Source organism: Meriones unguiculatus, chromosome 8 (assembly GCF_030254825.1).
Source record: "Meriones unguiculatus strain TT.TT164.6M chromosome 8, Bangor_MerUng_6.1, whole genome shotgun sequence".
NCBI lineage: Eukaryota > Metazoa > Chordata > Mammalia > Rodentia > Muridae > Meriones > Meriones unguiculatus.
In genome coordinates, this window is record NC_083356.1 from 67,934,925 (window position 1) to 68,007,013 (window position 72,089).

The 72,089-nt window shown below is 37.0% G+C and overlaps 1 protein-coding gene and 1 long non-coding RNA gene across 8 annotated transcripts; one reads left to right on the top strand and one right to left on the bottom strand.

The window, feature by feature from the left end:
• Positions 1–10,540: 10,540 nt before the first annotated feature.
• Positions 10,541–14,745, bottom strand: LOC132656018 (uncharacterized). The gene is made up of 2 exons (XR_009593976.1): positions 14,175–14,745; positions 10,541–11,120 (listed from the first exon to the last, which is right to left on the bottom strand). It is a non-coding gene; the product is annotated as an uncharacterized LOC132656018 (long non-coding RNA).
• Positions 14,746–14,804: 59 nt separating this feature from the next.
• On the top strand, positions 14,805–60,442 carry Spopl (speckle type BTB/POZ protein like). Of its 7 annotated transcripts, XR_009593743.1 has the most exons (12): positions 14,805–15,042; positions 36,485–36,620; positions 36,795–36,916; positions 37,173–37,324; positions 38,734–38,861; positions 44,525–44,702; positions 44,787–44,842; positions 50,635–50,757; positions 53,597–53,739; positions 53,828–53,878; positions 56,139–56,776; positions 58,202–60,442. XR_009593743.1 is itself a non-coding variant. In XM_060389687.1 (11 exons), the coding sequence occupies exons 2-11, from the start codon at positions 36,543–36,545 to the stop codon at positions 56,281–56,283; spliced, it is 1,176 nt and encodes a 391-aa protein (XP_060245670.1). In that variant the 5' UTR covers positions 14,805–15,042; positions 36,485–36,542; the 3' UTR covers positions 56,284–60,442. The 7 variants fall into 7 exon arrangements, 6 of the variants coding, with proteins under 6 accessions (XP_060245670.1, XP_060245672.1, XP_060245673.1 ...); XM_060389687.1 differs by having other exon boundaries at positions 56,139–60,442; XM_060389689.1 differs by having other exon boundaries at positions 44,525–44,615; positions 56,139–60,442.
• Positions 60,443–72,089: the final 11,647 nt, after the last annotated feature.

Genomic DNA, 72,089 nt, shown 5'->3' on the forward strand with positions numbered 1-72,089 from the left:
GCTTTAAGCATGTCCAAATTAAATGCTTTATTTTATAAGACTTGGCTTGGTAATGATATCTCTTCATGGCAACAGGACAGTGAGTATTGCTGTGACAGGCCTGACCATGCCGCTTGTTGGCGGAATATGAACTTTGGGATTTGGGGTTAGGAAAGCAATTGGACGCTTTAAGTGGGGCCATGCAAGTAGGAACATAAGACAGTGGTACTAAGAGCGATGTACGATGACAGCCCAGCTCAAAAGTTTTAGAGGGAAAGAATATTAGTAAGTGGCTTGGAGACCATTCTTGTTATTTTTGGCAAAAAAGTGGCTGTTTACTGCCTTTCTCAAAAAAATTATTGTCTGAAGGCTAAACTGAAGAATTTTAGATTGATGGTATTGGCTGAGATTTTATGACAGTCTTGTATGGACTGTGTCTTAATGCAGATCTAAAAAAAAAAAGAGTAAGGTGGACAAAGAGAAAATACAATATGTACAGTTGAGGAGAAAAGAAGCAGTCCTCAAGGAGATTAAAGCTGCTAAAAAGGAGTGGAACCAGTCCAAGAAAGAGAAGTGAGTGCAATTAACAAAGCTGAAAAGAGCTGGATATCTGAAGAGTGCTTTGATACCAGATATGGAGATGCATTATTTCAAGTTTGTCCTGATGGGTTTTGGTCTTGTTTGGGGCCAGTATTTTCTTACTATGCTCCTTTCTCTCTATTTTGAATAGTAATATATATTCTGTGCCATTGTATGTTGGAATATGTGTTCTGATTTTCTTATTTTGATTTTAGGGGGGTTACAGTGAAGAGATTGCTATAAGTCTCAGAAGAGACTTTGAAATTCTGACTCTTGAACAGTATTGAGATTGCAAAAGAGAATGGGGACTTTTGAAGTTGGCTTCAGTGTATTTTTCATTATGATATGGCTACAAGCCTATGGGTCCAGGGAGTAGAACTTCAATATAGCAGTGACTAAGACAGAGTATTTTATTTTTTTTCTGGGTGTTTCATTTAGAATAGTTTGTATTACTCTGTGCATTAAAATTTAATAAATGACTACATTCACTTATATGCATTTCTATTAATGACATCTGGTATATGTTTCATATATACTTTAGTATTAATTTCTAGATATTAAACATATATTAACTCTTTTTCAATGTAAGGATATAGCAACAATAGCTTTAATTTTATACTTTGATAACTGCAACACCTATGTAATATCCTATACGGTTTGGTTGGTTATGCTAAACATTCTGGATGTGTTTTCTAATTTCTTCACACGTCCAGTGATCCTTGTTGCACATGTTCTTGTGGTCCTTGATTACATGTATTCTTGTGGTCCTAGACATTTTCAAATCCTCCTATCCATCTTGAAATTTATTTACTTTGAAACAATTTATTTTTTAAAGTATTTTTTAATTTTTTAAAATTTTATTTTATTTATATGTTTATTTATTACATTTTACTCACTTTGTATCCCCACTGTAGACTCCTCCCTCTTCTTCCTGTATGCCCTTTCCCTAGTCCCCTGATTTCTTTGGCAGATTCAAGAAGTTTGAAAGTTATGGCTAATTGGTCTCTACCGTTTGAGTCAAAATCATGAGTTTTCCAATCCAACCAGTAGTAAGAATGGACACAGTTTCTGTTTCCTAAGGTTACAAAGAAGGCTATATCCTTTTCATAATCATGGATTGATCAGAACTGTATTGAATACTTTGTACTTTGAATGCTTTGAACACTTTGACACTTTGTACCAAAATTTGCTTTATATTTTCAGTCCTAGATTATCTCATTACCTCGATTTTCTTGGGCTCTCACATTTGTCTGGTCAATTAAGATCCAACTGGGCTCTGTCATTTTTCACTGAAAACTCTGAACTTCATAACCCAAGACAGGAATAGGTTTCATATCTTTTGTTTCTTATCTTTGAAGAATCAATGTTCCATATTACCTGACATCCAATGTCTTATAAACTATTGTTTCATTTTTCTCTGATTTGTCTAACTCATTACAATTGGATGTCTAAATTGAGTCTTTATTATTCTTATGACCTATACCTATTAATCACAGGTAGCAGTGAAGGAGTCAGCTTATGGAATTTTACTTCTTGACCTTATTTTTAGCATATAGTCTAGAAGTTAGTCTCACAGAGACTTGGTGGAAACAGATGCTCTACCACAGTCTGTTCTTAAATAGGGAAGTCTTCTGCAAGTGAACTCTTGGGCAAATTTTCACTGACTGATGCAGTTTTTACTTTAAGGAAGTTGCTTGTGGCTTTTTGCTTTTAAAAAATGCTATCCTAGTATTGAATAAATGAGTCTTGATCAGAATCCTGTCTTGACTCCATTCCTCGAATCTCTGTCCCTATCATTTTCACTCTCTCCTTCAGGTAACCCTGCTCGACTTGTCTTGCGGGACGGGTCATAGCAGGAGGACTTTGAAATGACCTATGCCCAATACTGCTCCTTCTCATTGTAGGATGTGAGTGCAGGGTTTGACTCAGAATTTCTATTTGAATTTTCATAGCTTTTTGTTTTTGTTTTTGCTTTTTTAGAACTTAAACTAGAACAAGCACCATTTCAAATAGATTTCTTTCCCAGAGACAAATGAATCTCATTCATATTATACTGTAAGATGGAACTCCAGCCCATCCTTGTAAGAGCAAAGTGTGTAGTTTTTTAAAATATCTACTGAGTGGGCTATAGTTGCTTGTGAACTATAACTAATGATATATCGAGGCCATGGCACCGAGGTAGAAAGGAAGGTCTGGTCCAGCATCATTTAAACTAAACAGTATGAGCTAAACTGTGCCCTAGCTGTCTGGCCCTATTTAATTGCAATGCATACATACTAAGTATTCACTACCTGCCTTCATCATAACATTGTTTTTATGTTTTGGTTTCATAAGTTTGTTTTTGCTTACCTATAGAGAAAATATCTTCAAAAGGATAGCAATGTATAATCGTATAATCTAAACATGAGAGTGATACTATTATCAGCACTAAGCTTTTCTTTGGTGTTCATACAGTGACAAAACTAGTTTTTGAATATATTAAAAGTAATCTATGTACAAATTAGTGTCATTTTTAAAGCAGTAATGATTATTTCTATGAAACTTAGAGCTACATGTCCACAAACCTTAGAGATAAAGTCACTTCACAATAGCATCTCTTCCATCTTCAAAGGAAAACGAACCTATTTATATAACCACTTTCACCTGTTTTGCAACTTGTTTCTATCAATATTTAAAGATAGGAGAAAAGTTAATTGACATGGCTGGAGATTGGAAACTAGTCTTAGAAACTTATTGATATAAGCTGGCAAGAGAGAGACATGTTTAGAGATCCAGAACCATATTGTACACACTTAATAGTTATGATTTAATTTTCTAGAAATTTAATGGCAGGTTAAGTGTCACATTAGGACCACAACTGCATGAAAGCATTTATAGACAATAAGATAGCTCTGGTGCTCATAAAATTCTAATTTTTACAGGTACGTAAGGTAGTGTGTACACATACAGACTCAGGATATTTGAGTTTCCTACTAATATTTAGAAACTTTTGCCTTTAAAGACCATCATAGGATTTTGACTTATAGTAATCGATAAAAATATTCATATGGTTTTAAATAGTTATAAAAATAAAAATAGTTTTTAATTGTATGAGAAAGACTATATTTTGCAGGAAGTCCACATACATTTAATAAGGTAATTATTTCCAGTAGAAGTATGTAGTTGCCACCCACTTTCTCTTACAGGATTTATGGATCCCCAACACAAATTATATTTTATGACTGAACACCATGAGAAGCATTCTTACAAAATCTTTGGAAAGCCAGGAAACCTTTAATTATTGTTTGACAACTTAAAGTTTAATTGGTGTGTCTTTGGGTAGTGGAGAATGTGTTCTGAGGGTAAGAGTAGTTGTAGCTCTAGGTTGGGTCCCCAGCATCCCCATAGCAATTCATAACTGTCTGTAACTCCAATCCCAGGGAATCCAGTCTACTCTTCTAATCTCCACAGTCACCAGGTATGCACCATTAATGCAGGCAAAAACATTAATACACATAAAATAATAGAATTTAAATAAAAGGTGACATTTTCCAACTCAGTTTGATGAGATCAATGGTTTTCAGTCTTGAGACCATATTCCTGTGGTAGTAGTTTTTAAGGAAAACATATTTTAAATTTTAAACTGGAACATTTTGTAGATCTCACAGCCAAGTTGATAATATTCCTTGATATCACTTAAGACTCAGCCTGATGTCCTACTGTGTGCCAATCTTACTTAAATTTTCTTTACAAGAGTGATGTAATAATGAAGTTTCCTTTACTCAGATTTTCTAGATTAATTATGTTCTACAACCCAAGCTAATGCATAGCTTTAATCTTAAGTCATGTACACTTCAAGGCCCTTTACTCATAGAATAACACACACACGTATTCAAGTTTGTTGTGGTAATCATTTGATGACTACAGCAAACAAGTTGAAAGTGACCTTGTATAACATAATGTAGCATCAATGTTGGAAACCACATACAGCTATTGCTTCATCATGCTCTGTTTCAGTATGGGGTGCTTTAGGGTGAGATTTCTGCCAAGCATCCCTCATTTTGCTTCCATATGATGCTTTCTGTGTTGTTCAATAATAAAGAACACAGCCTTTTCTTAGGAACAACACACAAGACACAGTAGTAGAGTCAGATCATACAGACTACAGATAAGCAAGAAACTATAAACTACTGACAGATGGAAGACACCGGGAGAAAAGTGGAGGATTAAAACAAGGGCTCGCTTTTGATCAAATTAATCCAAGGAGAAGTACCGAGCTTTCTTTCCTTAACTAACACATTTTGGTGTATCTGAACTACCTTTAATGTGTTTAACCAATATGTGCCCTCGTTACATCAGTGGATGTTTGGAAGTATCTGATGATATTTTTATTACTAAAACTACATAGGTAAAAACTACTAGGAAGAGTAATACTAAATGACCTATATTGTACAAGTCATACCACAATACAAATAATTTTTCAGCTCCCAAAACCAATAAAATGGCAATTGTAAATTCATGTGATATTAGATCAAAGTTGCATGATTCCCTTAAACTTTTATTTAAATTTCAGTTAATAAATGAATAAAATTAGTAAGATGAATTTTGAAATAAACAGCAAAAAGCGGGCTGCACAGTCTGGTATTATAGCACATACTTGTAACCCTATATAATCCCAGCACTGAAGAAGTAAAGGGAGGAGGATTAAGGATCATTAAATTCCAAGTCAACCTGGCCTAAATGGAAAACTCCATCTCAAAAATCAAAATAAATAAGTAAATATAAAATTATTGAATATCTTTAAGTATGTGGCTTTAGAAGACAGATACCAGAAGTTCAGACTGGAAAGAGTGTAATGGGAAACAAGTATGTTGAATATAGAGAGAAAAAAGAATGACATTAGTCAATCCAACTAGAGGAACAGACATATTTAACTTTAATGTGATTAATTTCTAATGGGAAAAAGATCGCTCTTCTTATAAAGGGTTACCACCCCCGTGAAAACAAAATTAATATATTTGCAAAGCTAAAAACAGAAACTATAACAATTATTTCAAAGAATTTGATACATGGGAAAACTCTAAAGAATCAGGGATGAGCAAACAGAGGAAGCCTTTACACTTTTAAACATATCAGAGGGAGAAACTAGTATTTCCAGAGTCCACGACTGAGGAAGGGGTATTTCCAGATCCAATGACTAAGTCCATAGTGGGCCTGCTTCATAAGAGACTCAATTACTGTAGGGAACTGTGCCAAATGCAGGAAGAAAGGTGGAAAATACACTGGTTTCTCCCCCCCTCCAGTCACATGACATGTTCCCTGTTGACACAATACAGCACATATCTAGTTGACACAGGTCTCCACATAAAAGAGACAAATAAGATGAAGGCAATAAGAGACAAATGAGATGAAGACAAGGAGGCAAATGCTACATTTTGAGATCAGAATTAACTAAGAGATATTGTCTCAAAATGGGAGAGGATAAACTGAAATAGAGAAAATAGCTGTTCAGAAAATGAGATTTTGTTTATATTTGTTTGCATATAGTAAACTCAAAAGTCAAAATAGAATTTTTTGAAGTCTTCACAATGTGAAAATAAATATTTTACTTATCCCCTTTTTCTCAGAAAAGAAGTTTTAAAACACTAGCCTATACTATCATCCCCCTTTAAATGTTCATATCACTTCATTCTATTTCTTCTTCCTGGAAACACTTCTCCAATGGCCTCATAGTATTCTCTGACCTCTGTGGGTAATACAAAGGGAATATAAGGAATATAAATGTTTGAAGACTTAAGGATAACATCTACAAATGAGAAAAAAATGAGAGGGAAGGATGAATGAGGGGCTATGGGCAGGTAAAACTAACTCCAAAGAGATTTTGAAAAAGCATTTGGAGATGTACTACTGTAAAGCTTCCCAGGATTGTGCAGATATACATATAAATAGAGCTTAAATGGAGTTATAACACGGCTGTAACACTCCTTTTAGCCACTAGAGCCCAGCAAATAAAAAGATCAATGACAGGAGTATGCCACCTCTTTTGGAGCTGTTAGCAAGTTATGTCTCACATCAAACATTACAGACGACTGCCAGTGTTCTTGTTTATCCAACAGAAGTTGACAGTAAGACCCTATTGCTGAAGACGCCACACACTTGAATCACAGAGAAATAAGTTCATAGAGAAATCAAGCTGGTAGTCACCTTGAAGATTTATCGCTGGTTTCTAGCTTTCATAGCACCGGAAAGTACTATGTTTGCTAAGGAGGAGAAAATTGATCATCAGTCTTACCCATCTATGAACTCTGCAAGATGCAACAATAACCGGTCTGTAAGACACGTCCATTTGTGCAACCATGTCACAAATGTTATAGGAATAATAAACTCTTTTTTTATTTGATTTTAGCACACCCTGAAAATTGAAACCCATATCTATCACCATTATTGGGGCCAAGAATTCATGGCTAGACATGTCACAGATCTTAGGGGAGATCTATTATTGTAACTGGTAACTGGACACTATATTAAGCAGACAACATTATACCTGGACATAAGGGAATTTGCAACCTTAATTAGAGAAACTCCTTTTTACAGAAGATGGTGATTAACACAGAAATGCACACTGATCAAAGTGCAGAGAAGGGGCTATGTCATACTTAGCCCTACATGAGATATCTATATCAAATTCCCTCTTCCCAGGGCTTGGTGATCACTGCAGAATAGGAGTAGAAAGATTCTAAGAGCCACAGACAGTAGATAACTAAGGAAACAGGGTTTTCTGCATACAGCAGAGCAGCTGTACATGTGAATTAACAGTAGTAGGACCAGCATGCACAAGACATGCACAGTTTCACAAAGACAAAATTCAAGCATTGATATGGAAGATGGGCATGAAATCCCACATATAGCTAAGGAGCTATTAGTAGCTCGTAGCTGCTGGAAGAGAAAAAGTTAGGGTTTTGTTTGTTTGTTTGTTTTTTATTTTTTTAAAGGATACCCTGGTGGATAATTGGAGGATATATAATGGATACAAGTAGGAAAAGAGGAAGTTGAAGTAGCTTCATCTGTAGATAATATGATTTTATTAAAAAAAAAAACCCTCAAGACACCACCAGAAAACTTCTATAGCTGATAAACGCTTTCAGCAAAGCAGCAGAATAAAAAAAAACATGCAAAAAAAGTCTTCCAGTATACATATGACAATCATATTGAGAAAAAAATTCAGGAAAACAGAACCTTTCTGTTGGGTACATCATGTAAAGATGTGCCTCTCTAAATTCAATTTTTAATTCTGTACCAGTGGAAAGCTGAATGCTGGCAGGATCTTGATATTGACATTCCTATAGCCCATTACCAGGTTTTCTATTTTGTAAATATTCTTTATTCCTCACCTACCTAAGGCAATCGAGAAACGTATCTGATTGGTTGCAATAAAGAGTTTCTGGCCAGTAGCTGGGCAGGAAGTGGAGGGTAGAGAGAGGGACTCTGGGAGAAGAAATGAGACACAGGGATTCAGCCAATGGATATGGAGGGAATGTATGGACCAGAGTGAAGCAGAGAGGTGGATCTGGCCATGTGGTGAGACATAGTGCCAAGCAGTAGTCAGGTTAGAGTAGTCAAGAGAGGCCTACAGTTTAAAAGATTAAAACACACTTGTGTCATTATTTATATTTCTGGTGGGTTCAAGATAGTCCTGCAATAATCTAAAAATTAAAACATCTCTGGGTAACTCTAACCAAGCAAGTTGAAGTCTTTTATAATAAAAATGTTAAGACACAGTAGAAATTAAAGAAAAACCCAGACGATGGAAAGACCTTCCATGCTCATGGATAGTAGTACTAATATTATGCAAATAGCCATCCTACCAAAATAGTCCATAGATTCAATGCAATTCTGTGTTAGGGGAGTCACTGTGTACATATTCCCTCTCACCTGTGGTTCCTAGCTCCAAGTTTTCAGATTTGAGTTTAAAACTTTGAGTAACTGCATAAACCATGATAGTAAAAGGGTACCATGGTGTGTGTGTGTGTGTGCGCGCGTGGGGAGGAGGCGGGGGGGAAGCCAGTAGAGATGGGATAGCTGGGTACAAGTGTTTTTAATTGGAAATTGGAAAAAAAAAAAACGTGGAGGCACTTTAAGTAGGGGGAGGCCAGTAAATACAGAGGAAAGAGAAATGAGGATACTACCTCATCTTCGAGCTCTAGCTGCTATGTACTGAAGGTGCAAGGCTTTCAAGAAATGAAACAACCAATAGTCCTATCTAGCTATGATGCCTATGAAGCACCACAATAACAGCCAGCTTGGCATTATAATCCTACGTGTGCAATTGTGGCATTAATACCTTGGCAGTAACCAACAGATAACTGGAGTTAAGGCCCAATCAGCAAGATCAAAATTATGTGTTACTGGAAATCTGCTAATGTCATCATGGATCTTGGAAGACATCTATACTACTTTACGAAACCAGCATCATTCCTAACTACAGCCCTGAAGCCCAAGAGTATACTCTCAGCCATTCCCTTATGGTCCATATGTCTCCTAACATAGGAACTATTCTAAATTCCAAGGGAATCCTCTGGCTGACTGATAGCAGGCTTCTCAAATATTGGGTCCTCATGTTGGAGGGACACAAAATCACCCTCATACTTGTCAAAACCTAAACCCAGCCATCAATTTACCAGAAGAGGAGAAAAGCTTATCCACTCTTGTGAGGAGCTAGGTAGCTAGGTAGCTCATCTCCATCTCTTAGATCAACCATTAGAAAATCCTGAGTTGGTCCTCTATACAGATGGAAGTAAAAGACAGAATCTCGTATTCAGGATATACAATAGTCACTGACTTTGAGGTACTCAATTTAGGACCTATTTGTAGAAACTCAAGTGTTAGTTAGACAAGATGATAACCTTCAGTTGTGCTCTAGAATAGTCCCAAGGAAACAGCGTAACTATTTACACAAACTCCAAATATGTCTTCTTCATCCTTCATGTATGACATATCTGGAAAAGATTTTAGGAAGGTTGCCTAACTGTGTTTGGGACCCCTGTAAAACACTATCAAGAAATTCTAAGGCTTTGGATGCACTCCTTTTACCCACCAGGTGGTTGGGATCCACTTCCTGGCATCAAGTAGGGGATGACCCAAAAGCAAGGGGAAATAGGATAGCTGACTCTGAGGCCAAGAGAGCTGCATTGGTACACCTTGGATGTGTCATCTTCTGAGAAAAGTTCCTACTGCCTCACATGAGACTCAAATATTACTTGAAGGAAATGGCCCTTGCCTGTAATACAGGGTGTTGTCTAGACTGCTCCACTGCACCTGACCCGGAGGTGGTGCTTAACTTCCAAGAACCAACTTCCATTACTGAAGACTCTCTGCAATGTAAAAATCCTAAAGTCTCTATATCATATATAATAGCTGAAACAGAAAAAAAAAAAAAACATACTTATTTGGGCAAATAAAACGTTTATAGGATAGGCTTAAGAAAGACTGTCAAGCAGGTATGAAATTCTTCAAACAGATGCCTGCAGCACTAGATACCCAGAGACAGGGCACTTATCCTGAGGGAGAGTGGAAACTAGCTCCATTCCATGCCTCAACCTTTAAAAATTGAATAAAATTTACATTTTATATGGTGACTTTACTCATCTGGAGATGTAGGAAAGGTCAATAATCTCCTAAAGAGACACCTAAAATATTAATTCAGGAGACACAATCTCCTTGGATCAAACTGCTGCCCTCTAGCCCTGTTCAGACTAGTCACCAGGTCCTCACACTTTCTAAGGTTCTGTAGGTCAGGCCTTTCCACACTAATGATCTTGGACCATGAACACACAAACATTGCCCATGTCACCCAACTGGCAATATTTCAACAGATCAGATCCTGTCAGAGCTACAAACAGGACTTCCCAGGCAGGAACAAAGAGGGCCTCTACCTCTTATGCACTGGAGATTTGGTACTCACAAAAACATCAGATCCCAATAAAGGCTTGCTTACCCCTTATTGGAGGGTCAATATCTTGTTTTCTTGTCCACTCCCATGGCAGTTTGAGTTACAAAGTTAGATGCCTGTGTCTATTACATCTGTGCCAAGTCCTGGAGAGCTATTGAAACACCTGAGACTATACCAGACTCCCTGGAAGCTGCAGGTAAGCCTGTAAACCACTAGATTCAGGTAAGTCCTCAGAAAGGAAACATCATGTTGAGATATCACACTCTGATAATTAAAATGTTTCTGCTTACACTCCTTTTAATGGTTAACCTTCTAGGAAGTTTTATGGAGCCTTCTTTAGTCCAGTATCCTTCCAGATTCCAAAAAATCTTTGAACCAGATTCCAAGAAATGGACAGATGGAAAAGAGGTCCATCGCACCACCACTGATTCTGGTACTATTGGAAGATGCATTCCAATACCGACATCTGGCAAAGGACTCATACAGGTCTGCCACTTCTCACTCTTCAGGTGCACCGTTTTGCTCTGAGATGAAACAAGACTTCCTACATAGGGTGAATTATTTCAGAAGTGCTCTCACATTTGGGTCTGAGCCCCAGCACAAGTTCTCCCTTCAGTTCTTTCCTGATTGACACCTGTGTGAAAAAAACAAAATTGTCACAATCAGTATGATAAATGATCCTGGGCAAGAATGGCTAACCAACTGGAAGGCCCACTTCCTGTCTGGAACTTCTGTGTGCAGAGTTAATGAGCCTGACCTTTAAGGTTCACTGTAACTTACAAAGCTGTCCTAAAACCTTTCTGCCCCGTACCTGTGAGATGATTATGGATTAACAACCCCAACTCATCAGAAAAACCGGGTGGGCACACAGGTCTACAATCACTTTCCAGGCTGAGTCTGGCATGTCTAAAGTGGCCCAAAGGCCCCCTAACACACTGTGGGCTGGATGGATCTGGGAGTCCAAGCAGCATACACAAACTTTTACCTACCCGGGAGTGGTCCCAAATACTCTCATCTTTCAATGAGACATTTCTAAATTCTGGATATATTAATTTTATACCAATTATACCCAAATCATAGAACTCCAACATATTCAGTTCCTCTGGTGGCTATCCCAAACTGGCCTAAGGAAAACAGAGAGTGCCCTATGGCTATCCCCACCACCACCCTTTGCAAAAGGAGATATCTACCTACTTGGGGAAATTGGCACAGGCTTGGGGATCTCAGGACAATTACAATGGGCTGCTACAGAAGAGAGACACTCACTAGAAAAGGCCTCTATATCCAAAGTAGGACACAGAATTATAATATTATTATGAGAAGAACATGGGTATGGTATATTAACAAAATGAAATTTAGGGTTAAAAGAATGGATAAAGGCCAGAGAATAGATTTTTTTCCAGAAGAATGTGTCTCCTGTGACCTAGAAGGGAGGGTGTGCACAGCTCAACACTAGTCAATTCTAGTTCAAATGAGATCTGAACTAACTATGGGACAAGGACCCACCTTTCTAAGTGCTGAGCCTAAATCTAGCCATATTTTCATTACTAAGGGTACTCCACTCCTCTGGAAAATAACTTCCCATAACAGCAATGCAACATGTTGTATCCTAACTATCCATGATTAAATGAGGCAATTGTCTATCATATTGCCAAACTCACAGGAGTAGGAACAATTATTCAAAATACCCATGGAACATTGATCGGAAATTGTATAAAACAAAACAATGACACTATATTTCCCTTTCAGATTGTCAACTGGAAAATGGCATCTGGTTTTTCCCCCAGCAAAAATGGAACCCAGACTTCACCCAAATCTGTCCTCTAGTAATCACTTCTATTAGAAATTATGTCTAACCCTGGCGGTGGACTTAGACAGATCTCTGTGACTTTAAGGGCAGCCTGGTCTACAAAGTGAGACCAGGACAGCCAGTGCTACACAGAGAAACCTTGTCTGGACCCCAAACAAAAGAAATTATGTGTGGTATATATTGTTGAGAGGGACTAATGTTGTAATTTTTTTATTAATATTTACTATTGGTTTATCTTCTAGTAAAGCTTGCTGCTAATCTTAAACAGCTGTATAACCAAATCACCACACAGAGACTGGGTTTTTAGTTAACCAAGAACACAATGCTGGGCAATATTTACTCCCTCCTAAACTCCAAGCCCTCAGTTTCCTAACATTTAGATTTCCCACATTATACTTGTTTTTTGTGAAATCTTAGGTCTGCTCCACATCCTCCAAGATCTCTCTCCTCCAGCTCTGCTCTCCTAGCTCTCCCCTCGCCCCTTCTTCTCTCACTCATTTCCTGCCTTCTGGCTCCTCCCCGCTCAACATTGTGTCTAGTTGCTTTATTTTGTCCTGTTTACACAAGAGTCGAGACAGGATGCTTAGAATGAGTATCACAATGCAATATCCGGATTGAAACCAGAGAATTGGGGGTAGAGTGGGGAGGGAGAAATCAGTATTTGAATGAACAAGGGTAAGGTGTATACATTTCAAAAGAACATTATAGCAACAGACTAATAATACAGTTATTCTCATAAGTTTCTCACTTGAAGTTCTCAAACACTCCTTCAGTCCTACAGGGCTCTGGTACACTGCTACGCTGGTTGCACTCACAGTTCACATTACTAAGCAAAACTTATGTTAAACATAAGGTCGACGAACTTTCCTCATTAACCTTGTCTCTTAATAATCCCCCATGAGGTTATAACGGAGGAAATTCAATGGTCAACTTCTGAACTTAAATTGGCTGATGAAAGCCTTCTTGAATTCTTGAACTATAGATGGTCTCCTCCAAGGTGTATGCATCTTAACAGTAGATAATGATGGCAGAGAATCATCATTTTCATTGGTACTTATGACAAAGTCCTAAGAATTCTCAGGGTGATTTTCTTGCCTGTTCTCTTCTTCTCATAAGTGCAAAACTGCTCCAGCTCTTTTTCAAAGTGTGCTTTCAGTAGGAATTACAGTACTATCAACAGTCCCCCTTTTATATGTGGCAGATGATATCCCACTTGTCTGACAAGTTCCACATATACACATCATTACCAAAGGGCTGTTTTATGTTCTGGATCATTACAATTGGTTAAGTTTTATCATGCCCCTTAGCTAAACTCTCCTCTGTTTCCCTCTGACTGCTGCCGCCCACATGGCCTTCAGTTCCCCTAATGGCACTTAGGGTAATCTCTGAGAGAAGGTCATGAAAGGCTGAGAGTTATAAAGACTCCCTGGTAGGCAGAAATAGGGAGAGAGGCCATGGCTTGATGTTAAAGGTGCTAAACTTCCACTTATTCCTCACCCTCTTGACTTGAGATAAAAGCCTTTCAGCCTTTTTCTTCCACCAGCAAGCCCCCTGTTCATGGACTGGCTCAAAAAGTCCAGGACGTGACACACAACAGTTAAGAACCAATCAACTATCCTATCTTTTTTTCAAACTGATCAACCTCCAAAGTAAGGGAGGAAAACTTCAGGAGCTTTAATTGGACTTTTGGCTTTTCAAGTCACCTCTCTGCTTTGCAGAGCATCTTTTTCTGTGTGACTGCTGTGTGCCTGTTTTCTCACCGAAAAATAACTATCTTCCTTTAAGGACGGATTCTGTTTGTGGTGCATGAGCTTTTCTCTGTTTTTACCTGGGTGTTAGGTTAACAAGGGTTGAGTTTGTAGTAGTAACATTTGTTACCTTGATGGATCTTAGGCATACGTCCTTCTGCTTCCCTACAGTGGATGCAACGTGACCAGTTGTCTCAAGTTCTCGTCAGCTTGTCTTCACTGCCATTGTGGACTGGACTATCCAACTATGCGCAAACCAGATAAACCGTTCTGGTATTTAATATAATGCTAATATAAGTGTGCCAATAAAGAAGTTCAGGTGTCACCCATTTCTTTAAACTCCAAATGGCATTAATCTCCGTATTCCTACATTTGCCAAACTGTAATTTACTGTGGTCCAATCTCCAGCTGTTGGCTGATCATCTCCTGTATGAAAAGTCCCCTTCATTCCCTCCTAATTTAACCACACTGACCTGCGTTTCAACTACTAAGTTTGGAGCTCAGAATGGGAGGTGTGCACCCTGGTGCATCTTAACCTGAGCGGGGCCTCTGCTGTTTTCTCACTTTGTGGAAATGTCTTGGGTTAGGAGGCATACCAGAGCTTTTGCCCCAGGGACATTTTCCAGTGGGAGATGCGAGGTTCAGATAGAAGCGGTAAACTGCCTAATCCTTTCAAGCCTGCAGCTCAGCTCGCAATATCGCCGCCGGAAGTTCCCGGACCCTGAGCAGGAAGAGCTCCTTGGCGCACGCGCCCTGGTGACTGGCGTGGTGGAAACTGAACGCCGGAGCCCCAGGACCGGGCGGGGACTCGGGCTAAGCGCAGCCGCTGGCGGCGGGTGTGTTTACCGTGAGGAAGAAGTTTTGCAGCTGGTGAGAGCAAGGAGGGAGGCTGGGAGGAGGATGCGGCTTGGCCCGGGCGCCCGCTGCAGGAGCTCGCCGCCGCCTCATCCTCGGCCCCCAAGGCTGCCGGGGGTCCGCCCGCCGCCCCTCGTGTCCGGGTAGGTAGGCCGGCTCTCTCTCGCCACGGCCGCGGCCGGTGCTCCGGCCCGTGCCCCCCGACCCTGTCCCTGCTCTCCCTCTGGCGGTTCTGCTTCCTCAGGACGTCCCTGCCTTTCGGGAGTACGCTGCTTCGCCTCCAGATCCCCCTTTGCGTGCGTCCAACTCCTGCCTCACCTTAAGCCACGTATCTACGCGCCTGCACCTTTATGCCTTGTCCTGTCTTCCCAAAGCAAGCAACTGCACCCCTCTACATTCTTCTATGTCCTCATCTCTAGCATGGGTGCTGAAAACTGTCGTCCCTGCTGGCTCATTTTAGGGCGACTTCAGCCTCCTGGACTAGAGGTGTCCGTCTGCAACCACGTACTTGCCCCTAACTGCTCGTTTTTACCAGCACTGGACAAGCCTGCCCCGTGATTCAGGGTCTAATTCTTGAATATCGAAATTTTGCCCCCCCTCCTTTATCTTTTGCTGCTGCCTCTCCCCTAATTTTCTCGAAGTATGTATATTTGTGTGCTGACTCAAGGGAAAGGGGTGATAGATTTTCTCCCTCTAAGAAGTTGAAGAAACCCTGTAGAAATAAAAGTCACTCCCTCTATTTCCGAGACAGAATACGATGGTTAAGCTGTCTGCCCATTCTTCCCAGGTTTCTGGTACTTTTAAGTTTCATCTATGTCTGAACAATTCTGGGCTTACTGGTCTTACTAGGAAACTTTTCTTATTTTCTTTTACAGTTGAAAAACACTGTTTATTGGGCTGGAAACTAAAGTAGTAAGAAGCTTATAACTCCACAAAATACATTTTTCGCCTGATAATAAGAGTCTCAGAATATTTCAAATTATTGTTCCATCGTCCCTGAGAAAAATGTTGCTTCCTGGTTAGGAGCTCAGAGAGTGTAGTTGAATTGCCCAACACCCTACCCTCCCATCTCTGTTCTGGCTTTGAAGAACTCATTTATTTAACCTTTTTCCCCTTTAGTAGTCTAATAAAGGGGAAGGTGATAAAACTCTTTGGTAGTAGTGCTTGTGCAAGTTAATGGAATCAAAGTACTTGTGAGTGTCTGGGGTGTGGGAAATGCTTTAGAAATTTTACCTTTATTCATCACTTCTGAGCCTGACTTGATTTCATTGTTGGAAACTTGATTCTAAGAGAGGAAGGTAAGAATTTAGAGTTGTGTTCTTGTTTTTTACTTAGCATCCTTTTTGGTGTATGTATAAAATTTGTACTTTGTAATGGCAGTATTTCTTCAAAAATGTAAGTTTTTAGCTTATTTATGTTTTTTTTTTCCAGAGGAAAATAGGTTACTTCCTATTTCAAATAACTGGAACATGTAAAACTTTATCATTGTTTTCAGAATAAGTGAAATGAAGTAACAGATTTTCACAATCGAAAAATTACATTACAGTATTAGTACTACAAGTTAAATGAGCAGAGCTTGGATAATAATCTTTACACATGACTTTTGTATTTAAACATTACATTAGGCAGAGCTCTCCCTTCATCTAGAAGACTGGCAGCTCTTTTCTTTGCACCTGTTACTTTCATTCATATTCTCAAGCTTTTGCCTGTTTACTAAAGTTTACTCACCTGTAGGTGACTTTTTTTTTTTTTGCGTTTTCTGTTTTTGTCTACCTTCTGTGAACTGTATTGTGAGGTGTTTTTGATTCACTTCAGTTTTCTAAATAAATATTTGAACTATTTGCTGTTCTGATTACAGAAAATATGTACATACATGTGTTCATTACTTTTCCCGTTGCTGAGATAAAATGCCATTAAGAAAAGCAACACAAATAATTGATTTTATCCCATGGGGAGAGTTCATAATGGTGGGGAATGTTTCACAGCAGGCAATGGGATCAAGAAGCCAGAATAGTGCACAAGAGCTAACACACACACAAAGCAGAGAGAGCAAGAGTTGGAAGTAGGATGAGTTTAGGAATTTCCAAAGCTATCTCCAAGTGATGTGCCCAGTCCAGCAAGACTGAGCCACCTAAAGCTTCCATAGCCTCCCAAGTCAGCACTACCCCCTGACAAAGTGTTCAAACACGTGAGCCCGGGGGGTACATTTCTTATTTAAATCGCCACAGTACATAAGTTTTTTTTTTTTTTGTTTTTTTTTTGTTTGTTTGTTTTTGATGGAGAGTCTGAAATAGTGTTAGCATTACCTGTGGAATGTGCATTATGTTTTCAGTGACACTGCCTTTGCTAAAGTTGTGCCATGGCCTAGAATAGTCTTAAGTTTTGCATATCTAGATTCTGTCTTCCACCTTCAACCTAGTTGTTGCTAACATTAGTTGCTTGGTTTGCTCATATTTGCATTTATTTATTGGCTTTAAAATAATAATATAGGCAGCACAATTAGAAGAAAAATACATACAATCTAATTCTTAAAGCTTATAGAAACTTTGAGAGGGGGAGAAAATTGACAATATTTATCACTTGCTTAGTACTATTCCTTTATTTTATAAAAGTTCATTAAAAAACATTATTTAATGAATATCTTTTATGTACCACACATTGGAAAACACGGAAACCCTTATCTGTGATCTCCGCAAAAATCAAACTTTTAATACTCTACTGTCTTCCAGAGCATATAATGAATTACTTCATCTCCTAAACACCTTTAATGGTACTGGCTGTATACCATTCTTAAGAGAATGTTTACTTCAGAGAACACCACAAACAGATGTTTAGGATTTAATTTCTGCAGAGAATTGGATGGGTAATGCTGTATGAGAATATAATAATGATAATGCTGCCCCCCCTTCCAGTTATAGTCTAGTATGGCACTTACAGATGACAGTAAACAAGCAGATCAACTTAAATGAGGACTGGTAGTAATAAAGATAATGATAGTTGCTAGCATTCATAGAACATTGTGTCAAACACATTCACATATTTTTTAGACTGAGAATCTTTTAAAAACAGCTTTGTTGCCATTCCCTTTTTGCAAATGAGGAACTTGAAACAGTGTTGTTTCCACAGTGGAGTGAGCTGTGCAGTCATATAGAATACTTCAGAGTCTTTTATCCTTTGCTGCTTTTCTGACTGGCTCCTTTCTAACTGGCTACTTTAGATAACCTCACCTTTCTGAATATCATTTATTTTTTAAAATTGTTTGTAGGCACTGAGGTTTCCTTTAGGTTGTGTAAGGAAATACAGTAGTGCATTTGTAGAACACTTGGAGCAGTTTATTTGAGGCCTTATATGTGACCAGATAGGAAAGGTATTTGTGTTTGTCTCGTTTCATTAACACAATAAAATGAGCATTTTGATATTTCAGATTGCTATTAAATTTTTTAAAAGTCTGTGGAGTAGTAGCATTAGTTCAAAGAACATTCTCAGAATGGCTTTGAATATAGCTGTAAGAGTAATTTAGTGGGTTGAGCATGTAGCTGAGTGCTAGAACAATGCACGTCTATGGTGCTTTATTCTCTTGCGAGAACTGGAAGATAAAATCATTTGGGGAAGAAATAATGGAACTTTAGGGTAGAAAGAGTAAGAATTGAAGCAGCTTTCAAGAATACATGAAAGGCAAAATTGGTAGGACTTGGTGATGGACTAGATTTGAGATTTCAGGGAAAGGAGAAAGCTCATACCTGAAAAAATTATGTATGTATGTGTATATATTGTGTGTATATATATATATATATATACACACAAAAACACATATGGAGAGAGAGAAGTAAGTGTCCGTCACTAGTATATATGGATGTGTTTTACTGGTACCTGCAGAGGCCAGAAGATAGCTCTCCTGGAAATGCCGTTACTACTATAAACATAGAGAGGGTAAAAGTAGTAGAATGAGCCACATTTTTTTTTTCCTGAGCTCAGCTCCCACCCTGTTTATGTGACATTTGGATACATAATCTGTACCCGCTCACCTTTACTAATTTAAAGTCATTTTTAGAAGACTCACTGTCATCAAGTTCTAGGCTTAGGTACCAGTTAAGACCTCAGAGTGTAGATAACAACAGATAAGTAGGTGAATGTTTGTTACGTGAATGTTTGTTACTCTGGTATGAATAGTGCTGTCAAGGTAGTTTATTTAAGTTGCCTTGGAAAAAGAATGACTTTGGACTAAAATGTTTAATATCAGGTTGAACTTACATTGAGTTATTGAACTTACGTTGAGCTGGGAAGTAAAGAAATGCTTCAATTGTTCTGACAGTATAATTATTAATGCTGTAGCTGACAAAGCCTTGGTTCAAAAAGGGTCCCAGTCAAAGAAAACAATGATTTGAAGGAAAAGGAACTTAAGATGTTTCTTATCTTATTGAGGTAATCTCCTTTTGTAGGTCAGGCTGGCCTTGACCTTTAATTCTCGGTGTAATACATGCCTAGTAAATAGGTTTTAAATTGTTTTTACCACCCCCAACCTTGTACTTGGCTACAGGTATGCTTACCTAAGGTAGTCTCCTTAAGTTTAATGTTAAAAAATTGGGACTTTTGAAATTTCTTTTTATAGTTTTTCATTGCCTTTAATCTCTGTTGCACCTTTGTTCTCCCTGCTTTTTAGTTTAGTAGGTCTTACTAAGTAACAACTGTGCTTTTCATATGTTTTTGAGTTGTTATGATTAATTATTAATTAACATATCTGAGTTGTGTAACATAATTATATGCAGCTAAACTTTCCAAAGCTAAAGCTACCAAATTTAAAACTCAGGGGCCACCTGGGGTGGCATACACCTTTAATCCCATCGTTCCAGAGGCTGTCGGAAAGATTGTCAGTTCCAGGGATTGAGGGACTATGTAATGAAGCAGTGTCTATAAAATACGTAAAATCAATATTGTCTTTAGGTTTAAAGTTGCATTGTCTCAAACTGTGGTTGTGATAGGTTATACACACCCCTAACTTGAACATGTGCTGGAAATAGTGACCTAAAAAACAGGAATGCATTTAGAAAACATGCTGGTTCCATCTTTGGGATTATTGCTTGCTTACATTCTGTAATTCAGAAGTGAAAATATAAAATATATATTAAAATGTTCTGTACCTAAAGCATTTCAGCATGCTTTTAAAATATTTTGGGGATTTAATGAAAAGAACATATTGAGGATTGAAAGATGGCTCAGTAGTTAAAATCACTAGCTGCTCTTCCAGAGGACCTGGGTTTAATTCCCAGCACCCATAGCTCAGAACTGTCTGTATAACTCCCTTCTCAGGGAAACCATTGCCCTCTTCTGGTTCATAGACACACAGGTAGGCAAAATACCCACTCATAACACAATGAAAAAATAAAATAAAATAGAGTCACATATTGTTGCTTCCTGCATGGGTATGTTTTCTGAAGCAAGTTCATTTTTTAAAAGTTCTGCATAAAGTGTATTTGTAAACTTAGTTGCCCCCACCTCAAGTAATTAAATAATTTAAAGAGAAAAAGAGACTTTTTGAATGTGTGAGTTTACAGCAAAGTTGAACAGAAAATACAAAGATTTCTCAAATTTCTCCTGTGCCCATACCCTTAAAGTTTCTATCATTATAACTCTCATCTACCAGAATGGTTCATTTGTTACAGTTGATTAATCTGAATTAACAGATCATTATTAGTACACATCCCTACATTAAGAACCATTCCTACTGTATATTTTAGGAATTTCATCAGCTTTATATTTACCTATCTTGATAGTATCATCTAAAGTACGTTTAACTGCCATAGAAATTCTTTGTGGCACCCATTCTTCAATCCTGTCCTCAATCCCTGGAAAACTACTAAATTAAAAAATTTACTTTGCACTTAAGCTTCCTAAGGTTTTTATGGCTTAAATAGACTATTGCTTTTAAATGCTGAGTAGTATTCCATTGTATAGATGTCCCACCATTTACTTATTTGTCTTATTAAAAGACTTAACCTTCATTGCTTTGAAAATTATGAATACACCTGTTATGCGTAACGATTTGTGGAGACATAAAATTTCAACTCTGTTGGGCAAATAACAAGCAGTGGACACATTGACCAACTGTCTTCTAAAGTAGTTGTGTCACTGCATTTCCTATGACAGTGAATAAGACAGTTTGTTCCATATTTTTCTTTGCATTTGAGGTTGCCAGTGATCTGGACTTTGAGCATTTTAATGTGTATGAGTGATGGTTCATTATTATAACTTATGTTTCTCTTATAATGGAAAGTACTTCTTAAACATGTTTGTATTTTCTGTCCTGATGTATTTGTTTTCTTGTAGTTCAAGGCCTCCTTATTTTCTTTAACAGTTTTGTTTGTTTGTTTTATCAGCTCTACCATTTGAAAATATTTGCTGCCAGTCTGGCTAGCTTTTAACAGTATCTTTAACAAGTCAGAAAAATTATTCTTGTTGTTGTTATTATTTTTATTATTTATTATTATTAATTGCATCCATTCTTTAATGGATTGTCCTTTATCTTTAATGGATTGGTTTTATCTTTAAAGTCATCATCAAATCTAAGACGTCTAGAGCTTTTCCTGTGTTTCTTTTTGTTGTATTAAGGCAGACTCTACGCTCCTCCAAGAACAGATTGGGGAGACAGTGTACCAATGGGAAGTATTTTATGCTTGATGTGGATCTAATGACCGTAAATGGGATAAAAACAAATGTTGTTCTTCTCTTGCCTGGGGGCTGTCTCTCAGCATCCCAGGAAGTCAGGAGGGGCACAAGACCAGACAAGGAGCATACCTGGAACATCCAGGCACTGTACAGGGGTCATACCCTGGGAACCACTGTAGAGAGCTAATTCAATTTTAATTCCCCAAGGCTATATACCTTTGGGGAGTGGGTGAGAGCTCCAAGGATAGATGTAAGTAATTGGTTGGAACTAGGCACTTCAAGAATGCTTGATTTACATTAAACAGCACACTGTCATATGAACGGGAACACAGTACCCAATTATCATAGGTGCAGGGAGTGGAGAGCTAGGAGGGAGTTGTGTCAAAGGCTATATATCAAATGTGTTGAGGGATGTCTGTGTCTAAAGACACTCTTCAGATGAAGTCAGGCAGAGAGTAGGAGGCTCTGCTGGAAAGAGGGAGTCTTATACCTTAAAGCAGAGCTCATAGGGGCTATCAGGACTGGGAGAACTGCAACCTCAAACAGTACGGTTCCTCCAACAAACAAACTTTTAACCGATTGCCATGCAGGATTTAAATGAAACAGGCTTGAACTTTGAATTCTGGTAGGATGCTGGCTTTTATGGTTTGAATGAGATGTCTTCTATAGCCTCAGGCATTTGAATACTTGATCCCCAGTAGAGATTTTTTTGGGCAGTTTAGAAGATGTGGCTTTCCTAGAGGAAGAATGTCACTGCGGAACAGACTTTAATGGTTCAGTTACTAGTTTGTTCTCTATGCTTCCTACTTGTCATTCAAGGTTAAGTGCATAGCTATTTGTACCATCATGTCTGCTGCTTTCCTACTTTAACAGACTCTTACACTTTTGGAGTGGTAATCCTAAATAAATCCTTTCTTCTGTAAAGTGCCTTGGTTATGGCATTTTATCACAGCAATGGAAAAGTAACTAATATACCAGCAGAAAGTTATCTGTTACAGTTCTGAGAAATGTGATAGGTCAAAAGTTCATAGGGTTTGTGGTACCAAAGAAGAACAGTTGCATGCAGAGTAAGTTTACAGGTAAGGGATAGCAAGGTCTGGAGGCAGCAATAATGGATTTCCACATACAGCTGAAGTTTGTAGTGTCAAAACTTGAGGGAAAAATGAGCCTTCTCTGTGCCTCTGGTCCAGTTCTGGAAGTGGGCCAAGCAAGGTTTTTGACCAGGACAGAAGACCCAGCCTTCAGTAGGCCTGTCCTCAGAGTCTTGAATTAGGTCCTCCTTCTCCAAAGAAGTAAGCTCTCTGAGAGACAGATGCTAATGTCTTCATTCAGGCTAATTTTCCTTGGTGGATTGTGGGGGGAGGAGCAGGTGCATGGCCATAGTCAGGAGCAGGGTGATTCTGTTTTCTCATCTTCCTAGTCTATTCCTGCTGTAATTCTATGCTTGTGTTCTAGTGGTGGAATTCATAAGGTGTCAGATACATGTGATCGCTAATTGCCAGTGTAGGCATGTAAATAAAGTGAAAAAAAATGAGATTAATAAGGGAAGACATCAAATTTGTGGGGTTGGAGAAGAAGTCTAGGGTCTCCAAATGATACTGAAGTTCACAGTCAGATCTGCCTATCCCTGAGAGGAAGGCAAACTTGTAAGAAAGTTTCTGTTCTCTGTTGCCTTTCTTCTGCTATGGCATCTTGTGGCTTTTTGGCTTGCATGCTACTCTTTGTTGCTCCTTTGGTCTATTGGTGTATTAATGTGATTGATTAATGAGTGGATTCTCAAATGTTGAGTGAGCTTGTTTTTCTATGATAAATACCAGTTGGTTGATAAATACCAGCAAGTAAGATTTGCTTTGTACCCACATACTGGTTTTGGAGAAAGCTTCATTGGCTGCTGAGAAGAATATGTATTCTTTAGTGTTTGGGAGAAATATTCTGTAGATATCTGTTAAATTCATGACGTCAATAACTCCTAGTGTTTTTTGTTTTTGTTTTTTTTCGTAGATGACTTTTGTATTCATGAAAGCGGGATGTTGGAATTACCCACTATCACTGTATTGGGGTCAGTCTATATTTATTAGTATTTCTTATATGGAATTTGGTGCCCCTGTGTTTGGTGCCTGTATGTTTAGGATTTTACCATAATGTCGGTGCATTTTCCCTTTAATAAGTATGAAATGTTCTTACCTTTTCTGACCAGTTTTGGTTTGAAGTCTATTTTGTTACTGTAATAGCTATGCCTCTTTGGTTCTTATTTCTATTTGCTTGGAAGGCCTTTTCCCATCCTTTTACCCTGTGTTGTTATCTATTATTGATGGTGAGTATGTTTCTGGAAGGTAGCAAAAAGATGGATTTATAATCCAATCTGTGAATCTGTGTCTTTTCTTTGAGGAATTGAGACCATTAGTCTTCAGAGTTATTTGAACAACACCTGTTAAGTGTTAATTCTTTTTTTTTTTTTTTTTTTTTAAGGTTTCTTTGATAACCTATCCTGGTATTGATTCTTTGGTTTAGTTGTTGGGTTATTTTTGTTTGTTTGTTTTTATTGTTGTTCCATGTGATTTTCTGGGTGTGTTTTTTGTTTTGTTTTGTTTTGTTTTTCTCTTCAGATTTCACTATTCCCACTGGTATCCTCTGTAAAACATTCTTAGTAGTTAACTGTTTAGTCTGTTTTTATCATGGAAAATTTTTATTTATCATTCAGTTTTTTTTAATAGATTGTTTTGCTTGGTATAGTAATCTGTTTGGTAATTGTTATCTTTTTGAAAATTGGAACATTATTTCCAGACGCTTTTGTTTAAAATTTTCTGTTTTTTCTAATTGACTTGACATTTCTCACTTGCAGCTTTCTGTATTAAATTCCTTTTGGGGCTGACCTCTCCATCTCTTTGTCTTAGTAATCTTTGAGTTGTTTAACCATAGTTACAATCATGCTTTTGAATTCTACATCTGGGAGTGTTTCCATGTTATTTTTAATAAAGGCCATTATTATGGGATTTTTACTTTTTGGATGAGGTGTTATTTTGTTTTTTTATGTTTTTTTATGTCTATGTTTGGATCTGTGCATTTGTAGTTAGTTGGTTGAATCTTTCTGTTTTGTTTAGATCACCTATTTTCAGCATGGGTAATTACAGTGTTCAGGAGGAGGCTAATTCATAGCATGGTCACAATATCTATGTTTCCTGTTGGAGGCTATGGTTCATCTGTTTGTCAGCTATAGCTTTCAAGTGTCCCTTGGACTGGGTTTCGAGGCTGGATAAGTCAACTGAAGATCTCTTTCAGGCAGCTGCAAGGGCTTTGTGAAAGGACACAGTTAACTGGGTTTCCCAGCTGTGTGCCATGTTGGAGGGTGCTTTGTGAAAAGCAGGTGGAGCACTAGGGAATCTCAAAGGGAGGAAGAGAGATTAGGGAGGTGGTGATGTTCCTTGCAAGCTATTGTGGGGTTTAGGGATGGCCTGAATGGAAGAGGGCTGGTTAAGGGGAATGCAGGTAGCCTACATGTGTTTCTATGAGATATGGGCAAGCTGAGTGTCCCTGGTACAGTGTGGTCTTAGAGCCCCTTTTAAATGTGGGTGGTTAGGTGCTTGTCTTGGCTCTGATCACTGCTGCCATTGCATGTCCTAAGCTGTGGTATGGTTCCCTGTTTTTGTTTGTTTGTTTTTCTTTTTAATTAAATTTTTATTTTTTAATATTAGTTACAGTTTATTAACTTTGTATCCCAGCTGTAGCCCACTTCTTCATTCCCTCCCAATCCCACCCTCCTTTCCTCATCTCCTCCCTGCCCCTTTCCAAGTCCACTGATAGGGGAGGTCCCCCTTCCCTTCCTAGCTTATCAGGTTTCTTCAGGACTGGCTACAATGTCCTCCTCTGTGGCCTAGAAAGGCTGCTCCTCTCTCGGTGTGGGGGAAGGTCAAAGAGCCAGCCATTCAGTTCATGTCAGAAATAGTCCCTGTTCCCCTTACTAGGGAAACCCACTTGGATACTGAGCTACCATGGGCTACATCCCGAACAGGTCCTTGGTTGGAGATACAGTGTCATACACTCCTGTGCCCAGATATATTTGGTCCTTGTGGAGCTCCTGTCCTCTCCAAGTCATACTAGCTACTCCTTCTTTCATATGATTTCCTGCACTCTGCTGAAGGTTTGGTTATGAGTCTCAGTATCTGCTTTGATACACTGCTAGGTAGAGTCAGAGGCCCTCTGTGGTAAGCTCCTGTCTTGTTACTTGTTTTCTCTTACTGCCAATGTCCATCCCATTTGTCTTTTTTTCTTTCTTTCTTTTTTTTTTTTTTAGATTTTTTTAAATTTATTATTTATACAACATTGTGCCTGCACACCAGATTTTACTATAGATGGTTGTGAGCCACCATGTGGTTGCTGGGAATTGAACTCAGGATCTTGGGAAGAACAGCCAGTGATCTTAACCTCTGAGCCCTCTCTCCAGCTCCTCATTTGTCTTTCTAAGAGAGGATTGATCATCTTACCCCGGGTCCTCTTTCTTGTTTATCTTCTTTAGGTGTACAGATTTTAGTATGTTTATCCTATCTTAAAGGTCTAGTACCCACTTATAAGTGAGTGTAAACCATGTGTGTCTTTCTGCTTCTGGGCTACCTCAAGCAGGATCATCTTTTCTAGATCCTACCATTTGCATGCAAATTTCATGATTTCCTTGTTTTTAAGTGCTGAGTAGTATTCCACTGAGCAAAAGTACCACAATTTCTGTATCCATTCCTCCGTTGAGGAACATCTGGGTTGTTTCCAGGTTCTTGCTATTATGAATAAAGCTGCTACAAACATGGTTGAGCAAATATCTTTGTTGTGTACTTGAGCATCTTTTATATAGGAGTGGTATAGCTGGATCTTGAGGAAGCAGTATTCCTAATTGTTTGAGAAAGTGCCAGATTGATTTCCGAAGTGGTTGTACAAGTTTACATTCCCACCAGCAATGGAGGAGGGTTCCCCTTTCACCACAACCTCTTCAGCATGTGTTGTCACTTGAGTTTTTTATCTTAGCCATTTTGATGGGTATAAGGTGAAATCTCAGGGTCGTTTTGATTTGCATCTCCCTGATGGCTAAGGAAGTTGAACATCTCTTTAAGTACTTCTCTGCCATTCTGTATTCCTCTACAGAGAATTCTGTTTAGCTCTGTACCCCATTTTTTAATTGGATTGCTTAATTTTTGTTTGTTTGTTTTTGTCTCAATGTATCTTGTGGGTTTTTCTTAAAAAAAGAGGGGATACTTTATATTACCATAATCTTACAGTCTGGTGAATTGTCCTTCAGTCCCAGCAAGCCCCCGGGCCCTGGTTAGTTGGCTCATTTGGTCTTGTGGAGGTCCTGTCACCTCCAGGTTCTTTCTTTTTCATAAGACTCCCTAAGCATTGCCCAGTGTTTGGCTGTGAATCTCAGTATCTGTCTTAAGGCACTGCTTTATAGAGTCTCTCAGAGGACAATTTTGGTAGTCTCCTGTTTGCAAGCTTAACAAAGTACTGTTTGTAGTGTCAGGGGTGCCACTCTCCCATATGTTGGGTGTTTGGTTGAGCCAGGCATTGGTTGGGCATTCCCTCAATCTCTGCTCTATCTTTATCCCTGAACTGTACCCAGACCCCATACAAAGACATAGCAGACGGTCAGCTTAGGTGCCATGTAGTTTCTCTAGTGAGGGAAGCAGGGACTACATCTGACATGGACTCACTTGCCAGTGTTTTGATCACTTTCCCCTGGCAGGACTGCCTTGCCAGGCCACAGTGGAAGAGTACATGCTTAGTCCTGATGTGACTTGATGAGCTAAAGTTGATGGGAAAGGGAGCACCTCTTATTTGAGGAATAGGGAAGGGAGGAGGAGGGAGGGACCGAGGGTGAGACTGAGAGAGGAGGAGGGATGAGGCTACAACCAGGATGTAAAGTGAATAAAAACTAAATAAATAAAAAGAGGAAAAAAATCTGTTGAATTGTTTTATGGAATTAAGCTGTTTAAGGAATGAAATGACTGCTAGGTCTGATTTTTTTATATATATATTATTGTTAAAAATCATCTCATTATGAAACTTGGTTGCTCTGTGTATTATAGAAGGTTGGGTGATGATATCTTTATCTGGTAACAGAATGTTTTGTTCTTGTTTTTATTCTGTTAATTTGTGTAAGATATAATTAAAGGTGTGTGAATTGCATGTTATAACTTCTTGACGAACTGACTTTTTTCTCTTTTTCAAGGTAATATGTCAGTAGACACTTAAAACAGTTTTTGACTAGCCACCCAGTTCTTGAGTATTTTACTTGCTTGATTATATTATTTGCTTGGTGTGTGTGTGTGTGTGTGTGTGTGTGTGTGTGTGTGTGTGTATGTATGTATAATTTTAGACTTTGATTTCTGTGAACATAGAACTGGGCGGCCATGAATGATGTAAATGCAGTGCTTATGTATTAAGTTCTCAAAATAAAAATTTTAGTTTCTATATATGAGCTGTTACTTTTTGGACATTTATTTTTCATTTTTCCTCATTTCTTTCCTGTTATTGAAAATACATTCTCTTTTTTCACATAATATATCTTGATTACAGTTTACCCTCCCTCTACTCCTTCCAATTACTTCCCACCACCCCTCCCAACTAGATCCTCTCATTTTTTTGTCACTTCTTAGAAAAGAACAGGCTTCTAAGAGATAATGATAAAATATAGCTGTCTCAGTTTGGGTTTTTATTGCTGTGATGAAACACCATGACCAAAAAGCAAGTTTAGAAAGGAAAAGGTTTTTCTGGCTTACACTTCCATATTACTGTTCATCATTGAAGGAAATCTGGACAGGAACTCAAAAAGGGGCAGGAGGCCACAGAAGGATGCTGTTTACTGGCTTACTTCCAATGGATTGTTCAGCTTGCTTTCTTCTTGTAAAAAAAAAAAGAAACTTTTATTGATTCCTTGTGAGTTTCACATCATGTACTCAAATCCCAATCCCTTTTTTCTGTCTTCTGCCCTTGCAACCTCCTCCCCCAAAAGGAAATTTAAAACAAACAACAAAACCCATATAAAACAAAACATAGAAAATACCTTAATGTAGAAGCTGTGGTCTATCACAGTGTGTCCCACCGTATACTCTTGTCCACACATCTTTACTTGCATATGTTCATTGCAGTGAGGCATCAGTCTGGTTTGAGCCCTCTGGCTTCTGCTACACAGTCAAAACTGGATCCTCACTGGGACAGCTCTCAAGTTATCCAGTAGTTTGACTTGTTTCTTACAGAGCCCAGGACCACCAATCCAAGGAAGTACCAGCCGTGATGTGCTGTGCCCTCCCTCATCAGTCACTAATTTAGGAAAACACCCTATAGACCTGCCTAGAGCCCAATCTTATTGAGGCATTTCTCAATTGAGGTTTCTTTCTCTCTGGGCACTCTAGCTTGTGTCAAGTTGACATAAAACCAGCCAACACAATAGCAAAGATAAAATGAAAACATTACATCGAAGTTGGACAGTACAAACCAACAGAAAGAAGAGAGCACAAGATTCAGAGACCTACTCATTTACACACTTAGGAATCCCATGACAATACTAAACTAGAAGCCATAATATTTATACAGCAGACCTGGTACAGACCTGTGTACTATTTCAGTGAGTTCATATGAGCTTTGATCATGTTAATTTAGAGGGCCTTGTTTTCTTAGTATCTCTCATACCCTCTGGCTCTTACTTTTTCTGCCTCATTTTCTGGGGCGGGGGGTCCCTGAGCTTGAGGGGAGTGATTTGATGAAGACATACCATTTGTGGGTGAGTGTTAGAAGGTTTCTCACTCTCTGTGTAATGTCTAGCTGTTGTTCTCTGTACTTGTTCCCATCTGGTGCAGAAGGAAGCTTTTGTGATGATAGCTGAACAAAGTACTGATCTGTGAGTATAGAAAAATATGATTAGGAGTCATTTTATCACTACTTAAATTTTTTTTAATGTTTATTTTTTTCTTAGGGACATTGGTATTTTGCCTACATATGTGTCTGTGTGAGGGTTTCAGAACGCCTGAAACTGTAGTTATAGGCAGGTGGGAGCTGCCATGTTGGTGCTGGGAATTGAACCCGGATCCTTGAAAGAGTGGCCAGTCCTTCTAATCTCTGAACCATCTCTCTAGCCAACTTTTTAAAAGACCATTAGTATTTTGTTTTACCTTAGGTTCCTAGGCTATGTAGTTTCTGATTTTCGGTTACTCAAGCAGTATTGGTTTGGGGTTCCACTCATGGACAGGCCTTAAGTCAAGTCAGATATTGGTTGGCTGCTCCCACGAGCTTTGTGTCACTATTGCCCTAGCATATCTTGTAGATAGTATAGTGTTGTAGGTCAGCAGTTTTGTGCCTGGTTTGATATTCACATTTCTCTTTTGGTAGTGTATACAGTACCTTTCTGTACCAAAGAAGCTAGGGTGTAGGGGTGAAAGCTTGATGTACGCACCAGCTCAGATTCTCTATGTTCAGTGAGTTCTGTAGATATTGTCTTCAGTAATGGGCCTTGCTGTCAGTTTGTAGAAAAAAAACCTATAGTCTTAGCAACTACCTGGTTCGTTTGGGAATTTCCATGCAACGCCTTTGGCCAACAACTTAATTAGATATAACCCAGTTCCGGTACTGGAAGATTTTTCCTCTTGTGCTGTTGGATGAGCTAGCAGGCCTTTTCATCCTGGCCCATCAGCTGAGCTAGCAGGCTTTTGGCCTTGGGGTCTTGGTTTTTGGCTTTCTCCTTCTGAAACATGAGCTAAGTAGGAAGGTCAGCTGGGTGATTTCTCTGCCTCTTTGAGCTAGATAGTGTTCATATCAGAATCTGGCTCCCGAGTCTTTATTGGTAAAATTTAATGGTTCGGATTTACTGCTTTTATGATAGCACTTGACTCTTAATGTTTTAATGAATATAACCTATGATTCTTAGTGGCAGATAGCATTCTACCTGTGGTAGGTACCTCCATTCTAAGTTATTATTTTAATTAGCCTAAAATGTAGTATGGTTTCTTCATAAATCACTAGTTTTGGTTAACCTTCTCTTCCTACCCTCTCTGTCCTCCATTCCCTCAATCTCCTATTTAAATAATACTATCCCCAGTATTTCTTCCCTCTGCTTTTATATTATGTATGTTCTGTCCCACTCCCAACCTCCATAGGGGATTTTTGTCCTATACCAGTGACCCTTTCTAACTTTTGGTCCTCTACAGATATTCCAAGTTAAACACACCAGTATAAAATTTCAAGAGTATTATCCATGCCTGAGAGTACATAGCATTTGTCTTTCTGACCAGGGTTAACTTACTCAGTAATCTTCCAGGTTCATCCATTTTCCAGAAATTTCTAGTTGTCTTTACAGCTGAATAAAATTCTATTATTTATATTTAGCTCAATGATGTTATCCATTTATCAGTTGATCAATAGGCAGGCTGATTTCATTCTCTAAGTGTCGTGAGTAGAGCACCCAGGAGCATGGATATGCAAATACCTCTGTGTTGAAACAGTCTTTGAGTGTATGTGTAGGAATGTTGTACCTAGGTCATAACTAGTTCTATTTTTAATTTTTTGAGGAAAAATCCAGACTGATTTCCATAGTGGCTATCCTAGTTCTTATCCCACTCATAATGTATTAAGTGTCTCTCTTTCTCTACCTTTACACCAGGCCAGCAACTAGTGCCTCCTTACCCCTCACCCCCTGCTTGATGGTAGCCATTTTGAATAGAACAAGATTAACCTACATTTCTCTGATTTACAGCTAAGGATCTTCAATAATTCAAAGTGTTTGCTGGCCAATTTTATTTCTTCATTTGAAACTGGTTCCATATCCACTTGTTTGTTTGTTTTTTTTACAATGTTTTTTGTTTTGTATTGTTTTTTGTAAATTTAGTTCTTTGTAGATTCAAAGCATTAATTCTCTGTCTAGTATGTAGCTAGCAAAACTTTTGTTATTTATTTAGCTGCTTCTTCAACTAATTTACAGTTTCTTTTGATGTACAAAAGCATTTTTTGTTTCATGAGGTCTCATTTGTTCACTATTGATTTTATTTCTTGAATGACCTGAGTCCTGTTCAAAAATACTTAACATTTTGACATGTATTCTTTACTTTTTGCTGTAGCAGTATCAGTTTTTGGTCTGAAATTAAGGGCTTTGACCTATTTAGAATTTATGTGTTTTGGCAGGATAAGAAGAAATTATCATTTTTAATTGGATTACTTGATTTGTTGCTGTTTAACTTCTTGAGTTCTTTATATATACTGGATACTAGTCCTCTGTCAGATATACGGTTGGTGAAGATCGTTTCCCAATCTGTAGGCAGTCGTTTTGTTCTGATGACAGTTTTCTTTCTTTACAGAAGCTTTTCAGTTTCGTGAGGTCCCATTTATAGATTGTTGCTCTTAGAGCCTGTGCTGTTGGTGTTCTGTTCAGGAAGTTGTCTCCTGTGCCAGTGATTTCAAGGCTCTTCCCCACTTCTTCTAAGTGATTTAGTGTATCTGGTTTTATATTGAGGTCTTTGGTCCACTTGGACTTTAGTTTTGTGCAGGGTGATAAGTATGGATCTATTTGCATTTTTCTACATGTAGACATCCAGTTAGACTAGCACCATTTATTGAAGATGCTGTCTTTTTTCTGTTGAATGATTTTAGCATCTTTGTCAAAATCAGGTGTCCATAAGTGTGTGGATTTATGTCAGGGTCTTCTATTCGATTCCATTGATCCACCAGTCTGTTTCTATGCCAGTACCATGCAGTTTTTAGTATTGTTGCTCTATAGTACAGCTTGAGATCAGGGATGGAAATACCTCCTGAAGATCTTTTACTGTAGAGAATTGTTTTAGCAATTTTGGGTTTCTTGTTGTTCCATATGAAGTTGAGAATTTTTCTTTCAAGGTCTGTAAAGAATTGTGTTGGTAATTTGATGAGGATTGCATTGATTGCTTTTGGTAAGATGGCCATTTTTACTATGTTAATCCTGCCAAGACATGAACATGGGAGATCTTCCCAAATGGGGAACAGAGCTAAACAGAGAATTCTCAATAGAGGACTATCGAATGGCAGAGAAACACTTAAGGAAATGTTCAATGTCCTTAGTCATAAGGGAAATGCAAATCAAAACAACCCTAAGATTTCACCTTACACCCATCAGAGTGGCTAAGATCAAAAACTCAAGTGACAGTACGTGCTGGAGAGGTTGTGGAGAAAGGGGAAGCCTCCTCCACTGCTGGTGGGAATATAAACTTGTACAACCATTCTGGAAAGCAATCTGGCACTTCCTCAGACAACTAGGAATAGCGCTTCCTCAAGATCCAGCTATACCACTCCTAGGCATATACCCAAAAGAGGCTCAAGTACACAATAAGGACATTTGCTCAACCATGTTTGTACCAGCCTTATTTGTAATAGCCAGAAGCTGGAAACAGCCCAGATGCCCCTCAGCAGAGGAATGGATACAGAAATTGTGGTACATCTACACAGTGGAATATTACTCAGCAATAAAAAACAAGGAAATCATGAAATTTGCAGGTAGTTGGTGGGATCTGGAAAAGATCATCCTGAGTGAGCTATCCCAGAAGCAGAAAGACACACACAGTATATACTCACTCATATAGACATATAATATAGGATAAACCTACTAAAATCTGTACACCTAAAGAAACAAATCAAGAGGGAGGACTCTTGCTAAAATGCTCAGTCCCTATCCAGAAAAGCAAAGAGGATAGCCATCAGGAGGAGAAAAGAGGGAACAAGTCAGGAGGCTGTCACATAGGACCTCTGAAAGGCTCTGCCCTGAAGACTGTAAATGCAGATGCTGAGACTTATGGGCAACCTTAGGGCAGAGTGCAGGTAATCTTAGGAAAGAAGTGGGAAACAGTAAGATCTGAAGAGGACAGACACTCCACAAGGAGAGCAACAGAACCAAAAATTCTGAGGACAAGGGTCTTTCCTGAGACTGATACTCCAACCAAGTACCATGCATGGAAATAACCTAGAACCCCTGCAAAGATGTAGCCCATGGCAGTTCAGTATCCAAGTGGGTTCCATTGTAATAGGAACAGGGACTGTCTCTGACATGAACTGATTGGCCTGCTCTTTAATTAGCTCCCCCTGAGAGGGAAGCAGAATTACCAGGCCACAGAAGAAGACAATACAGCTACTCCTGATGAGACCTAATTGACTAGGATCAGAAGGAAGGAAAAGAAGACCTCCCCTATCAGTGGACTTGGGGAGGAGCATGCATTCAGAGGGTGGAGGAAGGGAGGGATTGGGATGGGAGGAGGGAGGGAACCACAGGGGGGATACAAAGTGAATAAAGTGAAATTAATAAAGAATTTTAAAAAAAGAAGAAATGATCAAGTTTCATTCTTCTCCAGGTAGATATTTTATTTTTCTAGCAGCATTTGTTTGTGATGTTCTCTTTTCTCTAATGTGTACCTTTGAAATATTTGTCAGAAATCGGTTGGGAGGGTGTTCTTGCCACGCTTCATCCCTCACCGCCTGTGGCAGGGGAGAGAGTTGGCCCCAGGTCATTAGAGTGGGAGAACTGCCCCTGTCCTCGCCTGCTGCAGCGCTTGAAAGAGCTGGCCTTCACCTCACTTGCGCACAGTAGAGCTTTGCTCACCTGGGCACAGTAGAGCTGGCCTTGATGGTATGGGTTTGGACGAGCCAGCCCCAAGGGCATAAGAATAGGAGAGCTGGCTCTGCCCCTTTGCTGTTGGGGGCAAGGCTGGAGTGAGTGTGGTAGAGCTGACCTGCTCATCAGTTCAGACCTCTCAGGCCCACCCCATGTCTGCCCCATCAGCCTGCCTGAAGGGGCTAGTCCTACAGATTCAGAACTGCCAGACTTCCATGACACAGGGCAACAACAGGATATCTGAGAGGAGGCCCAGTGAGGTTCCAGTATTGATAAGAGTAGCAGAAGCCAGAGGCCTAATGCCAGACAAAGACTCATTGTAATAAACATCTGTAAGCAAAGAAGTATGGACAAAAGGTTATACTGTAAGACACTGTAACACAACTACAATTTCCACAATGAGGTTTTTGGGTTTTTTTTTTTTTGTTTTGTTTTCCCCCTCTGTTGGGGTCCCACGTTGCAAGGGTGGAATGAGGGTACCAGGGGGAGGAGAACCAGAAAAAGTTTAAAACTATCAGTTGGTTGTAGTTTCATAGAATTTTCATATATTACAGTAATATTTTCATTATTGGTATGCTTATCTTCAGTGTTCATCGTCCTGCCCTCCTCTTATTGTCCTCTCCTTATGCTCCAATATTCTCTCCTGCTGTTACCATCATCACCAATTCCTTAGTACTTCTCCCTCTCCTTTTTTCTGTTTCTTTATTTTTGTTTTGAGACAGGAGGCTGGAATTTGCTGTGTAGACCAGACAAAATTCTGTGTTTCTGTGATCCTCCTGATTTCTGCCTGTGTCTCCAGGTCTCTGTAGTGATTTGTGGCTTATGCTTCTTATCTCTACTGCAGAGTGTTAAAGTGCATCTTTTCTCATAGCTTTATATGCTGGCTTATCTTTTATAGCTTTCTTTCTCAGTCTGTCAAGTGGCTTACTTCAATCTTCGTTATCTTACACTACTGTTGTATAGCTTAATAGAAAATGATATCTTTTTTTTTTTTTTATGTAAGGCGTTTGTCATCTTCTCCCAGGTATTTCCTTTTATAGGATTTATGTGGTTTTCTTGATTAGTTCTTAAATTAAAAGATCCTACAAAATACAGCATATTCAGCAAAATCAACGATGACAATAGGAGGTGGGAAGGAGAATGGGAAGTAAGAAGACTACAGAGAAGAACACAGTCACCAATAATGAAAAATGTTACTGTAGTATATTAAAGTTCTCCCATGCAACTACAATCAACTCATTTTTGACAAAGATTTCAAAAGTACACATTGGAGAAAGGAGAGCATCTCAAATAAATGCGTTACAACAACATCTAGATTTTTAAATGTGCATCCAAATTGATTTGCTACAGAAATAGGTAACTAGAGGGAAATATATCATTCTAAGAAGAAAACAGTATATATCATCTAAGAAGGAAACACTGTGAAAGAGATACAGTCTTATGCCACAGCCATGTTGTCTGAATTATTTGTAGGCTTTTGTAAAAGTCTTTTCTTTAGTGAGAACTGGGGTCTGACAGGGGAAAACATGTAGTTACAGTGATAGCTTGCTTGTGGTTCTCTGCATTTCAAGAAGTGATGACAGAAAGTTTCTGTGATATGTTGCACTACGTGGTTATTTGTGTTATTTTGAAAAATAGTCTTATGTCTTATGTAAATATTGTTTGTTTAGATTTCAGATATTTTAGTTGACAGATGTTTATGGTTTCATTTACTAAAAATTTCTAAAATTATTTGAATACCTTAAAAATTCTTTCAAAATGTAATTTTAATACTAATTTCCCTCAACTCTAAATACATTCTCTCTCCTCTCCTCTCCTGTTCCCTGTCTTCTCCCAATTCCAATGTCTATCCTGTTTGCCCTTCTAAATGAGCATCTTCCGTAGGGTCCTCCTTGTTCTTTAGCTTCTTCAGGACTATAGATTTTAGTATTTTTCCTCTCTGTGGGTTCCCTAGTAAGGGAAACAAGAATTGTCTCAGACATGAATTCAGTGCCCAGTTCTTTGATCACCACCCCTTTGGGGGGCCCGCCTTGTCAGGCCACAGAGGAAGAGGATGCAGCCAGTCCCGATGAGACCTCATAGGCTATGGTCAGATAGTAGGGGAGGAGGACCTCCCCTATCAGTGGAGTAGGGGAAGGGGCATAAGGGAGAAGAGGGAGAGAAGGTGGAATTGGGAGGAGATGAGGGAGGGGGCTACAACTGGAATACTAATTGAATAAATTGTAGGAAATAATAATAAAAAGTTAAAATTACAAAAGAGAAAAAATATTTTCTCTCCTTATTTTCTCAAAGGTTGATCAATAAATGTAATTTCTTTGTAGCTAAATTATTCAAGTTTGTGGGATACTGTATGAATCTTAAGACTGTAATAAGGTGGCAATGTCTCGGGAACCTACTCCACCCCTGCCTGGAGATATGTCTACTAGCCCTGTTGCAGAAAGCTGGTGTTACACACAGGTACATGCCATTTAAAATGCATTTGTTGCTTGTTGCATAAATTTTCTGGTGATAACAAGTATTATTGTAAAATTGTAAAACATTGTGACATTATCACTAGAAAAATTTAAATGAATATTTGAATTGTAACGAGATTAAGTCATGAGTATAAAAAGTGGCTTTCTTATCTCTTAGGTTAAAGTAGTGAAATTTTCCTACATGTGGACTATTAATAACTTCAGTTTTTGTCGAGAAGAAATGGGTGAAGTGTTAAAGAGCTCAACCTTTTCTTCTGGCCCAAGTGATAAAATGAAATGGTAAGCATTATTATTATACTTTTTTCTATATTGTTTGTTACTTTGGGTTTATTTTTATTGTTAGTTCTATGGTTATTAGTATAATTTAACATTAAATTATTAATTAATTCCTAATAAAATGGAGAAATATAAGGAATCATGGGGTTATTAGAGAAGTGCTATTGTGATATTAATTTGTAGGTGATTTTGATATTGCCTAACTTTTGGTTGATGTTAAACACTAAATTTCTCTAAGTGACCTATTGTTTTATTTTAGGTGCCTGAGGGTAAACCCAAAGGGATTAGATGATGAAAGTAAAGACTACTTGTCTTTATATTTGCTTCTAGTCAGCTGCCCTAAAAGTGAGGTTCGAGCTAAATTCAAATTCTCGCTTCTGAATGCCAAAAGGGAAGAAACAAAAGCAATGGGTAAGTGATTGGCAGACTGGAGGAAGAAGTCTCTTTATCTACATGCTTCACCTAGAAAAATGTGGGATTATTTTCCTCCCTTACATTTCTGTAGTCCAAAACATTTCTCTTTACCCATTGTTTAATTTTACCTTTTACATTCAAGCTAAAGTTGTTTCCTAAGTTTTAGCTTCTATAGACATATAGAAGTACTTAAAATAATATTAAATTTTAACTGCTTCAGGTCCTAAGTGATGTTTTTCTTGTCACTTGGAAAAATAGTTGCTGCTAAAATAGAGTTCCTGGTATGTGTCATGAAGAAAATTTCTTGTCTCCCTTGGCTTTATGCTGGAGAACAACACAAAGGAGACAGAATGGTATAATAATTTGTCACAAGAATTTTTTTTTAATAGTGGACTAACAGTAAATGAAAGAAAAGAAAATCAATTTTTTCTTTTTTTTTTTTTGTCAGAGCCTTTTAACGCTAGTGAAAATTCTTTACTTCAGAGATTCATAAGAGAAGAATGTTAGAGAATATTTACAATGTGTTTATTCAGTAATAGTCTGAACTGCCATACTGAATTATAAATACTTTTTGCAAATTAATCAAAGAACCAAGTAACTTCATTACATATATAATTTGTAATATTTATATTTCCATATTATGTGACATTTAAAATAGAGTATTTCAGTTAAAGTTCCACTCTGATTGTATAGATAATAATATATAAGACGTACTTTCTGTTGAGAGTATTGTGTATTTTACAGTATAAAATTAAGCACTCTCTACGATGTTTGAAACATTTTAGATATTTATCAAAATCTGTTACAAATTGTACTAAAAGTATCTTTTGGGCTTTCATTTGTGAAACTTTATTTCATGAGATCATACCTAAAATCTTGGGAATGGCAAGGGGCTTTATAGCATTCTCACCAATTTGAGGTTTTCTTTATAATTCAGCAAACTTAAATCTGTACGATGTATTTGCTAACAGTGACTAAAGGATTTAATAAAGTTAGAGCACTTAGTTTTAAGGGAAGAAACAGGAAATATTTTTTTTTACCAAGTTTTAACATGAGGTGATAACTACACTGCCAATATCAACATGTTTTGAATTTATTATTTACAGGCAACAGTGTGTGTGTGTGCCTGTGTTGCTCTGTTTGTGTGTTTGTGTGTAAGAGGGAAAATGAGACTATGTGTATGTGTGTCTGTGTGTGTCCTTTCCCTCCAGCAATGGTGAAGTTTGTTTGATTCAGACAGTGAAGGTTTCATTCCCCTTGATACATGTCTTCAGATGCCTCATTTACACATGTGTTAATACAGCATAGTGAATACTTTAGTTATGTCCTCTACATCTGTATTTCTTTACCACTAAGAAAAAATTATCTTTAATGCTTGTTTTATTTAAACCTCTGTTTCCTACCAGAAAGCCAAAGAGCTTATCGATTTGTACAGGGAAAGGACTGGGGATTTAAAAAATTCATTAGAAGGGACTTTTTGCTTGATGAAGCTAACGGTCTCTTACCAGATGACAAGCTTACCTTATTCTGTGAGGTGAGTGTGTTTCTATTAATAAAGAGCTTCATAGTTTATTTAGTGCTGTGGCAAAAGTGTGAACTAGGTTAATACTAAGTATATGTTTAAAATTAAAGGGGTATATTTTATAAGGTTTGCTTTGTAAATTCTTTATCAGAAAAGCTGTCTAAATTAATCTTACAAATCAGTGTGCTGTTCCATAATTTTTTATATCTCTAGTTGTTTTCAGAATACCTACCACATAATAAATCCTTATTTTAAAAACTGGATATGTATATTTTTGTTGTGTTCATTTAATATCTTCTTCATTCTGAGTAACTCTGACATAGATGGTCAGTTTTTAGATTAATTTGCTGCAAGTTTATTACTCATAGTTCAACAGTTTAATAAAAAAGCACATGGAAAACATTGGGAAGCATTCTGGTCCTTCAGGCTATTGGATTAACATAGTCTAATTGGTGCTAATATCCTGAAAAGCAAATCTGAGATTTTAATGATATGCATATATTTTAGCAAACATGCTTAATTTATATTCATAAAGTATGATATTTTGAAAAGCATGAGTGTTTTCCTTTGCCAGGAATGTACTCTTGTGACTTGTGTTGATTTTAGGTTTGAGTTTGCGTCTGTCATTTTTATCTTTGGGTAGTTTTGTTCATGGAAGATCATGAGATTCAATTTTTGCAGTAAACTCAAGGGTTATGTTGTTTCTAGTACAATTTTATTGGTATGGTTTAAAGTAGCTGATGAATTTCTTAAAGTATCAATGTATTCAGCAACTTAATGTGAACAGATGTATATAATAGCTTTCTCATTTACTGAACTAGCTTTAGTCTCTATAGTCAGTATATAAAATGTTTCAGGATCACCGACTCTGTGTGTTATTGTTTTGTATCATACTGATGAATTGTAATTAAAATATGACCACAGAGAATTACTTGCATAAATGGACTGTATAATTCACTTGTTATAAATGTAATTATTTGGTTGTTTCTCATGATTTCAAGGGAAAAAAAAAAAAAAAACCCTGAAGCATTTGTTTACAATAAGCAGGTATTTAAATAGTATTTTAAATAGATAGACATTATACTGTTTTTGCTTTTAATGTGAGCTCTTCCAGAATTTTAGAATTTACCTTAATTTGAAAATGTTAGTTTTTTTTTTAATGTCATCTTAGAGGTTAATAGTCCTTAAGGGTTATTTAAGCAATCTATTAAAACCCAAACAAACACAAAAACAGCCTGATGGTTTTGACTAGTGAATGAACCTGTTTTAGAAAATAATCTGCATTATAGAGCTGAAGTAGATATTAGAGTTAATAGATATTTTCCTGGATGTTTGTACTGGAACCTAGACAATTAATAAATTCAGAATTAAGGCTGAAATTAATTTTAGGATTATTCAGGTATGCAGTTTTGAAGTTTATCTGGTATCTATATGCTAAATAACACATGCTAGTGACCCATAGAATGTATTAATGACATATGTTTTTAAGTTGATAATGATCAGATCCCATTTTTAGATCTGGAAATGGTGCTTTTCACTAGCCCAGACATTATCTCTTGGACACTATCTTTAGCATAGGTGAGCAAAAATCACCTTTAAACAACATTCTTTGTGCCCTCTATCATGCCTTCCACTCCTCTCATGGATGCCCTTCCTTCTACAGCATCTCCAACACTGCTTGCAGAAGAGGAGGAAGCATTGCACTGCCCTCCCTAAAGAACTGGCACCTCCCCCTCCACTGCAAGTGGTGCTGTAGACAGGTAAGGCAGCTGGCTGCTACCCTTTTTGTGCAAGACATAGCTCAGTCTTGCAGTCTCTCTAGTGACTCAAGTGGCTCGAGTTAGATGAAGATGTCTAACAGTGTAAACAGCTCTGCTTCTTTTCTCCAAAGTGATACACAAACGAGAATTGAGAATCAGTTGGAGAAATAGAATACTGGTTAGAGTCACTAATCTTTTGAAACCTTACTTTTTAAAAAAATATTCTTGGTAGTCTACACATCTATGGCATTCCTTGATTAAAAATAAATATGTAAAGCTAAAATATACAAGAAGTTTTTCATAAAGCTAAACTCATTCTTTCCTAAGGACACTAAGGACACTTGAAAAAAAAAATTCCCCTATTGATAAGGTATTCTTTTGATAAGGTCTGTTTAAAACATTCATGATAATGAGTGGAAGATAGGTTTTATTTTCTGAACTCTTAGCCGTGAGACATGAAAAGGTAACCACTCTGTTGCTGTCACCAGAACTTTTGAAATGGTGTCATAAAAGCTCCAAACTCTTACTGTCTAACTTTTTCTAGGAGATATATAAAACCAGACTTTGTAAAGTTTCTGCATTTGGAGTGAGGATAGAAGTTCAGGAGGTAGTTGATTAGAGTGGCAACATTGTAATACTTTGTGGTTTTAGAAACAGCTCCTTTTAGGGTGGTTTTAGAGGGGCCAGGTTTTTAAAAGTTAGAACCAGTTCTACAGTTCCACAAAAGAGAAGTATATTGTGAGCTAGATGCACATTCAGTTACACCCCTCAAATGGTCATCTTCCTATTAAGGTATATTTTTAGGGTAAGCCAATAGCCAGTTTAAAAAGAGAATTGTCTTATCAGCAAAGAATCTCAGCCTTCTTCCTGAATTTTCTCTCTAGGTTCCATAATGTTCATTGTTCATTACCTGTTCTCAATATTTTTATCATTTCAAGTTCAGGTATCAAAACAATGAAAACCCATCACTTCTCAGCAATAATTAGGTTATTAATTTCCATCTGAAATGAAATGTGTGGTTGCTTTGATAGCACTAGATTGGTGCATGAGGAAGACAAGTTTTTTTTAATTTAAAAAAAATTAATGTTAGTTACAGTTTATTAACTTTGTATCCCAGCTGTAGCCCGCTCCCCCATTCCTTCCCAATCCCACCTTCCCTCCCTCATCTCCTCCCTGCCCCTTTCCAAGTCCACTGATAGAGGAGGTCCTCCCCCCTTCCATCTGACCCTAGCTTATCATTTTTGGAAGACAAGTTTTTAAAGTATGATTGCTGGTACAGAATGTAGCTGTGCATCAGTAACGTGATGATAATGTCTGTTTACTCGTATTGATTGATTGATGGTATGTCTTCTGCCAAGTTTTTATGTGATATCTATTATCTTGGGGCCCAAGGGGGTGATTCAGTGTGTAAAAGCGCTTGCCATGCACATGCCTGATGAGCAGAACACAGGCATAAAAAATCAAATGTGTTGGCATGCACCTGTAATTCTAGCACTCCTGTGGCAGGGACAGGCTGAGACGGGAGAATCAGACAGAAACTGGTCTAACTAGAAATAATATGATAACAACAAGACAGACTCAACCTTAGAAACAAGGTAAAAGGAGAGAACTGACCTGTCAAAACCTCTGACTTCCACACTGATACTGTGACATCTGTGCACTTGTAGTACACACACAAACACACATGCATGCCTGTGTGCAAATACGCAAATATGTTATTCTTGAATTAGAGAGAACACCTAGATTTTAAGAGATCATTTCTTAAATGTTATCATATTTTAGTACTATATAATTTATTGAGGTAATTAAAAGATCTAGTTCTCCCTAAAAATTTCAAGATTAATGCTTAATATAAGCAATTAAATACATTATGTGCTAAAAATGATTGCTAAATAAACCCAGAATATTTATTGATATCAGCACATTTCATTTGTGTAAAATAGGGCAATCAAGTAAAGATCAGGGGAGCATTTTTTCCTCTTTGAAGTTATGCAAATTTTAGATAATTTTAATGATGCAAGTTTTAAGATAGAAACTTTATTAGTGGCTTTGTGTATATAATATTTTGGCTCCAGTATTTAGAAAACCATTTCAAAAGATTATTGTAATAAATACTTTGGTTTATAATGGTTAAAAGTAATAGATATTAATCATAATTGTTATGATAATTTTACATATTAAAGATAGCATGTAGTACAAAGAGTTTAGGAATCTAGAGATATATGAAGAACATTTTTGATACATACTAGCAGTGGGGTTTATATTGCTTAATTTATCTTATCGTTATACCACTTTGAACTGCCTGTAAGATAGGGTGAATGGGTCAGTGACCTCTATGCCACATAGAGTTCTAATCTAAATCTTATCTAGCTTTTTCTTGGAACAGTCCACTAATTTATGAAACACGTATTTCTACATACTAGTACATCAGGTCTTTAAACCTTTTACACAAAGTCATGTATTTGCCGGCCACTAGTTTGCTCCAGTTTATCTGTTGTGTATGTTCATTTTCTTCATGGTTTGTTGTAGTACATGTTTTTTGCTTGGTGTTTTGGTTGGTTTTACCTTTGAATTTAGTTAAGGGCCCCATACTGAACTGGCGCTTCCTCATTTGGCTGGCTGGCCAACAAGTACTGCCTGCCTAGTGTTAAGGTTACACTTCCTGCTGTAAATTATTTTTTTCACATGGGTCCTGGAGATCAAATTCAGGTCCTCATATTTGCATAGCAGGCAGTTTGCCAGCTAAGCCATCTTCCAAGCCCAGTGTGTACCCTTAAAGTGTATTTTTAAGAAATGAATTCAGTGGTCTATTGCTTTGTAACAAACGTTCCCAATATTTAGCACTCAAAAATAAAACTAATGGAGCACATGTAATTTAATTTTTAAAAATTATTCATCTGCTCCTATTTGCTTTGTTAGTTGAAGTCATTCTTTTTTGCTGTTGTTCATTGTAATATGAAATTTCCAATATAATATAATGGAGGCTTTCTTGTAAAAATCTAAGTATATAAAATTTGATTCTGTAAACAATGGTTTTTAATGGGGAATCTGCATAAAAGCATTGTCACAGTTATCCCAAATCTTACTTAGTATTTCACAGATAAATAAAGTATTTGCAAATTGAACTAAAGTACATTTGTATTGAACTCTTTTTTGACTTTACATAAAATATTGTGAACAATGGAAATTTTTTTTAAATTTCTTGTGGAAATTTTTTACTTAAAAGTTAAAATCAATTTTAAATCAATTCTACTAGTGTTGAGATGTGTAGGAATAATAAAGTTCGCAGTTTTCTTTGTATATTTCTTATATTTTATTATGTGTGTGGGCGTTTTGCATCTACAGCTGTGCACCAATGGACTGTCTGGTGCCCAGGGAGGCCAGAAAAGGGTGTTAGATCCCATGGAGTTACAAATGCTTGAGAGCTGCCACGTTAGTGCTGAAAATCAACCCAGGTCTCAGGAAAGGCAGACAGTGTTCTTCATTTGTGAGCCATTACTCGAGCCCCAACTCTCCAATTTTTAAATGAAGTTTGATGTCGTTGAAAACTGTAAAAGTCGCATGTATAATAAAAATGAAATGTTGACAAGAAGTCTACAAACTGTCAACTCTTCAAATCTGATGATATTGTAGAGATTCTAGCAAGAAATAATTTTGTGATTATAATATTGATAAGTCATTTATTTACATATAATGTTACTACTGAAGAATTTAGGTTATTATTAATTTTCCCTCTGTTATTTCTTTCACTTGTATGATTAAATTTATTTTGAGGGTACTAGGATTTGGGAGTACTAGGTATATTGAATTAACCAGGATATCTTAAAAAAATTAAAGGAACACATAGTAATTAAAGGACACATAATTATTGATAATGCTATATGAAAATGTTTTCCTTGTTGTCTTCTTTATTAGGTGAGTGTAGTTCAAGATTCAGTAAATGTATCAGGACATACTAATACAAACACTTTGAAGGTGCCCGAATGTCGACTAGCAGAAGATTTAGGTAATCTCTGGGAAAACACAAGATTTACAGATTGCTGCTTTTTTGTGAAAGGAAAAGAATTCAAAGCTCATAAGTCTGTGCTTGCAGGTACCTTGTACCTTCTCCTTTGGATAATATAAGATTCTAAACTTAAGTTTGTGCATAAAATAATGACGCTTATTCTTGTTATAGCTCGATCCCCGGTTTTTAATGCAATGTTTGAACATGAAATGGAAGAATACACAAAGGTAAATGTTGTTAAAAGGCTTAATATTATTTAATTTGTATACATGCATAATAATAGAGTACACATATTAAAATACATGTGCCTGTTCTTGCTCTCAAGTTATAATAGAAGAACTTTAAAAAGTGGGCAAAAGGTGTTATATAATAAAACATATGCTTCTCAGTGTGGATGCTCACTAAAGATTCTAACTCGCAGCTATTTTGATCTTATTACCTAGCATGCAGAAAGCCTTGAGATTTTCCCCTAGTGAGAGAGCAGGAAGGGAGGGAACCACACTGAGAATATTGTTGAATAACCTCTTGCTTCTAGGGAATAAATTACCTACCCATGTAAGCTACCTATGTTAGTTTTTTTGAATTACATTTTTAATCGACTTGCAAAATAACCAATATTAAGCTTTGTGGATATCTAAGCTGATTCTATTTCTGAGCCATTGTAAATAGTATAGCAGTAAACATAGATGTGCAGGCGTGTCAGTGTAAGATGTCGAGACCTTCACATATAGATCAATGAGTGCTTTAGCTGAGTCATGTGATAGTTGTATTTTTAATTTTCTGAGAAACTGCCACTCTGATTTCTGAAGTAGTTGTCTTAATTTATGTTCCCACCAACTTTGTTTCTTAATAGTCTCACCAACATTTGTCATTTTTCTTAATGATAACAGTAATAATTGGGGTGTTAGAGACTCTTGAAATATTTTTGATTTGCATTTCCCTCACATTCACTAAGAATGCTAAACATTCTTTTAGAAAAGATTTACTGGTCATCTGTGTTTTTTGTTTGTTTGTTTGTTTGTTTTGTTTTGTTTTCTTCAGATCGGCCTATTTTGTTAGACCATTTAGTGACTGAAAGTTTTGTAGTTTAACTTTTGTGGTTCTGTTGATATTCTAGACATCATGCCATGACTGAAAGATTTTGTCCCTATTTCATGGACTGGGTGTTTGCTTTTCAGATATATTCCCTGCTGTTTAGAAATTTTTAAATTTCATATAGTGCCATTTATTAATTCCTTGTACTGTGTTCTGTGTTATTAGAGTTCTGTTAAGAAAGTTCTTGCCTGGCTGGGTGGGATGATGCACGCCTGTAGTCCCAGCTCTCGGGAGGTAGAGGCAGGCAGATTTTTTAATTCAAGGCCAGCCTGATCTATACAGTGAGTACCAGGATAGCTAGGACTACACAGAGAAACCTTGTCTCCAAAACCAAAAACATACAAAAAACAAACAAACAAACTTGCTTATATAAACTTTTTCAGATATATTTTCTCTGTTATTCTCTAGCAGTTTCAGCATTTCAGGTTTTAAAGTAATCTATTTCATCTTTATTGAATTGAAATTCATGCAGTATGAAAGATGTGGAGCTATAGTATCTGCTCTTGCCAGCACCATTTGGTGACTGTGCTGTCTTTTCAACACTCAGTGTTCTTAAAAACTTTTGTCAAAAATTAGCTGCCCTTCATCAATATGGGTTTATTTCAGCATCTTTTATCCTATTCCATTAATTTACATATATGTTTTCTACATGTGTCAGTCTATTTTTTCTCACTCACTCTATATGATAATTTGAGGTCAAATGTGATATCTCCAGCATTGTTCTTCCTGATAAACATTAGTTGCTTATGTATGGTTCTTATGGGATTTTTTTTTTAATTTTTATGAAGAATGACATTGGAATTTTGATGGTGATTACATTGAACCTGTAGATTACTTTTGGTAATCCTGCCATTTTCACAGTATTGACTGTCAGCTTAGAAGCATGGATTTTAATTCCCCACTGTATAATTTTTCTAAAATTTCTTTTCTGTATCCTAAAGCCAAGTTGTTTGTGTCTTCCACATCTTTTTTGAGGTTTATTCATAGGCACTTTGTTTTGGGGAAGATATTTTGAATGAGGTGTTTTTCCTAATTTCCTTGTCACGAGTTCATTGTTGGTATATGGTAGAGTCTCCTAATCTTTGATTGTTAGCCTAGCCTTTAATGTTAGCCTAGCCATCTCTCTAGGCCTTCTGACTTTTGTATGTTGGTTTTATATCCTGCAACTTAACGTATTTACTAAATCTAATAGAATCTGTAGGGTTTCTGAATCATACCATATGTGTAGGGATGCTTTTACTTTTTCTTTCTTATTTTTAATCTCTCTCACTAGCTAGGCCATAGGCCTCAGGTGAGAACTCAATATGATTGAGTTGTATTGACATAGTATTAAAAACAACTCCTTATGACTTAGTGCTATACCCATAGATGAGGGCATCTTTCAACCATCATCAGAGAAACTACTGGTAGTAACTGGCAGTTAATACAAAGGCATTTAACTGGTCAATATGGAGAGAATAAGAGACTGCAAAGCGCTCAGTCCTCAGTATCACATTCTTCCTTTCAAGGCTTGGGGATCTTCTTGGAAGAGGTGATAGAAAGATTATAAGACACACATCCACACACACACACACACACACACATATATATATGATATATATACATACATATATACAGACATATATATGATATATATATATAATCACACAGAACAACAGGTGGACATCACTGAAACACAGAGGTTCACACAGCTCAGACAACAAACACACACCCACAGATATACACAGTGACAAACAGATTTACACAGCAAGTCTACAGGCAAGTACAGATTAAGACTCATATGACAGACAAGACAGAGGCAGGGAGCATGAAATAGAGATAATTCAAAGTTGCATAAAGGATTCCAGCAGGAAGTGCTGCTTTTTTTTCTCTAGGAGTTAATCACAAATCTGTATAATTTATACAGGGTTTAATAGCATCTATCAGGTTTTCTTTTTTTTCTCTCTTTCATGTGTGTGTGTGTGTGTGTGTGTGTTGGTCATAGCTGATTCTTTCCCATTTCTTGTTTGTTCATCTTTTCCCTTCATGGAATGCAAGTTGTTTTGTGGATATGGCTGGTTTGTTGTTGTTGTTTTCTCCTTCCTCCATGTATAGAATTCCTTTAAGGATTTTCTGTAGTGCCAGTTTATTTGTAGTGAGTTGAATTAATCTGTGTTTTTCCTGAAATGTCTCTGTTTGTCCAGTTTTGAAAGATAGCTTTGTTAGATGTATCTCTTTAGATTGATAGTGATTGTCTTGCAAAGCATGAAATGTTTTATTTTCATGCTTTCTGGATTTTAACTCACAGTTTTTCTTTTTGTTTTCTACCTTATTTTTGGATTTTTATGTTTTATTTTTACCATACTAGCATATAAGTGTGTGACTGATTCTGAGCCTGAGGGTTGGAGATGTCATGGGTTGATACAGTTTCCAGGATTCAACAGCATCAGCTTGCACACAGATGTTTTTTAGTAGTCCTGGAGACTGAATGTGGCCTGGGAGTCTCACCAGACTGGACAAATGTGCATAATGTGTAACCTGGGGTAAACCTGGAGGTTGGAAATACCTTGTCCCTGATTTCAGTAGGATTGATTTAAGTTCCTCTCCATTGAGTTTGATGTTGGCTATAGGCTTGCTGTATATTGCCTTTACTATATTTAGGTATGTGCCTTGTATTCCTGATCTCTCCAAGACTTCAAACATGAATGGGTGTTGGACTTTGTCAAATGCTTTTTTGGCATCTAAGGAGATGATCATGTGGTTTTTTTCCTTCAGTTTGTTTATATGGTGGATTACTGTATATTGAACCATCCTTGCATGCCTGGGATGAAGCCTGTTTGGTCATGGTGAATGATATCTTTTATGTGTTCTTGGATTCGGTTTGCAAATATTTTATTGAGTGTTTTTGCATCAATGTTCATAAGAGAGGTCTGAAGTTCTCTTTTTTTGTTGGGTCTTTGTGTGGTTTAGGTATCAAGTAAAAAAAAAAAATAAAATAAAAATAAAATTAGGCCAGCATTTGTATCCCTGGCTAGATCTGGGATTTGGCAAGGTCACAGACTGGCTAGGGTCAGAGAGACTCAGCAGGGTAGAGTGGCACACAGTTTTGTAACCAGGGAAAAATCTGAAGTTTTTGAAAGATGCAGGCAGAGCTCACCAGACTGGGTGGGCCCTGTATAAGGAGCCTAGGTCTAAGGATTGTGGGAGGGGTTGGTGGTACAGACTGACACTGAAGTCTGATGGATTCCCTATATTGCTTAATCTTCTTGAGTTTGTGTGTTTTCTCTGCTTTTCTTTTTTGTTGATTTTTATTTTTTTTCCTTTCTTCCATTGTGGTCAGATAGGATACAGGCAGTTATTTCAGTTTCCCTATGTTTTGTTGAGATTTGCCTTGTGTTCCATCTGTGGTCTATTTAGGGTAAATTTTCACGGGCTTATAACAAGAATGTGTATTCTGTAGTGTGTGGTTGGAGGGCTGTTCGATATGTCTGTCAGGTGTGTTGGATCTTTTGAGGTCATTTCATTTCATGCTTCTCTGTTTTTGTCTGGATGGTCTTGTCTGATAGTAAGACTGCATATTAAAGTCTCCCACTGTTATGTTGATGCTAATATCTTTTGTTGTATGTGTTTTATGACATTGGGTCTACCTGTGTTGAAGCTGTTTTACATTCAGATTTTGTGATGTTCTTTTATTGGATTGTTTACCTACTCAGTATAAAGTAGCCTTTATTTCTTCTTACTAGAGTTGGAAGTTTGAAGTACATTTTCTCAGATATTAGAGCAGTGAGGATGCTTGAGAGGCTTGCAGGTTCACCCCATATCCATGATTAAAAAGACTGGAAGATAACACTGGAAACCTCAAGAGGACATAGGCGACATCACTAACAGGCAGGCTTCTGTGAGCCTAGGGCCACTCCACAGTCTCAAATCTTCTTACAAATAAGTACCAACAGAAGCTAAAGAAACCTTTCTCTGCAGTAGAACAGTGTGATTCTAGGAACCATTTCAAAAAATGTCAATTGTAGTATCAGTTTAGTAGGTGGTAGCTTTGATCTGTCAGGCCTCACAGCTGGGTTTGTTACACCAGCATCTCAGTACCACCTTGAGGTTAGTTCATTAGCATAACAAGGCCTGCTCTAGTCTACTTCCTTATCTGAATAGCCAGGTTGCCTACTGGGGCTTTCTTCTGTGGCCTAGCTTTATCTGAGCTTCCTGGTGGCAAGCCTAGACACCAGGTAATAAATTGCACTAAATGGTTTTTAAGTTTCAAAAAATGATTTAACTTATGTTCCTAACACCATGACTTCACAAAATGACCAGACATGGTTTCCGAAGTGCTGACACTTTCTGCTTCCTTTATCTTAGAAGAGAATTGGATATAAAGCCACAGAAGCATAAGAGGAACTGGTCTTGTTTAAATCTCAAGTGAGCACAGAAGGACTAGTAAATAATAGCACATGGCATTTTGCAGAAGCAAGTGTTCTCGCTTGTGAGCTCTCATCACAGATACGTTCAGACTCTTCTGTCCTGTAATGATGTGACTAGAGTTAGTGATAGAAGGTTTAGATATTATACTAGACACTCAGGGAAAGGCAGTACTACTCTGCAACTTTGTTCAGAAACTGACACAGATGTATCTCATTTCCACTGCAGTATTTTGTCTCTTATAAATATAAAAATATGAGAAAGTTAACCACACAGTAATACTCAACATGGTCTCACTATCCATTTATTCACTTTGTGGCTAGTCATACCTCTTATACAGTGTATGCTTTTGTTCTTAGCATTGCCTAGACTGTAGTTTGGATGATTAACTTAACTACAGATTTGCTTAACCTCAGTTTTAAAATAGAGTTTTAAAATGTTATAAAATAACTGTTGAAGATTTATGTGGCGTCACATATATGTGCCTGTTTCTAATTTTTTGTATTGTTTACAATAATAGAATCGAGTGGAAATAAATGATTTAGATCCTGAGGTTTTTAAAGAAATGATGAGATTTGTTTACACGGGAAAAGCACCGAATCTTGATAAAATGGCAGACGACTTGTTGGCAGCTGCAGACAAAGTAAGTAATAGGATTTTGAAAGGACCCAAAACAAAACAAAACAAACAAACAAAACCTCTAATTTGCCATTTATAGAAAGCTATCATATATTAAAAACAAACTACAAATAACTTTTGACATTATAACATAATTTGTACTATTTGTTAGATAGCTTGGGGAGTTTTATAAAAAAGCATAAAGTAGGGCTGGAGAGATGGCTCAGAGGTTAAGATCACTGGGTGCTTTTCCAGAGGTCATGAATGCAATTCCCAGCAACCACATGGTAGCTCACAACCATCTGTAGTGAAATTTGGTGCCCTCTTCTGGCATGCAGGTGTACATGTAGGCAGAATACTGTATACATAATAAATAAAGTAGAATAGTATGATAATAAAGTTGTCAATACGATAGGAAAATATGCAAGGCCTAGAGTTTTTCCATGAAAGATTAAACCATAAGCTTATAAAGCTGCACATTAAACATATTGGAACTTGTATATGTTCTTAGTCTTATGGTGCACTGCATAACTTTTTTGGTTTTTCCTTTCTATAACTCTAAAATAAATAGATTTATTTTAATATGATAGTTTAGAAAGGAAAATTATTAATAATTTTATTTTGTTGCATTGTAAATATTTTGCCTTTTTGAACACAGGGAAACTACAAAAATGTCAGAAAGTTTTGAATCCCATGGTTCTCAATCCTTTTATTCTTCTTCTTATTATTATTAATATTATCATTATTTACAATTTATTGACTTTGTATCTCAGTTGTAGTCCCTACCTCATCTCTTCCCAGTTCCACTCTTCCTCCCCTATCCCTCTTCCCTAGTCAACTGATAGGGGAAGTCCTCTGGATCTGACCCTCGTCTATCAGATCCCATCAGGACCACCTGACTCCTCTTCCTCTGTGGGCTGGCTAGGTCGCCCCACCAGGGAGAAGTGATCAAGGAGCAGGCAACCGAGTTCATGTGAGAGACTGTATCATCTCTTACTAGGGAATCCACATGGAGACTGAGCTGTCTGAGCTACATCTGAGCAGGGGGTCTAGGTCCTCTCTATGTATGGTCTTTGATTGTTGCATCAGTCTGCAGTCCCCTCTGGGCCCTGCTTCTTTTTTGGCTTTGTTGGTCTCCTTGTGTGGTTCCTAAGTGGAAATTAGCCATATAATATAGGATAAACATACTAAAATCTACAGAGTAAAAGAAGCTGAAGAACAAGGAGGATCTTCAGAAAGATGCTTAATTCTCTTTCAAAACGGAAAACAGGATAGATACTGGAGGCAGTAGAAGAGAGGAAACAGGACTGGAACCTACCACAGTTACCCTCTAAAAGAATCCACCCAATAGGGGATGGAAGCAGATGCAGAGACTCACAGCCAAACTTTAAACAGAGTGCACAGAGTCTTATGGAAGAAGGGGGATATAAAATGCTTCTCAATCTTAAAAACATATTCATGGTACATATACGTAGAACTTTTGTATTCAGACTATGTACAGACTATGTACAGACCATTTAAAAAGAAATGTTATTCTTAAGAGTAATCAATGTTTAAATAGATACTTCTCAAATAAAACCAATGAATTGCATTAAGTAAAGATGCCCAGTATCCTTAACCAAATGGGATGTGCCTCTACACACGTGTTATAATAGCTAAAATTACAAAGACTGTACAAGACTTTTCAAAGATCTGGAAGAATTAAAATTCGCAAACACTGCTGATAGGAGTATGGAATGATATAACCACTTTAGAAAATTAATGAGTAAGACCTTTATCTCCTGTACCTCCCAAAACATACACATATTCTCATTTAAGATTTATATGAGTATTTATAACTATAATAGTTAAGAACTGGCAACAAGTTCAAATGTTCATCAACTGGTGTATTATTCAGCTGCAAAAAAATAGTTGTTTTTAACATTTAATTAGCTCTCTATGGTCATTCTTCAAGATTGAATATTGCCCAAATAAATATAGTGTGCTACAACTAAGTGTGAAGTAGTAGAAAAGAAAGTGAATTGTGATAGTAGGTAACCAACAGCACATGTGAACGAGAGGGAGGGCAGTGTTCTGGACAGCCACTACTTCTGAAGTTAGGTGCATTCACACTGAGTAGGCAGGGAACTAGCTAAGCCATAGCTTGGTAACTATTGTCTCCTGGTAGTGGAATGATGTAGTCCATCATCCTTAAAGCTGAGCTTGGGGTCTTGCCACCAAATTAGAAATTGTGGTACTAGGGCACTTTTCACAATGGTATAAATGCTCATCAGTAAAGAGCTAATAAGTAGGAAATTCGAAACAAAGGCACCTTGCCTCCAGACTGTACACAGTCAACTCAGGTGAAATGAAGGTTACCCAGAAGGAGAAAGTTTAAAATGATGTCACAAGAAGTAGGGACTGTAAAAACCTACAATGCAAATACTTGCTATGCTTCCCCTACTTAAAGACAGTCCCACTCAGATCTTTCTTTGGAATGTGTTCATTACTTTGCTTTCTTTTACTAAATAAAATATAACTTAAATGGTCGTTAGCTGAATTTTTTTTGCTTTGGGAAGACAAGAGTTGAGATAAATGTTTACGTGACAACATACTCTTTAGGATAACTGATGATGAAGAAAACTGTCTTGCATGAGTTGTAATTTAAAATTCACCATTTTTGCAGTTAAAAAATTTTTCTAAAGCAAATTATTTATCCTAAATACATGTATTTACATGTTCCTCATAAGCTAAAGCAACAGTTTATTAGTTTAAAATAATGTTAGTTCAAAAAAATTTTCTTGAACTTTATCTGCTAAGTTGCAAATATCATGTATTTGCTCTATAAATGGAAATGTTTAATAATTATGTTTTCTTTTGAGTAGTATGCACTGGGACGACTGAAGGTCATGTGTGAAGAAGCTTTGTGTAGTGGCCTCTCAGTAGAGAATGTTGCTGACACCCTTATCCTTGCAGATTTGCATGGCGCAGAACAGCTGAAAGCCCAGGCAATAGACTTTATTAACAGGTAAGCTATCTTTCATTTCACTGGGCATGGTGCATTTGACATGTTTTCACTGGACTTTTCTTAAGCCCTGTTTAAATCTTCAATGCAGGTGCAGTGTTCTTCGACAACTTGGATGTAAGGATGGGAAAAACTGGAACAAGTAAGATGGCATCAGTTACCTTCTGCATAAGTTCAATAAAGTGTTTGTATATCCTTTTGCTCATGAACAATAAGTGTGGCTCCTGATGAAGCTGTCAGTTATTTTTTAAAAAAAAGTAACAATTTCACTATCTTTACTAAATTCTTTGAAATTTGGCTTTTCATGCAAACTGGGATGAGTGCTCTTTTTTTGTTTTCCAAGATTGGGTTTCTTCGTGTAGCTCTTGCTGTCCTGGAACTAGTTTTGTTGACCAGGCTGGCCTTGAATTCAGAGTGGTCCATCTGCCTCTGCCTCCTGAGTGCTGGGATTAAAGGTGTGGGCCACCACTGCCTAGCTGGATGAATGATTGGTTTTTTTTTTTTTGTTTTTTTTTTTTTTTTGGTTTTTCGAGACAGGGTTTCTCTGTGTAGCGTTGGTTGTCTTGGACTCACTTTTTAGACCAGGCTGACCTCAAACTCACAGAAATCCTCCCTGCCTCTTTTCCCCAAGTGCTGGGATTACAGGAGAGTGCCATCATGCCTGGCTGTTTGTTTGTTGAACACACGCACATGCATTTTACACACATAGTATATACCTGAGTTCAGGGATTGCTAGATAGCTGAGCTCTGTTCCTTCCAAAAGTGTTAAGGAAGATCTAAGTCCTCAAGATTTGCCTTGGAAGTTCTTTCTTTCTTTCTTTCTTTCTTTCTTTCTTTCTTTCTTTCTTTCTTTCTTTCTTTCTTTTTTCTTTCTGATTTTGATAATGCTTATTGAGTGAACCCCAAGTCTTGAACATGCTACCCAGGGACCCTATCACAGAACTATCTAAATCTTAACTCTTCAAAATTTAATTTTGAGGCAAGGTCTTAGTAGTTTTTTAGGCTAGCTTCATATTTGACTCTTTCTGCCCTAGTTTCTCAAATAGGATTGCAGACTAGAAACACTTCATGAGGCCCATGAAATGCATTATTTTTTGTTGGGTTTGTTTATTTGCTTATTTTTTAGTTAAAGTCTTAACTGTGTATTCTATACCATCATCAAACTCATACTTTCTCCTCTACTTCAAAAACTAACTTATTAATATTTAAATCAGCCAGAAACCTTATATTACATATTAACTTCCCTATTATTTAAATCAGTAGCATGTCGATTGTGAAAATATTGGATGATTGCTAAGTTCTGCTAAGCCTAGATATTTATATTCTTTATATTAGAAGTAATTAATTTTCTTATTTTCCCCTTCTCTTATTTTAGAGTATTCTTTGTAATTATTTGAAATAACGAAAGAGCTGATAAATTAAAGATTTTTTTCGTAAGGTTTCATTAGTTTTACAAATTAACCCATTAATTCTATTTTTGAAAATTATCAAAAGGACACTTTAAAACAGTAAAAGAGAAACTGACTCATAGGAATGGGAATGCAAAGTTATAGCAAGAATTGAACCATATTTCTCATTTTTAAAACGTAAATGTCGTGAAAGGAAAAGTAGAAAACAGTATAATATAGTCATATTGCTGAACTACAAGGCAGGATCAATACAGAAGACTAAAGAGAAATTAGGAAATGTGATAATAATGGAATTGTGAGATTATGAGGATTAATTTATGGGTTTTTGGTGGCATTTGGAATTAAAATGGGACTTTGATGCCTAGTTAGAGGACTGCTTCTAGAACGGCTCCTGGATGTTTAATGTGAGTCACTGGGCAGCAGTAAAAGCTTCAGCCAAGTGAAGAACAAACAATTTGAGACTTAAGGAGAAAGATGACCAGTTCTTACAGTACAATGCTGAATTTGTGAGACTTGAAGCTCATTCAGATAAAAAAAAAAACAAAAAACAAATGATTGATGATTATTCATGTGGGGAAGCACTAGGATTTAATTAACTTCTGGCTGTGATTATGAGAAATGTGACAACTAGTTGAGATAGAGTGCATAGTGTAGTAAAAGAAGAATAATATTCAGTGAAAAACTGGAACTGCAGAGAAAACCTGTGGAGATAAGTATAAGAAGGGGAAGAGGGGAACAGGGACTTGGATGGAAATGGCTAACCATGAGTGGAGAGCTGTGGGAACAACTCTATGTCTCAGGGTTCAAACTTGCAGAAAAATCGATTCAGTTTTGACTGAAAAAAAATGTTTTTAAACATTCAGGTAAATACATGGAAAGAAGTAGAGTATCTAAAATTTTAAAATCCACAAGTTAAAGTAACAAAAACTGATAGCTCAACAGTATATTTGAGAAGTGTCCTTTCAGTAAACATCACTTAATCTTCTTTTTCAGCCAAGCAACTGACATAATGGAAACATCAGGGTGGAAGGCCATGATTCAGTCGCATCCTCATTTAGTGGCAGAAGCCTTCCGCGCACTAGCGTCTGGACAGTGTCCACAGTTTGGTATTCCACGCAAAAGGCTAAAGCAGTCTTGAGTCTTCCATGGACAGTAGGAAAATGTATTTGCCTTTACTACCCCAGGTCCAGAAGGATTCCAGAGCAAACCATAAGCAACAGTTGTTTCTGTCTCTTGTCCACAGAATGAAAGCTGGAGAAGCATATTGTTTACTTTCAGGTGGAAAATTTATGGTTTATACTTCAGCTTTAAATCAGACTGATTAATTCACTTCAAGGCCTTAAATTATCTTCAGTGACTTCTCTTGTTTATATAGTAGTTTAATTTTTTTATTGTGCCTTGTCAGTTTGCCAAGGCTATGCAAGATTGCACTAGCTCCACAATGCAGTAATACTGATAAATGAAGATACTGAGTTTCAAAGAATCTTCCATTATTTTGGAAACAAAATAATTTTATAGGTTTTGTTCTATATGACCTCCAAGTATAAAACTAGGTTCTGTTGGATTTGGAGATTGCCAGTGGTGCCTCCAGTCTCAGTTGTGTAGACACTAAAGAGCCTATTACCATTCAGGTAAGTGATGGCCATACACTGCTCCGCTTTAATTTATTTTTCAATTCAGGGGGCAGATAGCAATGAGTTGACCTAATCTTTAGTAATATTTGTGGTGTTTGTCTGTATATTAACTGCTCAAGAAACTGGGCTTACGCACATTTTCAATGATTGAGAAATAATTTAAGCTTAAAATTTCAGTAAAAAGAAAGCATGGTTCTTGCTAACGTTTTAAATTTATAATGACTTACATTTGAAAGAATAATTTAGTAGATGTTAAAGTCAGGATGACTAAATGTCAGTGTCATGAGTGGGCCAATTAAGAAAGATATATATGCACTTTTAATGTGAAATTTTTTATGATGAATGGTACATATATATTTTCTTCTTTTGTGGGGATTAATAAGGTATAATTATGTTTTAACATTTAAAAGTTTTTATGACACATAGATCCAACTTGGACGTTTGTGATAATAGATAAAAATCTGCTTGACTACAGATAAATTAATTTGGATTTCAAGTAATCATTATTGGATTTGTTACTGTTTTATTACACTTGGAAAAGGCACCTAACAATGAATGAGTCCTGTAGAGTCTGCTTCTTTTTAAGCAATGAATGTATCCTATTTGCCTGTAGGAGGTGGTGGGAAACCAGAGAAGCCTCTGAGAGTATGAGCAGACATACTAGGGAACTTTATTTCCCTTTCTTTTCTCCTTGATGGTTCACTTACTAACATAGTAGATTCTTGAAATTTTACATAATGTTAACAGGATAAATGTTACCAACTATTTTTAATGAGCCATTTCTTTATTAGGAGTTTAGCTTTAAACACACAAATATTTGGAATTTGATAGTTGTGAGATCTTTTTTTGGTGCGTTATCCCTAGAGAAAAAGCAGTGGTCATTGTCATATCGTATATGACTGAAGCATTGGTAATGTACTTTCCACATAAAGACAGACCATATTACTGAAAACAGGTATATATGCCTGTATTTTGCATATATACCTTTATTCTTCATATTTAAATTTGTGTTATTGTTTCTTTAGTCTTAAAATTCAGCAAAAGTAACATTATGGTTTTAAAATAGACTTTATTTTTACTATAGCTTTTGTTAGATATTAACTGAAACCAATCTTAAAATCATTATATTGAAACAATACTGTCAGATAAGCATTAGTTCTCAAGAGCAAACAAACAGAGATCATATTTTTAGATATTTTAGTTTGAGTGTTTGTTATGTTAACAATAATTTGGTAAGAATTGAATGTCTAAAAACATTATCTTTATCTTATTAGCATCTTCTTTCAAAATTGAATAAATTTTTCTCCAACTTTGAACCCTAAAACATGTACAGCTGTTTCCATGGCTCTCCATGCATGGTTAGCCATTTCTATTCCAAGTACCTGATCCTCTGTTTCCTTTCTTACACTTACCTCCTAACAGGTTTTCTCTGGAGTTCCAATTTTTCACTTAATACTCTTCTTCTTTTACTACACTTTATGGAAAGAATTATTTGGAATAGAAGAAATTTTTTCAACTGACAATGGGCTTCACCCTCTATAAGAGAATCATGACAAGCAAAAATTTATTCCCTGAATTTTATTGTAATACAAAGCCTGTTATATTAACATTGTACCATTTTAAAATACACACACATACTTTTAATATAAGATATTCCCATGGTCTGACTAAAAAACAAGGATTCCACTCAGCTGTAGAATACATTGTCGCATATCATTAAAACACTGAAGTCTATGTACCACACATTGTAAAATGATTCAGTGATTTGGTCTACATTTCTAACCACAGTAAAATCAGTAGTAATACCATATAGTGAACATTAACATTTATTAATAATCTTAAAAGGATTTTCTTATAAATATTTTTGTTTTTAGTTTGCTAACATATTTTCTACCAAAAAATGTCAAACACTGTGCTCTATAAATATCAATGTTTGCTGAAATCCATTTTTCAGATGATACAGTACCTACATTATACTCATAGAATCATATAATAGTTTATGTTTTTATGTATATTTTAGTAGTATTGGTTCTTGAGTCAGTGATAAAATGCTATTAATATTTTCTTATCGGAGTGCATTTTCCCCATGATTATCCTATTTATTAAACTATATACAACTTGGTCAAAATAAGTACAATTTCTTCCTAATGCATTCTTTGTCTTTTAAGTTACCAATTTACTCCTATTACCCTCTAGTCACCTAAAAACAAGGCTTTTTTTCAGAACACAGTAAGGGGTTTTAAATATTACAATTCAAAAATGCATCCATTGGAAAACTATTCTTTAGACTAAGATTTAGGAACACTATGTTTGTGCCTTTTTCATTTTTTACATTGAATGTGTTTTGATATTTGGAGCACAAATATGAAGGTGCCATAAGATGGCTTGCTAATGTTACCTCCTTAAATATTTTTATGTCACTAACTTCAAACAGTAATTGGAGAACTTTGAATGGAATTTGGTCATTTGTGTGAGGTGTGTATGTATTTGTATCTTTATTCCCGTGGGCTATGTGTAATATGTTTAAAAATGAATTTATGAAAATAGGACTTACTTAAATATGCTGAAAGTTCAGATTAATTGAAATGTCTCAGTTAAATGTGCTTTATTTGAGAAGACAGTGGATTGCCAGAAGACAGTGAAATTCTCAAAAATATTACCAGCATTCTGCATGATAAAATAGGAAAAACAGTGCTGTTTTAAGATATCAAGTATAATTAAGCTTTAAAATAATTGCTTTAAATATCTTTAAAGTGTCATAAGCATCATTGTTTTATTTTTAACTAGATCTAATTGAGAGTTTAAATTGTGAAAAATATTAATTTGCCCATTTAAAATTTTGTACATACATTCTAAGCAGTTTTTATATAAAATTATAGATAAGGACTTTGAGTGTGACTCAGTGATATAGTGCTTATCAACACTCACAATAAATGGGATCATAGATACCATTCATTGTTACAAAAATGCAACAAAGACTTGGATATAAGTTTTATGAAAATCTAACTCAGCAATTTTACTACAAGTCACATGTTCATGAAAAAATAAACTAATCTGCCTTGAACATACATGGTCTTTGATGGTTACAATGAGAATATTTGTTGTGTTCTTGAGAGAGATAAGTGGGCGAGTGAGTGGGTTTCATTGTTCTCAGAAAATAAATACAGCACTTTTAGCACACATGAGAGTATTTTACAACTTTTTTATAAAAAGATTGTGAGCTCAATTTTAAGTGTTCATGGAACGATGTAAATGTTAGGTCTAGTTGTACAAATACTTAGTGCCTCAAATGCAAGACTTCTTCACTAGGAATGAAATCACAATGTATCTCCTGTTGTTGTATGTGAAATTTATGTCTGAGAAGGAATACTTATATTTAAATATTTTCGTGGTAGTAAAGCTTATTGTATACTATAACTAGTTAATTTAGCATCGCTTGAGCCCATTAATGGAAATAAAGTTCTGCTAAAATTATTTAATTATTAGTTCAGAAGGAAGTTGATTTTCAAGGCTCCGATGTATAAACATTTAACTTTCTGGCCTTTATTTAATCAACTGGTGTTTTATGATGATATACATACTATTTGTGTTAATGTTGGAAACAGATTTTGTGTTTCAGCATGTTGAGTTAAAATAAAGTTGTTACCACTTATTCAAAATTTATTTCCTTGTTTGGTTTTATTTGAGCCTTCTCAAAAAGGCCTGCTTTAATGTGCTGCTTTAACTGAAAATTTGAATGTTACGTACTATCTTCTACCTAAGGAAGCTTGTGTTTTTGAGGGTCTTAAATATTTTCTCGTATTAAAAAGCACATACAGGTAAGATATTCCTAAACCATCTTACTAAGAATAACACTGTGCTTAGCAGGTGTGACCATGAACACATGGCTAGAAGGACACCATAGGAAAACTCCCAACACATGTAGACATATGTACACACCAGTTTCTTACTAGGATTGTAAAATAGAACATTTTCCATGTATGTGTAATGTAATAAGATAGGTTAGAATGAGACTCAAAAACAAACTCAAAACATTTCACTCCTAGAATGCTGCAGTCAGATTGCTTGAGAATGTGGAGACTCTTACCTTATAAGAGTCCTAGAGGACCAAGAATATTAATTGCTTTGTTCAGACTTTTAAAAAAAGTTTATTTTTTTTTGAGATTATGGTATTATTACACCATTTACCGCTTTCACTTTATCACTCAAAACTCTCCTTGCTGTTTTTCAAATTCATAACCTTTTTTCTATTAATTGTTACATATCTGTGCTCAGAGTTGGGATGGGGGTTGTTTCGTAAATACAGCCTACTCAGTTTCCATGATGTTACTTCTGTATATGTTTTCAGGACTGACCATTTGGTATTGAATAACCATTTAAAATGTTCTTCCTAGTAGAAGGCTATTTCCCCTCTTTCAGCATTTCTTAGTTCCAGTGGGTTTTTTTGTGTTAGGGTTCAGGCCTTTAGGGTTATGTTCCACCCATCCCTAGCCACCTTAACATGTCCCTTGTCTTTGTTGAGCCTACGCAATCTTGCTGGTGAATTCTGATACTCCTAGGAGACCTTAATCTTACAGCAAACTCGCTGATCCTCTGTGTCTTAATATTTCCATCCCCCTCTTCAACAATGCTCCCTGAGCCTTAGATGCTATAGTTGTGTTGTAAATGTATCCCTTACAACTGGGCTCTACAGCTTTGCATTTTGATTGGTTGTAGTTTGCTATAACAAACTGTTTCCAAGTCTGTTTCCTGTTTTCAAAAGAACTTTACTTGATAAGGGTGAAGATTATGGTTATCTGTGGATATAAGGACAAATGTTTAGAGAGTGCTTAGGCTCTGTGATGGTTAAAGGCTCTCCTCTAAGATCCATCTTACTAGCCCTGAGTAGTTGTCCGGGTTTCCATTGCCAAGCATTATTTTCCTCTTATTGGGTGGGTCTTAAATCCAATTAAAGAGCTGTTGATTACTGTCTGGTTATATGTGCCATTACTGCACCCTTAGAGTTATTGTGCCGTGTTGATCATCATTGTGGCTCATTGGCATCATAGCAACTGCTTATTGCTTCTCTTCCTTCAAACCTTGTATGGCTTCTTCTGATAGCATGGAAGCTAGTCCTTAGGAAGGAGGCACACATTCAAGTCAGTTCCAGCTCAGGGTCACCAGGGCCCTGTGTCTGAAGTACATGGTGTCTTCAACAATACTTACCTTCCAACTCTGGGGGACAACTAAGGGCAGTAAGAGTAGGCTGTTACAGTGTACGCAGTACAATGTATGTATTATAGCAGGGGCTCTCAACTTGTGGGTCACAACATTTTTGGGAGTCAAATGACCCTTTTAGATCTAAGACCATGAGAAAAATGCAGATATTTACATTATTATTCACAACAGTAGCAAAATTACAGTTAAGCAGGTAGTTAATAGTATGATTCCTTATGATTTACTCAGACATCATTGCTATAATTATTATGGCAGTTTTATTTAACCCGCTATCAAACAATAAAAGGCACCTGATAGATTTTAAATAAACCTTATTTTACCAGGGTCTGGGCAGATATTAACCCCCTAAACTATCTACTTACCACTCAGCCCCACACCCCATACCATCTGCCTTAATCATTCCTACCTGTGCTACTTCCCATCCAGTATCCCCACAAATACTTGCACATGCTTTCCACCTGAGCTATTCCCCTCCTCGCCATTCTCAGAGCTCACTTTTCCTGACCCACATGGTTCTTCACCTATCCCATGGAGACCCAGCTTTCTTCTTCTCCCTGTCTCTCTTCTTCCTGTGATCCTTCTCTCCTCAAAGCCCACAAAATTAGGCCACAACTACCTCACATTTGCCATGCCCAGGTGTATAGGCATTCACTCAGCCAATCAAGAATAATTTTGGAGGCAAGGTTACAAATGTCATTTTGGGGTACATGAGTGTCTTCTAAAAAACAGCAAGCAGACCTTAGGGACCAAACTAACAGGCAAATACCAAGCACCAGACTTATGCCTTTACAACTCAATTCTTTTCCTATACATATATCGTGTAAAGTACTGACTGTGTTTTCTTCTAGTACTTTCAGTGTTCTAGTTTCTTTTGGTTTTTCTAGTTTAATGGAATGCTGGTTTTTAATGCATTTCCTTATCACATTCTGAATTCCTTTCTTGTCTGTTGTGATAGTTCCCTGTTTATTTCCAATCCTATTCATTTGATTCTTCTTTGTTTATTTTGGTTAGTTGGACAAAGGGTCTCTCAATCTAGTTTATCTTTTTAAAGAACTAGCTTTTTATGTGTTAATTATTTATAATATTTTCTTTCTACCTCTTTCATTAATTGACTGGGTTATTTTGTTTTTCAGAGTTTTGCATTATAACATTAAGTCATTTTTTTGGTGTGGTTTCTTTTTGTAATTATTTATTTACTTTACATCCAGATTGAGCCCCCTCTCTTCTCTGCTCTTGGTACCACCCTTTCTATCCCACCCGCTTCCCCTATTCTTTAGAAAAAGAGAATCCTACCCTACCAACCCACCCTAGCTCACCAAGTTGCATCAGGAATGAGCACATCCTCTTCCCTTGTGGTCTAATGAGACAGCTTTGCCAAAGGGAAGTGGTCAAAAATCAGGCAAGAGTCCATGTCCCTTTCCCCTTACTAGGGAACACATATGAAATCCAAACTGCCCATTGGATACATCTATGTAGGGGGCCTAGGTCCAATCCATGCACAGTCTTTGGTTGGGTGCTTCAGTCTCTGTAAGACTTCTGGGCCCTGTTAGTCTTCTTGTAGAGTTCCTGCCACCTCCTGGTCGTTCTGTCATTTCCTTGACTTTTCCACAAGACGCCCTATGCTTTGCACAATGTTTGGCTGTGAGTCTGAGCATCTATTTCTATCCACTGCTGGGTGGAGCCTTTCAGAGGACAGTATGCTAGGCTCATCTGCGAGCAAAGCAGAGTATCTTTCATGGTGTCGGGTTGGCTGTCTCCCATGCGGTAGGTCTCAGGTTGGGCCAAGCATTGGTTGGACATTCTCTCAGTTGCTGCACATCTTGTAGGCAGGGTAAATTTTGGGGTGAGGTTTCTGTGAGTTGTTTGGTTTTCCCATCCATCCACTAAGTCCTGTCTAGTTAGCAGGTGTCCTCTTCAGTCTTCATGTCCCCTGCTACTAGGAGTCTCAATCAGAGTCACTCCCATATTTTCCCAGAAGCCTACTCTGTCTTAGGTCTCCAACTTGTCACAGAGAAATCTCCATCCACAGTTTCTCTTCTCTCTGCAGGCCCTCTGTCCTTCCCCTCTCCCACTCTAACCAGGCCTTATTACCACCCTAATTTCTCTCAAAGATTAATCTCCTACCTTGTTTCCTCTCTTCAGCCACTTCTCACTGTCTATTTTTTTTTCCCCTTCTGAGTCAGATTTAAGTATCTGTCCTTGGGTCTTCCTTGTTACTTGTTTTGGAGAAGGTTCCATGTAGTGCTGAAAAGCTATGCTTTTGTGTTTGAGTGAAAAGTTCTGTAGATAATCTTGAGGTCCATTTGATTTGTGACATATGTTAGTTCAATGCTTGTTAAGAGTAGAGAGTTGAAGTCTCCCACTATTAATGTGTGGGGATTGATGTGTGATTAAGCTTTAAGTAATGTTTCTTTTACAAATGTGGGTGCCCTTATATTTGGGGCATAGGTATTCAGAATTGAGATGGCCTCTTTGGTAGATTCTTTAAGAATGAAGTGTCTTTCCTCATCTCTTTTGATTAATTTGGCGTGAAAGTATATTTTAATACATGTTAGGATGACTGCTCCATCTTGTTTCTTGGGTCTGTTTGCTTTTTAAGCCCTTTACTCTAAGGTAATGTCTATGTTTGTTGCTGAGGTGTGTTTCTTATATGCAGTAGAATGCTAGGTCCTCTTTACACATCCATTCTGTTAGCTTGTGTCTTTTTTTTTTTTGAGAGTTGAGTCCATTGATGTTGAGAAATATTAATGAGCAGTTGATTCCTTTTATTATGATATTGGTGATGGCAGTGTGTTTGTGTGTTTGCCTTCTTTTGGTTTTGTTTTAGTGAAGTTATTTATATCCTTTGTGTTCTTGGTAGTAGTTAACCTCCCTGAGTTAGAGTTTTTCTTCTGGTATCTTCTGTAGGGCTAAGTTTGTACATAGATATTGTTTAATTTGGTTTTGTCATGGATTATCTTGTTTTCTCCATCTATAGTGATTGAAAGCTTTGCTGGGTATAGTAGTCTGGGCTAATATCTGTCATCTCTCAGAGTCTGCCCAGGCCCTTCTGACTTTTACAGTCTGTTGAGAAGTCAGGCATGATTCTGATAGTTCTGTCTTTATATGTTACTTGGCCTTTTTCCATTGCAGCTTTTAATATTTTTTTTTTCTTTTTTTCTCTACCTTTCATGTTTTGGTTATTATATGGCGGGAGGAATTTCTTTTCTGGTCTAATCTATTTGGTGTTCTGTAAGTCTTCTGTATGTTTAAGAGCATCTCCTTTAGGTTACATAATTTTTCTTTTATGATTTTGTTAAAAAATATTTGCTGATTCTTGGAGCTGTACATCTTTTCTTCTCTTTCTATTATTTTTAGGTTTTGTCTTCTCATGGTGTTCTAGATTTCTTGAAGTTGTTTTGTATCAGTAGTTTTTTGCAACTTAAAGTTTTCTTTGACAGATGTATCAATTTCTTTCATTGTGTCTTCTATGCCTGAGATCTGCCCTCAATCTCTTAAAATTCTTTTGGTGATGCTTACCTCCATGGCTGCTGTTCTCTTTCCAAGTTTTCTTTCTCCAGAATTTCCTCAGTTTCTGTTTCTTCATTGATTATATTTCCATTTTCAGGCATTGAGCTATTTTATTCATTTCCTTTACCTTTTGATTGTATTTTCCTTTATTTCTTTAAGTGATTTTTTTGTTTTTGTTTTTGTTTTTGTTTTCTGTAAAGGCCTCTATTCGTTTGATTGTACTTTTGTTGAGGGATTTGTTTCCTCTTTGAAGGCCTCTACCATCTTCATAAGCATAGATTTGAGGTCATTTTCCTGTGTATCAATTGTGTTAGGATATCCAGAGCTTGCTGCCACATTGCCCTGGTTTTTGTTGATTGTGCTCTTATGTTGGCATTTAGGCATCTGATTGTCCCTGGAGCCTACTAGGCTTCTCTGGGTAACAGGGGCAGCCCTAGGTTTTGGGCTGAAGGCTGGATCTCCAAGTAGCCTACAGCTCTGCTTTGCTTGTTTTGTATCAGTTGGATCTATAAGCAGGGAATTAGGGTTTGGGTTTCTAACTTTTGTGATCCTGTGAAGTCCTACAGGTCTCCAGACAGCTAGTAAAGCTTTGAACTCTAGTCTGGATCTGCATGTCTCTGGAATCTGGAGTTGGCCTCCAAATGGCAGGAGGATCCAGGAGGTCTGAGGGTAGTATCATGTTTGGCAGCTGGGACCTTCTTCTCTCTCCCTACAGACACTATAGCCTAGTGCTCAGAGTCTGCTGGGCTCTTGGAAGGGGACTCTATTCATCTGTTGTCCAGCTGGTCTTCTTAGGGGTTCTGGTAGTACCATGGACTAGAGGCTCGGACAATGTCCTGGTGTCCAGGAGTTGTTCTTGGGAAGGCAGGGGACTCTGGTCCAGATGCTGGAGCTGTGCATCTCTGGAACATGGCAGTCATGTTTGAGTAGTGGTAGCCACCAGGTACTGGGAGCCTGGACCGTGTGTGTCTCTTGGATCCCGGAGTGATCCACAGGGGTCGAGCGGAGGCTGGAACTGTTTGTCCCTAGCCCCAGAAATGCTGCCTCTCAACTAGGAAACACAGATATTGTCGTTTTGTAGTCAGTAGCCAGGTCACTCACTTGGTCTACAGTCTCTGATCTTCTGCTACTCAGATACATTATGGGCACTGCTGACTTGGAGAGTCTAACATCAAGTCATTTATTTGTGCTTCTGTTTTATTTCTCTCTAATGTAGGCAGCTAGATGTATAATTTTACTTATAGGACTGCTTTCAATATATCCCAGAGTTTTTGTTGTGTTTTGTTCGTGTAATTCCAGTAAATACATTTTTTCTTGACTTTTCTTTGGCCTATCCCCCATATAGTAATGAGTTCTTTAATATTAATAAGTTATATATTTCCTAGATATTTATTTGCTGTCCATTTAGTTTTCATATATTGTAGTCAGATAGGATGCATTATTTTTTTATTATTTTTTTTTCAATGCAGTTTATTCAGAAACCTTGAACAATCCTCGGACCCCGGGGAAAGCCAGCCCACAGCTTAAATAGCCTCTGGGTAGCCAACCCAGGCGTGCCACGTGGGCAATGCAGGTAGGTCCACATACATGGAAGCAAGCCAGATCCTCAGCCTTAGCCAAATGTGAAATTGTTTGTGACAGAGAGCACTCACCATCGGGAAGGTGGAAGGCGGAAACCAGCTCCATCTTTAAGGCATAGCATTCCGCAGGATGCATTATTATTTAAATTTCTTTGAATTAGTACACATGTCCTAGACACAAAACAAATGTGTTCTAGTTTTTGTCATTGTCATTGTTTTGTTCTTGATTTTTGGTGGTATTTTTTTATGTTCCAAGTGCTACTTTGTGCTTTAGTAATTACAGTTTCATGTTTTTGGTTTTGTTTGTTTGTTTTTACAGTCTCTTGGCTATCCTCATTTCTCTCTTTAGCACAAAATAATGCTTTTTGTGTTTTCCTTAGGTATTGTTTGTTGGATATTAATATTTTTAGGAGGTTTATATCATGCAAAGTTCTTCCTTTTCCTTAAAGTATGGCAGATATTTTTTTCTGGGTATATTAATCTACAAGAGCAAAGATTCTCTTTGATTTTAGTTGTCAGTACATTAAGTGGACTTCTAGCACTTTGTTGGTTTGTATATTTTGTATCATAATTGAAGATTAGGGTTTCTGAGGAAAAGCTCTGTTAATATTTGTTCATAAAAATTGACCTCCGTTCTATAAGAAAACGAGATGACTCTGACTTGTAACCATTAAGCCAGTGGTTCTCAACCTTCCTAATGCCGTGACCCTTTAGTACTGTGGTAACCACCAACCATAAACTTCTTTGTTACTACTTCATAATTGATTGTGTTCCTATTACAAATTATAGTGTAAATATCTTATATGCAGAATATCTGATACATGACTCATGAAGGGGTCATGACCCACAAGTTGAGAACTGCTGTATTAGGTCCATACTCGTTAAAGAACATGTCTATAAAGGACAGCTCAAGGAGGCGGTACAAAGTCACAGCTGTCATTAAATTCTGACCTGCCATTAAGTCCCCTGTGCTTTTACTATGAAAAGCGTAGTTCTGCCACGTAGGCAAAATGATCTTAGGTAAAAAATATTCACATTTCTGTACTTTAAAAAAAAATAATTCTGGCAATATCTGTTATGTGCTCAAGGGGCTAGATTTGACAGTTTTCAGTTACAAATTGTTCAGAGTATAACCTGGGGAAATTTATGGATTACGGTGTTTTTTAGAATGAGAATAAGCCTAAAGTCTATATAAGCTGGTAAATTTTTCCCTTTGTCTATTAGAACCAGATGTGGACTATTATTAAAGTTTTTTTCTTTACTAATCTTTTAAGTGTGCAGTGATTTCATCATTGAGAGGCATATTAATTCTATAACAATTAAAAATAAGAAATAAGAATATTCATAGTGAAAAGATGAAGTTTGTGAACACCTAAACATAAATATACTTATTTTTTAATTAGTTATATTTTTAAATTATATCTAACCAGTATATTTTTTAGGTCCCATGTTCCTCATAAAACGTTTCTGTGTGAAAACAATTACCCGAGAACTCTTACTTAATGATTTGCTTTTATTATAAAGAAGTAGATTTTAAGAAGATCATCTTAGTCCCCCAAACTGAGAATTTACCCAAATTTAACAAAATGAATCTGTGTTTAGTAAATTGACTCTTTACAAACTTGGCAGTGAGCATTAAATTACTGGAGGGAAAGCTAACTTACTATGATACCAGAAGAAAGCTAACATCCATTATAAAGAAACTAGGCAAGAGCGAAGGGAAAAGTAGAAAAAAGAAGTAGAATTGTATATTTCTTCCCTTTTCATAATAGTTATGAAAAATTCTTAATTTTTAAATTGTGTTGTAATTTCTAGGTATTTTTAATCATAAATTTTCAGTCTCAGGATCACTTAAATGGACTAGATAATTTTAAAACTATAAGCTGTGGCATGGTTTTGTGACAGTGACACGTGTAGCAGTGTGAGTGAGAAGAGTATGAATACTAAAATGGAAGGCATACGTAACATATTTAGCAGACTCACTATGACAAGTTAATGAGCCTACTAGAGAAGAAAATTCAGCTATAGTTGAGTAGATGTAGCTCTCTATGATGATCAGATAGATATGATCTAGATGGATGCAATGCATAATATATACATCTCAGTGTCTAATGGCTAGCCAGAGAACAGTGTTCCAGTAGACCAATGTGAAATGTCTGGGATAAGAGAAAATAGTAGTTCTAATAAACCATGTGAGAGATTTTTCTCTTGGGTTGAGATCTTAGGACAATTGCTTTGTTTATGTATTGCTGAGGTTGGCTTCAAACTCTTGGTCTAAAAGAGTTCATCTTATCTCAGCTTTCCAAATAGGTGGGGGAAAGATCCTATCCCTTGATGAGAAGCTATTAGCTAATCGGAGGAGGATAGATAGTTTTATTTGACATTGGCACACTTGTTTTGTATGTCCATGCTCCAATGAGTGATGCCTTACCTCTGCTCATCATATAGATAGTACATATAGGACTTGGTGGGTTATTTTTAAAGAGAAAGGAAACCGAGTGAACTTGAGGGTTGAGAGTAAGAAAAGAGGTTACAGGAAGAATTGTAGTGTGGGAGCAAAGTGGATATGATTGAAATATATTCTTTTCCTGTTTTAAATTTCCAATAAATAAGTAATTTCTTAAAGGACTAGAAGTACGATGACTGTGGGGATTATTCCAAACATTCAGAACTGCTGGTTCACATGACAGGTGAAATAAGTAGTGGTAACAAGTACTAATATGAGTCATATCACTAGATAATAATCATATAGCCAAATAATGTAAAGAGAAATATATGCAATAAGCAAAATGTTGTATGGAAGATACTTACGTAATGTCCTAGAAAAAGCAAGAAACTATTAAACACTGATTCCCAAGTCTCTTTCTCCTCATTACTAATGAAATGCCCCACACCTGAGATTCACAGATCTTTGTCTTGAATATTATACTCCTGAACTAATTGCGAATAGCTAGAAACCAGTAATTTGGAAAAAAAAAACTGTCTTAGTGTTCTATTGATGTGAAGAGACACTGTGACAATAGCAGTTTTCATAAAAGAAAACATTTAATTGAGAGTTGCGTATAGTTTCAGAGGTTTAGTCTGTTATCATGGTGGGAAACACACCCAGACATGGCGCTGGAGAAGTAGCTGAATGTTCTACATCCTGATTTAAGAGGCAGTGGGAAGAGAGAGAGTGACTCTAGGGTTGGCATAGGCTTTTCAACCATCAAAGTCCAACCCCAGTAGCACACTTTTTCCAACAAGGCCATACCTAATCATTTCTAACAGTGCCACCCCCTGGTGACCAAATCTGTGATCTTAGGAAATATTCTAATTCTAACCTCCACAGTAACCAAAGATTAACTAAGAACTCTGACACATTAGAATAATGGTTTTATATCACATAAAAAGGTAGCCTCAAAACCCCATGATTATTAATTTAATTGAACAAAAATTCTATATCAGTTTCTCACAAGAAATGTTTCTACAAATCAAATACAGAAAGGAACTGTTTATAGATTGAAAAATACAAGTAACTCTCCTTTTTCTGGTCAACCAGAATAAAACAAAAGAAAACAGAAAGCCTTTGGTGATACATTTCAGGTATCCCTGTTATAGTTTCTATCAAACACAGGAAATAAATGTTCATTATTTAATCTATGCAGTTTTTGGAACAAGAAGTACCACAATTTTGAGAAAGAAGAACTATATTTAGAAGTTATAATTATCTTTAAAGAGAGACAAGTGAAATAAAATTATGCTTTGGTAAAACAGTAAGAATATTTAGACATAATCTATGTGATACATGAACAAGCAGACACCATTTACGGAAACAAAGTCCAATCACAGTTGCAGAAAGTAAATATAGCAATTACCTTGAAATATGTGGATTCTGCAAGGGAAAAGTTTTTCAACAAAAATTATACTTACAGACGAATGATCCATAAAGGAGAAATAAGTAAATCAGATCTATGTACCTATAGCAAATGAAATATACTTGAGAGAAATACGGAAAACTCTCTGTCTTCAGATTATATACTGGGGCTATTTGTTCTAGTGAACGTTTTCTGCTGCTCATAAAGCAAATTCTATTATTAATAAGAAAAGGAATAAACATGTCAGTAAACTTTTTAAGTTGTCCAGTATAGTGAAGGTATTAAAATCAAGAACAATGGATGGATACCAGCATGGGGAAGGTATTTTTTTAGTTCTTAGCATGGATTTGCAACTGGTATTAAAGTATCATATAGACCCTTATAACTGATTAAACATTTTGAAAATTCAAAAGTGCTAATACTTCTCCAAAGTCCAGCCAGTCCTTCCCTCCATTTATGCTGCTTTCACACCCTCCCACTAGATGTGGCCCAGGCCCTACATCCAGTGTACCAACCTTGTCTAGCCATCCCTGCTTGAGCTTCTACCAACATCTAGTATTCAACAAGTACCCATCCTCTACTCCATCCCATGCCTGTTCCCACACCATTTACAAACCCTACAGCAAGTCAAATCACGAGCATTATTTGGCAAGGTCTAGTCAGATGAATCAGTGATCCATCCGTACACTCCTAGAGATGCCGTAGGTACCCTGGGTCCCAGCTAATATGGCTAGCCATGGCTACTCTGGTGCCATCCTGTAGGCTTCTACCAGGACCTCTGCCTGACTCCAACCTACAAGCTGACCCCTGCCACAAAACATCCAACATCTCCACCCAACCAGATCTTACATATATTTCTCCACAGTCTAGCAGACTGAATGCCTGACCCTCTCTTCCACGTACCCAGGCAAACACCAAGATCAATCCTAAGTCTTGGACCAGGATACACTTGATTTACTTCCACATAAGCTATACACTTAACCTTTATGCTCAAATTAAATAGCACATCTGGTTCCTACTTCAACTTCCTCTGTTCATATCAACCATAGAACTAACACCAACAAAAAAGTACCTATGCGAAGAATTTATCACAGTACTACAAACAATATAAAAGAGCAAGGAAATACCACTACTCCCAAATGTGGC

Excerpts from the sequence above, each read along its gene's own strand:
- Spopl (XM_060389687.1), top strand. The coding sequence starts at position 36,543 with ATGTCTCGGGAACCTACTCCACCCCTGCCTGGAGATATGTCTACTAGC. Across the intron at positions 44,843-50,634 it reads AAATGGAAGAATACACAAAG|AATCGAGTGGAAATAAATGA; the intron begins GTAAATGTTGTT and ends TTACAATAATAG. Across the intron at positions 53,879-56,138 it reads GATGGGAAAAACTGGAACAA|CCAAGCAACTGACATAATGG; the intron begins GTAAGATGGCAT and ends CTTCTTTTTCAG.